Source organism: Marmota marmota, unplaced genomic scaffold (genome assembly GCF_001458135.2).
Source record: "Marmota marmota marmota unplaced genomic scaffold, marMar, whole genome shotgun sequence".
Classification (NCBI taxonomy): Eukaryota; Metazoa; Chordata; class Mammalia; order Rodentia; family Sciuridae; genus Marmota; species Marmota marmota.
This window is the reverse complement of record NW_026006144.1, coordinates 58,350-118,826: the sequence shown is the minus strand read 5'-3', so window position 1 is coordinate 118,826 and position 60,477 is coordinate 58,350. Positions and strand designations below refer to the sequence as shown.

The 60,477-nt window shown below is 35.1% G+C and overlaps 1 pseudogene; it reads right to left on the bottom strand.

Moving 5' to 3' along the window:
• Positions 1-12,670: 12,670 nt before the first annotated feature.
• Positions 12,671-42,727, bottom strand: LOC107161112 (annotated as a pseudogene).
• Positions 42,728-60,477: the final 17,750 nt, after the last annotated feature.

Below are 60,477 nucleotides of genomic sequence, written 5' to 3'. Positions count from 1 at the left end.
ACTATACAAAGTCTAATCTGGGACAGAAAAGATCCATTCTTTATAGGACATATCAGGGCACATACAGGATTGCCTGGAGCCCTTAGTTTGGGCAATGATTTAGCAGATAAAACTATACATGACATACATATTTTCTCTACACTAGAAGAAGCTACAAATTTTCATAAAATGTTCCATGTCAATGCTAATACTTTACAAAAACATTTTAAAATAATGAAGGAACAAGCTAGACAAATAATAAAATAATGTCAAAATTGTGTGACTTTTTTACCACAAGTTAATCTTGGAGTCAATCCTAGAGGACTGATACCTAACCATATTTGGCAGATAGACGTCACACTCTTGCAGAGACGAGAGAGACTAGGCATCATGACATGTGTTCAGCCCTTGGTTTGGTCTGTGCTGTAGGTCCTAGAACTTCTTGATTCTGTGAGCCAGTGTACTCCCTTTTGTAACTTAATTTATTGTGAGATAAAATTTTTGTCATTTTCAATGCTCCTGACAAACATCATTTTACATACTTATTCATTTCATAATAAATCTGGAGTTACAAGGTATTAGGTACTGGAGAAAGGCATTCTTTTAACTAATAGCCTATATCTCACATTCCGTATTTATTCTCTGAAGTCATAAATGACACAGGACCTGGCTGCATCATGAGTCAGGATGACAATCAGCACAAAGTTCTTGTCCTAAGAGATCTGCTACTAAACAGAGTCCATGGTGAATTGGAGCAAAGAAAACAGGATTATGAACTGGCAACTTGCAAAAGTATTTTTAAATCAAAATCAATTTGGGGCCCAATAGGTTAAAGTTAAAGAGGTTTCTTTACAGTGCAAATTCTCAAAATCAGATATTTATTAGTCATAAGAACATCTCTTAGAGGCTACTAAGTTTAACAGTATTTCCCAACAGCATAAACATGGATTCTTATGAAGAATGTGTCTGAGAACATACTTGAAGAAACATCAGGCTCTATGTATTTCTAAAAACAGCATGTTTTGTCTGGTCCTGAGCATTTTGCCTGGTCTCTCTCTTCTCCTTTGTATCTGACCATTTTATCTCTGGTAAGGATCTTCATAATTCTCTTGTTTGCTTACAATTCTAGTTCCTTATTTCAGTTACTGGCTGACTATCCACCATTATCTCAAACTCAGTGTATTCAAAATGCCTGAGCCCTGTCTCCTCTCCAGCTTTCCTGATTCCTTCAATATTCTGCCATTTGCCAAACACTCAAACTAGAAACATCCAAGCATCTGCCTCCATGGCCCACACTCAGCCAGTCTCTATCAGCTCACACCCAGTAATTATCTTGGACTCACAGTTGCCTCACATCACTGGGGGGTCTTTTCCCCACTATCCACCTCTCTTAAGTCAAACTTTTCCTATGCAATGAACTTCAGCAACTCCCAGTCTTAGGGAATGTGAAGATCTTACTGGAGCCTTCACATAGTCTACTTTCTCCTCTGCCTCTAGTTCCTTATTGAGCCACTGCCCAAAGAGACCTTTGCTTTGCTCAGATTCTCTTACAATAGGCTGAAGGATGCACTGAGGACAGACCAGTGTTGCCTAGAGGCAAGTTTTTTTTTCTAGGTACTGAGGGGTGCTTAATCACTAAGCCACAATCCCAGCCCTTTTTTTATATTTTATTTAGACACAGGGTCTCACTGAGTTGCTAAGTGCCTTGCTAAGTTGCTGAGGCTGGCTTTGACCTCGCAGTCTTCCTGCCTCACCCTCCTGAGCCATTAGGATTACAGGTAGGTGCCACCACACCTGGCTCCTTCACTTTTAGAAATGCCCTGTGTCAGCAATTCTGTGCTGAAACTAACCAACACTCTGTTTTCTCCAGTTTGCTAGCCCACAGGTTTCTATGCTTAGACCCAGAACTCACCCCTACCTCTGCTTTAGAATGAGCTCAGGTACTTCTTTGGGATGGTTTGTGTTGAGCCTGGATTTGCCCTTGGGGCTTTGTGCTTAGCTGGATTTACTCACTGTGGCAATTGCTCCCAGGTCATCACTGTATTTGTGGTGACCCAAGCTGTGGCATAAATCTTCCTTTTTATTAGGGAAACACATCGTGCTCATCCTTTTAGGTATGTTTACAGTCAAGTTTTTTGGAATGCAATGCTGGAATGCCTTTCCCTCATCTTTTTACTATCTAAGTACATCAATTTAAAAAGCACAGCCTAAGCTTCAACTCCTTTGCTTATAAAATTTATCAGCACAGACACCTCTCCTGTGAAACACTATAGCACAAGGGCCCAAATTCCCTCATTTAACATTGAACTACACATTGTTTGGCACTTGCTGCTAGTTCACAATTTTCAGTTTTGTCTCCCCAATTATATAGTCTAATCTCCCCAAGAATAAAAACCATGATGGATATTCTGGTATTTCCCTGTAGGGCCTACCTTGGCAGTTCCACTGTAAGTGCTGCACCAGAACAAGCTGGCTAATGATTTTCAAAGGACTCAAATATCTATTGTTTGTCCAGAACCTCTTGAATTCAATAGATGACAACTTCCAATGACACAGCTTGGATCACCACCATCTCCGTAGGAAATTGTGGTTCATTAACCTTACTGGAGCCAGGCCTAAACACTGTTGCTATATAGTTATAAATAAACTAGAAATACTGAGGTAGAGGGAACCAGCAGAATTTAAAAGAACTGAGATTCTAGATAGGGCAGAGGGGTGGGAGGGAAAGGCTGGGGGCAGGAGGTTAGCAAGGATGGTGGAATGTGATAGATATCATCATCCAAAGTACATGTATGAAGGCATGAATTGGTGTCAACATACTTTATATACAACCAGAGATATGAAAAATTGTGCTGTATACATGTAATAAGAATTATAATGCATTCCAGTGTCATTTTTTTAAATCAATAAAAAAGAACTGAGATTCTAAAGATAAAGCCATAGATTAAAAATATGACATGACAGGAAAACTTATCCACCAAAAAAAAGTATTTGTGATGACAAACAAATGGAAATATTGTTGTTCTTTATTTTTTAATTTTTTTGTGGTGGACTAAATCCAGGGCCTTGTGTTTGCTAGGCAAGTGCTCTCCTCCTGAGAAACATTCCTAGCCCATGTGAGCATATTGGATGTGCAAGCATTAATTATGGCTTGGGATTTCTGGAAGGCTATACCCTAGTAGAGAATCTCCTTTGAGATTGTAGTTAAAAGTTTATTCATATTCAGAGTATGACTAATAATTCACTTTTTTAATGTCACAGTTACTTCCTGGGTACACAAACATGGCTGAAATAAAATTAAAATGAAACCACGGAAACAAAGCAATTTGAGAAAGAAAAAACAACTCTAAGTGAATGAGATGCCAGCTTCCTCTGGAACAGAACAGCCAGTCTAGTTTCCTGGCTTTGTGCCCCAGCCAGGCTTCCATTGTTCCCAGGAGCTCCAGGGCTTCACCTTTCCATTTTAAATGTATTGAATCTTTCTCTCTAAGAGCCAATGTTTTTTGCTGCTCTTAGATAGGGCTTCACCTTTCCATTTTAAATGTATTGCATCTTTCTCTATAAGATAAGAGCAGAGGGCATGGGTGGCTCTGATATTGGGCTATAGGCTGTAGAAGAAATATGTGTGCTCTGCTTTGCCTGGAATGAGAGCAATAATTATATTGGGGAAGATCATATTCATACCTCCATCTTCCCACCAGAAAATTGTGCAGAGGTTCAAATAAACCAGTTCTAGAAAATCATTTTAACGCCTGTCAGGCCTTGTTTCTTGTTATCATGTGAATGTCTGTTCCCTCTAAAACTCCTATTGAAATTTAATTGCCACTGTAACTATATTAAAAATTCAGATATTTGAGAGATGATTTGGTCATCAGGATTCTGCCCTCATGCATGGGGCTAGTATTACTATAGAAGAGTAAATTTAGTTATCTTTGTCTCTTTGTCATTCAATCTTAGGTGATCTAAGGATGTAATAATGGCACTACCTGGGAATCAGAATGGCTAAACCCTCTGGAGTCTTGATATTGGACTTCCCAGACTCCAGATCAGTGAGGAAATAAGTTTTTGTTCTTGACAAATTATCCAGTCCATGGTATTCTGTTAAAGGAGCACAAATGGACAAAGATATGTCTCTTTAATCACTTGTATGAAACTTTAATTAAAATTTTTAATTTTGCATATGTGTGAACAAACTTCAGTATCATTTTTAAATTCATATTTCTTAAACTGAGGGTAGAGATCAGTGGGCAGGAGCAAGATTTGAAACAATGTTACTTATCACAACATTGATATCAACAGGGCACAGAAAGATGAGTTCTTTTCCTACCTCTCTGGGCAGAAACATATAAGAAGGTGAGTACAGTTAAGAAAGATACCCTTAAATACAGACCACCAGGGCTTGGAATGTGGCTCAGTGATAGAGCACTTACCCAGTATGTGCAATTCCCCTAGGTTTGATCCCTGGCACAACATACATGTGTGACACAGCAGACAACTTTTCTACAAAGATTCTTACTTAAAAACAAAAAAACAAAATAAAGTTATTTAACTTCTGTGATTCAACTCCATCCTTGAGGAGAAGCTACATTCCTGTGGGATCCATCCTTCAATGAGCAACCTTGTGAACCATCATCTGTTACTAGCCCCTAAAGGCACCTGTAAAGCTCTGCTTACTATGACTTCTGCTATTTACTCCCATATCTTAGAATAATATTTTATTTATTATTACTATTATTATTTTTGTTATTATTTTATAGTACTGGGGATTGAACCTAGGGGTATTCTAACAGTAAACTATATTCTCATCCCTTTTAATTATCTTATTTTTAGACAGGGTTGTCTTGGGTGATCCTGAACTTCAACCTTTCTGCCTTGTCCTCCTGAAGGGTCAGGTATGCACCACCACATCTGGTTTATGTTATCTTTACTTTTCAGACATAATCTATTGACTTCCTACTGTGAAAGTTAAGGATTATTTTACCTTTTTCACCTCAAATACATATCATTTTCCTCCTCTTATCTTCCTAATAGAGTGCTATCATAAACAATGAATATTAATTATTTAATTTGTTACTACATAAGTATGATAGTATGCTTCAGTGTGTAAAGAAATGTGTAATTATATACTACTATATATATTTCCATTAAAATAATATACATTACTATGTAATTAATATACTATTTTTATATACTACTATTACATACTTTACTATTTCATCTTCCCCAGTATTCAATGTACTATTTAAGGACTCTTCATTAATTCATAACTCTATTTTATGTATCTACCTCTAATTGTTCCACAATTCTTCACCAAACCTGTGAGCTCTTCTCATGTCACCAGTCTATCACATTACTAGTTCCTTTCTATTGTTAAAAAAGACATCCAACTGGGCACCATGTAGTCCCAGGGACTTGGGAGGCTGAGGGAGAGGATGGCAAGTTTGAGGCCAGCCTCAGAAACCCAGTAAGGCCCTAAGCAACTTAGGAAGACTCTATCTCCAAATGAATGGAATGAATGAATCAGTGAATAGGCTGGCTGGAGATGTAACTCATTGATATAAACTCTAGGTTGGAAATGATTTTCCCTTTGCCTTCTAATGCTGCCAAGAAAGCCAGCGCCATAAGGATTTCTTTCTTTCTTTCTTTCTTTCTTTCTTTCTTTCTTAAATATATTTTTAGATGTAGATGGACACAATATATTTATCCTTATGTGGTGCTGAGATTCGAACCCAGTGCCTCACATATGCAAGGCAAGTGGTCTATCACTGAGCTACAACCCCAATACTCCCATATTACTCCCATTAGGATTTGAGAGATGATAGTATAGAATTTTCTACCACATTTTATATGCCCTGTTTTCCACTGCCTCCAATGTTGAAGATTTCATCATTGTTTCATTATCTATGAGGCTCTAAAATTTCAGGTGGATATGCTTTCCCATTTGTTACACTAATACCTGTTGTTCCATGAAATTTTCTTAAATTACTTTTTGTGTGCTTTTCTGCCCTCTTATTCTCTTCCTAGAATTCATATTAGATAAAATTCCCTATCTTCTTTTTTTCTCTTTTAACTTCCTTTGTGTTTGAGAAGTGTTATCTAATATCCAATACCTTATATTGATTTTTCTTAAACTTCTATCACTTTTTAATTTTCTAGAGATTTCCTTGTTCTTTGAAGATTTCCTACATTAAAATATTATCCATTTTCAGTTTTTGATTGTAATATATTTTCTTACATCTCTGAAAATATCAATTGTCCTTTTGTGAATTGTTTTTCTACTATCTGTACCACTCCTACAAAGTTCTTTTTTTCTGTTTGTTTGATTCTATACATTGTGTAAGAAGTTATTCATTAATATTTAAAAATTACTTCTTAAAAAAGTGTCTTTTTGGCATGAGGGTAGGGCTGGTGAACAGCCAAGTCTTTGTAAAATTTTAACAAAAGAACTCGATGGTCATCGTTATCCAAAGTACACGTATGAAGATGCGAATTGGTGTTAACATACTGTACATACAACCAGAAAATAAAATAAGAAGATAATTTATTTAAGTCAAAACAGAAAAAAGGAAATTTAAAAAATGGTTACTTTCTGCTCCATCTTTCTAAAGATTTTGCCCTGTATCTGGAACTAGACAGATGACTTAATCTCTAAGAATGTATTTACATCATATTTAAACTATGTTTTTCAAGAGAATTAATGGGAACTTTACCTAGAATGTCCAGCAACCTGTATGTATTGCCATTTAATGAATGCATTTCTCTCCCTAATTATTTATTTTGCTGTATGCTCTCTGTGGACACAGATAGAAAGATAAATGAAAATTATTCCCTAACAGTGATAAAAGGTAATTAAAGGATTGCTTAATTTTCTACTGCCTTCAGGAAAAATCTCATGACCTTGATAATATGATACAAGATTAATCTCTTGCCTTTTCTCCAGCTTTCCTATACAGCCTTCCTAGTGTATCTAACCACACTGAGCTCCTTTCTATGATCCCCAAACTCTCTGTCGTAATTTCAATTCCATTGCAATACATTTAACTTTTCTTCTCTCTTAAAAAATATATATTCTTGTCTTGGGCACATCACTGTTCAAAAAGAATTATGCTAATTTCCTGTCAAGAATTGTATATGTGTATACACACACACACACACACACACACACACACACACACAGATGGCAGCTTCCTTGGATCCAAGTAAGGAAAAGGGTAGAATTCAACTTTATCTCTTTCTTGTATGGTCTCACTCCTGCCCTATCCTAAGTTGTAGGAGTGTCCATTATAGCTCTTGCCTTTTGTATGGTAGGGGAGGGCCTGCTGTCAAGAAGCACAAGGTAGAGGAGAAAGTCAAGATGCCTAGGCAGCCTCTATACAGAATTTTGACTAATTTTCCAAATTCTTCTGCTACCCACACATCAATTTCCAGGGCTACCCAATGCCTTCAAGCCATAAAGCTAAGGAAGGCAAAAAACTAAACAAGAAAATGAAGAAACACAGCACCAAATTTGACTTGCTCTTTAATGTTCTCAGGACTTAGTCTCAATGATGTATATTTTGCTGTGTGTTTTTCAGTATTCTTCTAATTTGTCTTTAGAATAGGCTTAAACACTATAATCTTTTGCTGACAATTTTGTCCTATCATTGATTTCCTGCTTTCCTTCAAGTTGACAAGTTTAGGCAAAGGCCATTTTTTCAATTCCTTTTGGGGGCTTGACAAAACTTTCTCCAAACAGGGTTATAAACAAAGCTTTCATTTTAACACTAGGATACATGATGAATTGTGTAACTCATTGGGTCATGATTTAATGTTGGGTATTTAGGTAACACTGTTTCATTTTAGTTTGCTTTGTTTCCATATAAGCATTAAAGTATTCTGTAGCCCAATATCACCTAAATCCTGTTTCTAATTTTTATTGTTTACTGAGTACTCACTCTGTGCCAGGCATTTATCATATTTATTCTTATATAATCTTTATATTATGATTAGAAAATGAGGTTTTGAAAGAATAATTCATCTGTCAAAGATCCCATACAATGTTCAAAAGAGATTTGAAACCTGGTATGTCCACTCCGAATTTCATGCTCTTAAACAATATGCTATACTGCTTATGAATAGAAATAATAATTATGTTTGTAAACAATGATAAGAAAGTGTATTTCTACAGTAATTGTGATGTGTTGACTCTACATATAAATGCCCCAAATAAGTTCGGCATTGTAAGAATTATAGAGCCATTAAATATGAACCTATTCATGGGATTTGACACCTCAATTTATAGTAGGTATATTCCTGAGTTAATTTACTTTCCTTATATAAGGAAAATTGCCTTAATAAATTTTTCTAAGATTGCCTTTTTATTTATTTATTATATTGCTCAAATATATGTGCTGAGGGTATGGTAACATTCAGAATAATGATCTTAAATCTAGTCATGAGAGAAGAGAGCTAAAATATTCCTGCTGATGATTTGAAAAGAAATTTCTCCAGGTTAGGACTTTCCTAGAGACTGAAAGAAAGTTGATATTTCTATTTTTAACCTTAGTTTAAAAGTCAATAAATCCCACAATTTTCTTCATTTATAGGGATGTCAGTCTACTTGTATTGCCCAAAAGGTTAATGAAAATACAGTTTCCGTAAAACCATAAACTTGCTGATTTGCTTGTCTCAAGGAGGTGGTTACTGATTTAATTTAAGTTGTCTTTGACAATTTCAGATAATCTTGTTATCAATGGAAGCATTACTTCTGGAAGAATGCAGTATCAAGTGGCAGGTTTTATTTTTTCTGAAATACAATGGATATAAGAAAGGAGCCCCCTACACATGAACCCAGGGGCATCATCTCACTTGAAAACAGACTTCTCTCCAATTCTTTGCTGAAACCAAGCTCCCAGTTCAAGAAGGGCCCTGCACACCTGCAACTGGTAAAACTCTAGGTAACTACATTTCCCAGAGATAGCATGACATCATTTAGTCTGTGTTCTCAGTACTCCCTTCCCTTTTCTTTCTTTCACCTCTCTCTTCCTATTCACATTCCATTGCCTTGCTTCTCAAAATCCTCATTCTTAGGTCACTGTCATTATTCTCCTCAGGCAGTTGGTTGATAAAGACTTAGTTAAGCCAGTGGCATGCTGAAGCCAAACTGTATCAGCTTATGAGAGATAACTGCTCAATATTCAGGAATTTTACAAGCAAACTTTCAACTTTTGGTAGCTAGTAATCAGCCTTGGAAGAAATGCTTATACCCAGGAAATTGGCATTGTTTACACTCCCTACTGGCCTGTGAGGAGCTGGTTTATCTGCACACCACTGGGTATTACACTGCCCAGAGGAACTTTCAGTCTTATTGGGTACTCTTGAAAACCTTAAAGATTCAAAATGAACTTTCATCTCTGAAATTTCTCTAACAAGAAACATTTTCTAACAGGGGTAAGTGATAAAAATAATAGAGTCATTGCCAAGGGTTACCACATAGGCAAACCCCTATAATCATCTTGGACAAAGTTGGCTCTACAGATATATATCAGTAGGAAATATGGCAGGAAAAGGTCAGAAAGGCAATGTCTTTCTGGGTTAAGAAAGATTCCCAAAGATACATGTACATGTAACCATTACATAAAACAATTCTGTAACACTGACCTGATAAGACAGATTGCTTCCAAGTTACTGACCAAAACAAAGAATGAAGCATGCTTTCAAAGAGAGTAACATGCTTCTTACACCACCACAAAGGATGTGGAGGTAATTCAGTATGGAAGCACTGAAAAATTAAATTTACTAAACACCAATTAAATAATCTAATGATTTCTAAAACTGAAAATAGGTCTTAATATTTTACTGAAATCTTCCAAAGTCAAAACTTTTTACCTTCTTGGTTCCACAATAATAGTCATCAAAAGCCTTTGAAAGTATATGATTTGATTTCTAAGGAAAAATGTGATGTAGCTTTATTAGCATTCTTGAGAGGAACATAAATGTAACAAATTAAAAGTATGCTTTATAGGGAACACCATGAAATATAGCAAGAAAAAGTTTGGTTTATAATTAGCCCATGTTTCTGAAAATATAGGGTCTAATTTTAATAATAATGGATTTTAAATAATGGGTGCTAGGAACTACAGTTGTAGCAACACTTTTATTTTTATGGTTGTTTACTATTGGAAAAACACATGTTCCTGTCAAAGCACATCAAACTCATGAGCACATTTTATATGCAGAGCTCAATAAATATCCTCTTGCAAGCTGTAGTTGTTTGATCCAATCCATTAATCTGTGTCTTTTAACTGGGGAGTTGAAACCAGATCATTCAGGGTTATTCAGGGTTATTATAGATATGTGTTTGTAGTTTTATGATATTTTGGTTTGTTTACTACATTTAATTCTGTCTTTTCATTTACTTGGTTGCTCTTCTCATGGTCATCATCTATTTAGGAGTTTTGGGAGTTATTTTTGGGTACATCTTTGTGAAGTTTATCCTTGAGTATTCTTTGTAGTGCTTCTTTGGTGATCATAAGTTCTTTTAGTTTATCCCTGTTATATAAAGCTTTTTCTTTCTGCATCAACTTTGAAAGAGCTTTGCTGGATTTCGAAATCTTGACTGACAAAATTTTTCTTTAAAAGCTTTCTTTGAATATCTCATTCTGGGTCTTGCTCTTCTTTAGGATCTGAGTTCGGAAGCCAGAAGTGAACCTTAGTGGCTTGCTCCTAAATGAGACCTGATGGTTTTCTCTTGGAGTTTTTAGTGCTCTTTCTTTCATTTCTATGTTAGGTATCTTGATTATCATGTGTAAAGAAAGAAAAAGTTGAAAGTGAGAGAAAATTTAATAAAAAATAAAGAAAAGCTTATATATATTTATAGTTACCATGTATTTTTTCTTCCCTTTTTGATTTTTGTAAATTAATAAAAAAGACAAATCAAAAGTTTCCAACCCATGCTAGGTGAAATCGGAGAAGAGAAAAAAAACAGACCATAGAGCAAATACCTTTCTGACACCTGCAGCTTCCAAAACCACTAAGAACCCTTTCATTGAAATTAATTGTATGAAAATTTATATTAAATTATGTAATGAATATTAAATAATCTGATTTATATTAAATTTTAAATTAAATTAATTTCTTTATATATTATTAAAATAATTTAAATAATATTTACTAACTTTTAAATATAAATTATATTTAATATAAATTAATTTCATTAAATTAAAAAAGTACTAATTAAATTTTAAGTGCTACATCAAGAAACATTTAAATTAAATGTAATAAAACAAACAAAAGTAATTAATAAAATAAATTTAAATTAAATGTAATAAAAACTAACTTATATTTTTTATAATTTATATTTAAAAATTTATTTCATATTAAATTTTATTAAATTAATTTTAATAAGAATGTTCTTAATGGTTCTAGAAACCACAGGTCTCAGAGAAGCAATTGACACATAATCTGCTTTCTCTCCTCTCCGACTATGCCCAACTCAAGCTGGAAACTCTTGATTCATCTTTTATCTTAATTTACAAAAATAAAAAAGATTAATTTTAAATACTCATTTTGTTAACCCAGAGAGTGTTTAGATAAACAGTCCAGATTTTAATGATACATTCTTACAAATTAACTTTTCATTGTAGAAAATATTTTCCTTATGAACATAAAATTTAACACCTAGAAAATTGAATTTAACCTGAAGTGACTTTTTATACAATTGAAAATATTTAAATGGATAGATTCATAGTATTTTGATTAAAATAATCTTATAGTTGATCCACTAAATTTCATGTTTGGGCCCTCCAACTGTTATTTTCTTTTAGTAGTTGTACAATGTTTTCTTTGATAAAGAATTCACAACTTCTTGCTACATCATATTTTGTTTTCATATACTCTAACTTCGGAGATATTTCTTTATCATATGGGTTGGATTTTTCTTCTTTTCTGTCTGTTATTTAAATGTATCATTTTTATTTTAATACAATTAAATTTAACAAGTAATATTATAAAAAGGAGGTTTAGCTGTATAGTTCACTGATATTGCTCTGATTCACAATCAAAGTATTTAAGAATTGATTACTGCATATGGTTAACTCATAACATCAGAACAAATTTAATAAACCAAAAGTGCTACAGCAAACAAAGAAACAAATAACAATGTTAAGTGCTACATCAAAAAAATAAAAACAAAAACAAAACCTGGTAACTATATATCAGGTTATTTTCTTTATCTTTTTTCTACAAATATATGACATTTTTTTCCAAAAGGAAAAAGTTCCTTGTGTTTATGGATTCTTTAAAGTGCTAAATCATCTCTGGCTTGAGAATCAGTATGGCCTTAAAAGGTCCTTTAGTACAAATCTGGGGCTGTTGTCAAGGGGTATTGGCAATAATGTACATGTCAAATGAACATGCCCAAGTCCACCAGGTCCAACCAAGTCCTTCTGGGTTAATAAGAGTCATGGCTTCCAAATGGGGAGCCAAGAATGGTTCTTCTATCAGCTCTGGATTCTGATGCATCTTTAAAACTTCCTGGTAGTTTTACACCTTGCTTTCTCCTTCCTGGTTAATCTAAAAGTTTCATGGTATGATCAGAAAGTTTGGGTGGTAGAATAGCTGGATGAGATTCTGTTTCCAGAAATTGAACAAAAAGTCCTGAAAAAGAACTATTAACCCAGTTTGCTCAGCTGGTCTCAAAGGTATCTTGGGGTCACTTTTGGATCTTCCCATTCAAAATGCTAATCCTTGTTCTCTTTTCCATAATGAAGGTCTGGAGTTGCTGCTGTAGGTCAAGGACATCCTAGGTGTATGGAACTAGAGACATTCTAGCATGAAGAGCTTGTCTCTCCATGTCTTTATGCTGGATAATTTAAGTGAGTTTCTCAACCTCATCTTTAGACAGCTGATCAACCAGTTTGGTTAAAGATATATTCTTTGAATTCTGAAGTTTAATCTCAAGTACTCGTTCTTTGATTCTTTTCACAAATTTTTCCATTTTGGCTTTACGTATGGCATGGTTTTCACTCCCATTTTCTATATTAAGGCTTTTCACTTTTGTAGCTTGAAAACTATCAGCATTCTCTGTTTGAATATCCTGTCTCTCTTCATGCCCCTGGGCTTTTATTTGCTCAATGTTTTTCTGCAAATTCTTAATTTCCTCAACTTTTTCTAAAAACAGTTGTGTTGTGCACCCTTCATCTGCTCATACTGGTATTTAAATTTATCCATTTCCTCCTTCTGCTCCTGTAGAGACTGAAGTAGTTGCATTTGACTCTGGTTTTGATATTCAATGACCTTTTGATGATGTGTAACTTCCTCTTCCAGATGATTCTTGATATTCAGTTGAGATACCTCAGATTCTAGTTCTGTGATACTATTGAGGGTTTTAGGCTCAGCCACAGTTACAACCCGATTCTGCTGTCCCCTAAGTCTTTCCAATTCTTCTTGCAGATGAGTCTTTTCTTCTTTCATGGAGCTGAGACTTCTGTCTTTTGGCTCTATGGTCTGCCTTAAAGTTTCATTTTGTTTTAAGATCTGAGAACATTTATCTAAATCCTTTTGCAGTGCTGAACTCTCTTGTTTGAGTTGGTCAATAAAAACTTCTTTCTCATTTATAAGTTGCATCAATTGCTTCTGTTCTTCTAAAGGAGATGCCAACATTTCCTTAGTTTCTTTTTGATCAGTAGCCATTTCTTCAGTATTATTTTTGAGTCCTGCTATTTCAAAGTCTTTCTCTTCACTGAATTGCACTACATGCTTCTGTTCCAGCTGTAAGGCAGAGGTATTCCAATTATATATATTTGAGAGTTCCTGAATAGTCTGCCTGTAATTGTTTGCTTCTTCCAACAGTCTCTTCTTGGCCTGACACAGTTCTACTTGTATCTGTTATTTCTCTCTTTTGAGCATCTCCATAATAGTGTCTTTTTCTAGAGAAATTTAGTTGTTACCAGCAATAGATTCTTCCAACTGATACCTTACATCTTCGCATGCTAAAATCAACTTGTCATTTTCCATTTTGAAATCAAAAGCAACTTTCTTCAAATTTTCATTGAGCTGTTCTACTTCTGCAACAATTTGCTTCAAGTTAGTAATTTTGACTTCCTTGTCTTTAGCAAGCTATCCTTAAAATTACTGTTAAAGTCTTCATTAACAGCATGCTTAACTCGTTTTGAACTCTACATAGTTCCTCCTCCTTTTGGCTAATGTGTTCCTTAAGTTCCAGGTTTTCCTATTGGATGTCTAAACTACTTTTTTGTGACTGACTTAGCTGACCTACTAAATCTTCGACTTTAATTTCAAGCTTCTGCTTGGTTAAATGCAAATCATGGAGGCTCAGCGCACTCTCAGTTAACTTTTCTTTCTGTACATGCAACTTTTTAGTTATGTCCATATTATCCTCCTCAAGTTTATGAACTCTCTCTTTTTTATCATCCAGATCTTGTTTCAACTTCTTGATTAGACCATCTCCTTTATTTTGATGTTTTGATAGCTCATCTATTATCAAATTTACGTGCTTTGTAGCTTCACAGTGCTCATTGTACAGTTCTTCTAACTGAGCTAACAGCATTTTCTTTTTGTTAATACTCTCATTCAGTTCTTGCTCCTTAGCCTCCAAGTTCAGTGTTAAGTCATATATTTGTACATTCAAATTCATGTCTATTGAAGCCACACTTTTAATGACTTCATATTCCCAGCTCAGTTTGCAAAGTGATATCTGAAGTTCTTCCTTTTCTTGACTCAATAATGACTTCTCTTTTTCTAAAACTTGGACATGCATTTGAAGTTTCAGATTGTCTTCAGAAGACTGGTATCCTGTCTTAAACTACTCAGTCTCAGTCTTTCATTTTCAGCATCAGACAGGGCTTGCTGTAGTCTGAACACTTCTCCCACTGATGAACTCTGTGGAGGAATTGTTCCCTTTTCTGCCACAGGATCACTCTGCTCCATCACAGAAGGCTGTAATTTGCTATATTCCTGTTTCAAGTTTTCACACTCTTCAATTATTTGTCACTTTTCTACACTGAGCTGCTCTTTTTCTCTCTTCAGGACATCTCTGTCATGTTCTGTAGAAGATAATTTTTTTCTTTATATCTTTTATTGTATCCTCAAGTTCTTTGATTCTTCTTATGGACTTTAGTTTTTCAGTTTGTAGAACCTGAATAGTGTTTTGCATCTCCCAGACTTGAGACTCATCAGTTACTGTAACTCCTGAATCACCTTGGTGTAACAGCTTTTCAAGTTCTGCAATCTGTCCTTCATAGTCATTTGACTCCTGGTGATGCTGGTGATTTAACTCTGCCAGTTTTTGTTGATGTGCATTCTGCAAAATGGACATTTCATGTTGGTGATGATCCATGTTCTGACTTCAGTTTTGTTCCAGTACCTTAATAGTATGGTGTAGTTTGCAGATTTCACTTTGATATGAATCATGTGTTCCTTGTGCCTGCCGTTAAGCCTCCAATGGCCAACTTCACATTCAAGTCTTCAAACTTCATTTGACAATCTGTTCATTTCCTGTTGTGATGAAATTATGTCACTAACATCCTTGGCATTGTCACGGAAAGGTGAAAAATATTGGCTGACTCTATAACCGAATGAACAAGGTGCACTGGTTGCTGGTACACCACCTGCTCCTGAAGGTACTGATTGAGTAGCTGACTGCAGGTCAACAACTGCTCCTGTAGTGCCATATGGATTGCTTGAAGATGGCTGATTTCTACCTGTTTCTGTTGCAGTTGATTTTGGTATCTTGTAGATTGAAGGTTTATTTGAAGCTGTGATGCTTCATCCCTTTTTCCAGATCAGTACAATACTTTTTAAGTCTTGTATTCTTGGATCTGAACCTTGATTCCATGGCTTCAATTTTCTTTCTCCAACAATGAAGTGAACCTTCTTCCACAGCTTTGGATACCTCCACAGGCATATCTATGGTGCAGTTGAAGACTTGGCCAGTGGGGGAAGCCAAGCTGCCTACCACCTGACCCAAGGACTGGCCCAAGCCAAAGCCTAGGCTTCTAAACTATGAAGACATTGCTAAAGCTTCAGAGAGCCCTCAGCTCCACTCCAAAAACCACTCTATGGCCATCCACCTTCCAGCTGAATGTCCTGGAGTGTTGATGGGGTCAATTATGATAAAAGCATTCAGAATTCCAGGCAGAGCAGGCTTCCTGCCACCCTTGGTGCTCTGCCTTAAACATAGAGTCCTGGCCTGGGCTTTGACCAGGAACTTGCCACTAGGGGCTCAGTCACCCCTGTGGGCCTCTGATCCCTCCCTGAACTTTCAGCCTTCTGGTTGAGTGATTTCTCCCTCAGAATTAGTGAGTCCCCCAGCACATGATCCCGCAATTTCCATGCTGGCCACCAGAACACATCCATCTGAGAGCCTTTACCCTGTCTTGGAGGCCTGAAGTTGAAGTTCTGTCCTCAAGGACTCAAGTTCTGTTTTCTATGCAATCAAATCTGTTGGTGATGGTTTCCAGTGGAATTTTTTTAAAATATGACACCGGAATGCATTACAATTCTTATTACACATATAGAGCAGAATTTTCTATATCTCTGGTTTTATACAAAGTTTTTGCACACCAATTCATGTCTTCATACATGTACTTTGTATAATAATCATCATCACATTCCACCATCATTTCTAACCCCATGCCCCCTCCCCTCCCCTCCCACCCCTCTGGCCAATCTAGAGTTCCTCTATTCCTCCCATGCTCCCTCTCCCTATCCCACTGTGAATCAGCCTCCTTATATCAAAGGAAACATTTTCCATTTGTTTTGGGGGGATTGGCTAACTTCACTAAGCATTATCTTCTCTAACTGCATCCTATTACCTGAAAATGCCATGATTTTATTCTCCTATATTGCTGAGTAATATTCCATTGTGTATATATACCACTTTTTTTATCCATTCATCTATTGAAGGTCATCTAGATTGGTTCCACAGTTGAGATATTGTGAAGTGTGATTTGTGTCTTTCATTTCCATGAGTTCTGAGGGGTTTCTTTTCAATATTTCTATTTCTTTATTGAAGCGGTCTTTTATCTCCAATATTAGCTTTCTTCATTCATTTCTTAGATCTTCTTTTAGTTTAACATTTTAATAATCATTTTTTATAATCTTTGTCTGAAATTTCATCTACTTCCATATCTGTGGGATCCTTTGTTGGCAGATTCTGAATTTGGGAGATTTCTTGGCCTATTTCCTCATGTTTTCAGAGGTCTTGGTTGGACTTGTGCATCAGTTGAGATGGATTCTCCTTCCTGTTTTAAGTCCTCTTGAGAATAGTTATCTTTTTTTTTTGCTTTATGAGATATCTATCTCAGAGTGCAACCTGTGGTGCCCATCTGATTGTTCCTCTTTGGAACCTGTTTGTTTTTTGATTTGGGGGTCTTGTTTCCCCAATTCTCTGCCCTTGAAGTAACATGAAGGCTCAGGTGGGGCTAGATTATCATGTGTGGAGTGAGATTTGCTGTTACTTACTTGGCTGAGTTGTGAGTATTGTTCCACAGCAAGATCTCGACTCTGTGAACTTGAAATATCCCAATCACCTTCCAGCCCCTCTTACAGGAAGTAGGAGCCAGGAATAGCACTACTGTTAGCAACAAATGTACAGTGTCTCATGTCCACTTTAACATCTATATCAATAATTGCCACCTATAGAGGAATGTTGAGGTGAGCATCAGTACCATCAATACCAAAAATAAAAAATCATGAACTCAATCAAGAATAAAAAGCAGATGTCTGGGGCTGGGGATGTGGCTCAAGTGGTAGCGCGCTCGTCTGGCATGCGTGCGGCCCGGGTTCGATCCTCAGCACCACATACCAACAAAGATGTTGTGTCTGCCGATAACTAAAAAAATAAATAAATATTTAAAAAAAAAAAAGCAGATGTCTACTATGTCATGTATTCTATCAATAATCACAACAACATGAATGGGGTAAGAATTCCATTAGCTAACTAATTCTATTAGACAGTGGAATTAAATTTTCTTAAGTAAAGAGAAAATAGGGTAGGAAGGCAAGAAAAGTTTGAAATATGTTAAGTAAACAAAAGAGAGTCAGGAGATAGGTAGCTGATGTGAACTATAAAGACGGAATTACAAAAAAATTAACTAAAAGTAATTAAAAGACAAAAGAGGATAGGGAACATGAAAATTTGGTATTGGGGTGGGCACAAACTAAAGAAGTGGGATTATGGACAAAAACCAATATACAAACAAACAAGCAAATGTAAGATCAAAATAGTTCAAGCCTATATATATAATTATATCCCACTTAATCAAAACAAGGCTAAATCATAAACAGATGCAAAAGAAAGAAATTAAATGAAAGTAAAATTACATATATATGTATTTTTTTCTAACCTATCCACACAGTGAGAATACACACACACACACACACACACACACACACACCTCATAACTTGCAAAATGAAAAGAAATTAAAAATAAATAAAATACAATAATTAGCCAACCACAGGAATATGGTTTATTTGTCCCATAGCTAATAAGGAAAATGTGTATAATATGTTATAAACTATGTAATTGCTGATACACACATCATAATTTAGGCAAATAAGTTCAAGAACTCCAAACTCTCTGAAAGTTCATGCATTCTTTGAATCTGAATTTAAAAATATAGCACTCTTTAATAGGGTAGGCACTAGAGTGACACAAATAAAATATGAAAGTCAAGTATAAATACATATGGAAAAATAACTTATAAAAATACATATAACCAATAGTATGAACTCACTGAATGTGTTAAGAGAAAAAATAGATTATGAAACATCATGAATAATATATCTAATTATGTTTTTGACAAAGTAGCTATGGGTGAGTTTCAAGGAGCTAGAAATATTTAGCCATGTCTAAATCAAGCACTGTTTTCTCTGGGCTAATTATTCCCAGTTCTTCTCTCATAACTTATATGGCTTAAGTTCAAGCACTTTCACCATCCTACTCACATCTCTTTGGATATATTCTGCCTTAACATAATACTATAGAAGATGAATACTGAAAAATGATAGTTGAAGAATAGCCTGATTGGCTGCTTATAGAAGAGGCCCATTCTATTTTGTATTGGGGAGGCCATTTTGTAATAATGCAGCCTAAATGGAGAAGTACTTTGTATTATAGTCATATTGTATTGCTCACTCATATTAAACTCATTCTCCTAATCTGACAGATTACATTGGCATACACAGGTTACACTCCAGCACATGCTGGAACATGGAACTCTTACTGTCATTTCATAACTTATTCCTTACTTGCTTAACCTGGACCTTATGAATATGACATTTGAGAATAAAATTTGGTTTAGTATAGTGAATATTTTAAGTTGAAACCAAATATGTTCTACATGGGAAAATAAATTTTGAGAATATTCTCATTATCATACATGTTCTTTCTATAGCATCTTCAAAAACAGAGAGTATATCCTTCAAAAAGATGAATTATACTCAAGAGGCTGAGTCAGTAGGAGTTCATGTTCCAGAAAAAAGTAAAAAGGAAAATGGAGATGGGAATGTAACTTACTTGTAGAGCATTCTTGGATTCAATCATTAGTACCACAAACCACCACCAGCACAACAACAAAAAACAACAACAACAAAAAAGTGTAATTCTAAGAGTTTGTATTTATTGAGACTTTACAGTGAGCCACAGTAACACTGTGAAATAGATCACAAATGTATTTTAGAGATTATTTTAGATTACTTAGATTAATAAATAATTTAGATTATTTTAGGAATGGATTATTTGCTGTGGTTCTTACATAGAGAATTTTTTAAATTTATTTTTTATTTTTTATTTGTTCTAAGTAGTTATACATGACAGTAGAATGCATTTTGAACATCACACATAAGTATAACTTCTCATTCTTCTGGTTGTACATTATGTAGAATTATACCAGTCATTTAATCATATATGCACATATGGTAATAATGTCTGGTTCATTCTACTGTCTTTCCTATCTCACCTCACTCCCCTCTGTCTACTCCAAAGTTCCTCTATGCTTCCCTACCCTACTCCCTTACTGTAGGTTAGCATCCACATATCAGAAAATATTCAGCTTTTGGTTCCTTGGAATTGGCTTATTTCACTTACTATAATATTGTCCAGCTCCATCTATTTACTAGCAAATGCCATAATTCCATTCTTGTTGAAGGCTAAATAATATTCCATTGTGTATATATACCACATTTTCTTTATGCATTCATCTACTGAAGGACATGTATGTTGTTTCCACAATTCAGCTATTGTGGATTGTGCTGCTATAAGCATTGATGTGGCTGTGTCCCTATACAATGTTGTACAATCCCTGTACAATACAGTCCTTTGGGTATAGACTGCAGAGTGGGATAGGTTTGTCAAATGGTAGTTCCATGCCCAGCTTGCCAAGGAATCTCAATATTGTTTTCCAAATTGGCTGCACCCATTAGCAGTTCCACCAGCAATGTATGAGTGTGAATTTTTTCCCACATCCTCACCAACACTTATTGTTGTTTGTATTAATAGCTGCCATTCTGACTGGAGTGAGATGAAATCTTAGAGACTTGTGCTATGTAGCAGGCAATCTTAAGAGATGGGTCCTGAGACATTTGCAAATTCCCCAAACCAGAAAGACCATTACAGCATGGAATTTGTCTCACAAAGTGCAGTCAAGTATTACTAAACCTTTGAGATTTTTCTAAGGGGCAATCATTCCTTTATCATTCAGATTGTGTTATGAGGCCCAGGAACATTGGAAGCACCTGGGAGTGTACCAAAACTATAGCATCAAAAACCTGTTGCATCATAATGTGCACTGTGAACATGGTCCCCAACAGATGATTCATTAAATTTCCAGAGTTCTTATCTATACTTACTTCGCTTCCTATTCCTATATCTTAACATATCAGCTTGGAATCTAGCTACAGCCTACTCCTAGTTATGCCCCTTAACTTGAAGCTGTGTAAACAGTCACAAATTTTCAAATGGAAATTTCATCAAGCAATGTCAAGAGTGACCACTATTCTTTTCTTTTTCCACATTCTCTGTTTCTGCCTGATATTTACTGTCCTGGGAAAGTAGGAACATTAGAGATGGCATAAAATTATATACATACATGGCTGGCTACATTGGTTTATATTTACTTTTGGTAAATACAACATAGGTCTACATTTAGGTGTATTTCAATTTTTAATGTCTTTCTAACATTGAGGAAGACAGAATGACTTCTTCACTTTTGAGACAAATTTTGGTCCTGGAAACTCACACATTATTTCCACATTTCAATTTCAAATACCTTGTCCTTTCTCTTTCAATTATTATGGTGTGATTTTCCTTCCATCGAATGTATATGCCTGCTTCTCTTTCTTTTGTTCACTCCCTGGATTCTATTCCTTTCTTATTCTTCATTCCATCTCCTCCTTGCCTCTTGTTTATTTTCTGGCTTTCTTCTCATCTAAACATATCTTGATATGGAACTATAGTTTAGTTCCCCTAGAAACACACCAAGTTAAGCTGTTACTAAAACTTGATTAGATACACCACTATTACCAGTGCACTCTTTTTTATTAATGCATTTTAGCAGTTACTTTTCTTCAACTATTATAATACACTTGTGCTCATATTTTTAACAATCATACTCTCCAGTGAATTTTTTTTTTACACTCTAGGGTTTTTACCATTGGCTTCTCTGTGCTTTGCTCTTTGATATTCATGTCCACATCCATAACCATCACACTTCTAGGGAAGATTCTCAGAAACACTCTGGAAAAAATAATATGAGTTGCATAAAGATTTTCTACTGTGTAATCCAAGAAGAAACCCCACTTTCCAGTTTTGAAATCCATGCCAGTTAAAATTTGAAAAGTAAAAATTTGAAAACTGACTTATTCAAAATATAGCCTCACATATGCTGTCCAGTGTATTCCAGATTCATATATTCATATGGCTACCAACTCTGAACAGAAAAGTATGCTATGTAATGTACCTAATGCTACTTAGCATCCCCTTCAAAATAAGAGGAAATATTTTAAAAACTTCTTTAAATGTTTATGAATACACTTGTTATAATGTAGCATTAAATATTTAAAACCTTTTAACAGAAGACTACATTTAAAATTAATACTTGGCATGATGAAGGAATTTGCATTATGTCATACTGATTAGAAATCCATTAAAATACAAAACTCAAAAATCATAGCTGCAGAACAAGAAGTGGAGGTACAGGATAATGTCATAGAAAACTTATTCAGTTAATTAATGCAGAATATTACCCAGATCTTTAAAAAGATGTGGCCATCAAGTGCAGGAGCCATTTAGAACCCCAAATACATACAAATACAAAATGGAACTCTCCACCTCACATTACCTAAAAATTCTGAAAGTAGAAAACAACGAAAAAACATTGAAAGCTCAAAATGAGAAGAGTCAGGTCACTTTAAAAGCCCAAACTATCAGAAAAGCAGCAGATTTCTCTGTGGAATCTCTAAAGGCCTGAAGAAGGTGCAGCAATACATTGAAAGTCTTCAAAAACAAATCCTTCCAACCCTGAATGATTAAATCTAGAAGTTTTATCCTTCAGACTCAAAGCAGAAATAAAAACCTTTTCCACAAAGCATAAAGTAAAGGAATTCATAAGCACTAAACAAGCATTAGAGAAGATACTTAAAGGTATTATTCACACAAAAGAGGAAGCAAGACAAACACAATTGTGACAACATAGGAAAGAATAAAATCTCAGTAGAAGAGGAGAGGAAAATATGAGAATTAGTAAGGGTTAAAAAATGTTAATTCAGTTAAACATCAAAAGAATATGATAAATTAGAAAGAATATATTATTCAAGAACTCCTGAAGATGATGGGCACAGTGATGCACACCTGTCATCCCAGCTATTACATGAGATAGTACTTTAAGGCCAGCCTCAACAATGTAGCAAGACACCATCAAGTTAGTGAGACTCTGTCTCATAAACTGAAATAAATAAAAAAAAGACTAGGGATGTAGCCCACTGTTAAAATACTACTGGGTTTCATGCCCTACACCAAAACAAACAAACAAACAAATGAATAAATAAAATCAGAAGAGAAATGAAAGATTGACAGGGATTAGCACATACCTTTCAACAATCACCCTAGATGTAAATATTCCTAATTTTCTAATTAGGAGACACAGACAACTGATTGGATCAAAAGACCTATAAATTTGCATCTTGCAAAAACTCACCTGACATAGATATACACACACAGAAACTGAATGAAGGAAGATGATATTACAAACATACTAAATATGAAAACAAAAATGAGTAGTTATATGCATCTCCAAATAAATAGAATTCAAATCAGACAAAAGAGACAAAGAAGGTTACTATATATTGATAAAAGTAGCAATTCATGAAGAAAATATTTAAAAAGTTAATAATAGGCACCAGACTTTGGAACATCCAGTTTCATAAAACAAACACCACAGGAGATAAAGGGAGAAACAGACCCCAATAAAGTAAATACAGGTAACTTCAAATCCAACAGATGAATCATTAACACAAAACAAAACAGTAACTAGCAACAGAGTTAAATTACACTATAGATCAAATGGACTTAACAGATGGCTATATAGAATACACCATGTGTTTTAGTCTCCTTTTCCACTGCTGTGAGTAAAAGTTTTAGAAGGGGAAAAATTTATTTGGGGGCCTTATAGTTTTGGACATCCCAGTCCATAAATAGCCAGCTCCATCCTTGGCCAAGGTGAGGCCGAATATTGTCATGAAAGAACACAGCAGTGGGAAGCAGCTCAAGACATCACTCCAGGAAGCAGAGAGAGGGCTCCACTCATGAAGAACAAAATATATATACACTAAGGTATACTGCAAGAGACCAGCTTCCCCCATCAAACCCTACCAGCCTACAGTCACCACTCAATGAATCCCTATCAGGGCACTAATTTACTGATTGGTTAAGGCTCTCATAACCCAATCATTTCACCTCTAAACCTCTTGCATTGTCTCACACATGATGTTCTGGGGGATCCCTCACATCTGAATTATAATACCATGCACAAACTAGAGTATACACACTCTTTTTATCAGATTATAGAACTTTTTCTAAGATATAGTATAAAAAGTTAAATTATCCTGATCTAAAAGCAAATCTTTTAGAAATTTTATCAAATCATTTCTTGCATCAGGTTAGACCATAATAGAATAAAACTGAAAACCATAAGAAAAAAAAATAGACTGAAATACATGAAATTGAATGATATACTTTTAAACAAAGAGAAAGTCTTTGAACAAATTAGAAACAAAATACAAGATTCCAATAATTAAATTAAAACTGAAATAAAATATCCTGAATCATTTAGGATACAATGAAAACACTACTAAGAAGGGAGATTATGGATATGAGTGCCTTAATTTAAAAAATTAGAGATTTTTAATTCTGTGATCCTCACAGCTCAAGAGGCTGAGGCAGGAGAATGGAGAGTTCCAATGAAGCCTCAGCAACTTAGTGAAGCACTAAGCAATTCAACAAGACCCTGTCTCTAAATAAAATTCAAAAATGGCTGGGGATGTGGCTCAGTGGTTAAGTGCCCCTGGGTTCAATTCCTGATGCCAAACAAAAATAAATAAATAATATAAATAAATAAATAGTCTAATGGCACATTTCAAGATCTTAGAAAAGCAAGAAGAAATCACCCCCTAAATTAGTAAACGTAAGGAAACAGTAAAGATTGGAATGAACTAAATGAAATAAACTAAAAAACAATGCAAAGGATCAGTGAGAAAAGGTGTTGGCCATTGGAAAAGACTGAAAAATCATCATTCAAATTTACAAAAAGAAAGAGAATACTTAAATTTATGAAACTATATCCAAATAAAGCATGCATCAACAGATACCACTGAAATGCAGTTGATCATTAGGCATTATTTTGAAATATTGCATTTCAATAAGTTGGAAAACATAAAAGAAATGAACAAATTTTTAGATACGTGACCCACCAAAATAGAATCAAGAGGCTTTACTAACCCCCCCACTACCAAAATCAATATTAAGCAGTTTGAGAAATGTTAAACCTTCCACACACAGACACACACACGTATTAGATAGATTGACTGACGGATTTTTAAAGATATTTAAATTAGAACTAACATTATTGCTTTTCAAAATATTGTATATAATAAAAATGGAAGGAACATTTTCAAACTCATTCAATAAAGTCAGTATTACCTCGTCACAAAAACCTGATAAGAACACACACACACACACACACACACACACACACATCAAAACAATACACTAGGCTAATATTCTCAGTGAACATACATGTAAAATCTATAATAAAATAGTTACAAATTGATAATAAAATAGTTACAAATTGGATCCAAGAACACATTGTAAAGATCAGACACCAAAATCAATTTAGTTTCATCCCAGGAATACAAGGATGGTTCAACATAAGGAGATCTAAATGTAATAAAACACATAATCAAATCATACATTTAAAAAATCACAGCTGCATCTCAATAGGTGCAAAAGTGCTTTTGATATAATTTAACATTTGTTCATGGTAAGAGCATCAAGCTAATTAGGTGTAGACGGATCTTATCTCAACAAAATAAGGACAATCTGTATCAAAGCCCTAGTGATCATTATAGAGTACAGGGGAAATTTGAACAAATTTCCTTCAAAATCAGGAAAAGAAATAGGATAGCCACAATCTCTATCCAATATTGTACTTTAAATTTTAGGTAGAGCAATCAGGAAAGAGAAACAAATATATGGGATACAAATAGGAAAGGAAAAAGTTAAATTATCCTTTTTCAGAGTATACAATTTTATACTTAGAAGACCCTACAGACTTCACCAAATGACTATTAGAACAAATTCAGCAAAGCAACAGGAAACAAAAATCAACTTAGTAAAATCAGTAGTTTTTTTCAACACACTAATAACAAATTTGCTGAAAATGAATTTAAGAACATAATTTCATTTATAGCAGCCTTAAAGCAAGTAAAATGCCAAGGAACAGATATAACCAGGTAGGTCAAAGAACTCTGCAATGAAATCTATAAAATAGTAAAAAAAAAAAAGAAAGAAAGAAAAGAAAAAGAAAAAGAAATTAAAGCAGACACTGAGAGATGGAAGGGCCTCCCTTGTTCATGGACTGGTAGAATTGATATTCTTAAAATGGCCATATTACTGAAAGTAATCTGCAGATTCAACACAAAATACAATTCACCACAGAATTAAAAAAAAATTCTAAGTTCATATGGAAGTAAATGATTCTCCAGGTCAAAATAATCCTGAGTAAGTGCTGGAGGCATTATAATATCCAAATTCAAAACTTTATACAGCCATAGTAACAACAACAACAACCGAAAAAAAAAAGGTGCTAGCATGTAGACCAATGGATTAACATAGTAAACCCAAAATAAAAACATGCACCTACAGATATCTGATTCTCAAACAAAGAACCAAAAATACTTGTTGCTGAAAAAAGAGAATCTTCAGTGAATGCTTCTGGTAAAACTGAATATCTAAATTTTAAAAATTGAAATGATTACTATCTATGCCTCTGTACGGAAATCATCTCAAAGTAGATAAAAGGTTTTAATATAGGATCTGTAACTGTGAAGGTACGAAAATAATACCCAGCAAAATATGCAAGATACAGACAAAGTTAACAATTTCCTAAGTAGACCCCAATAGTTCAATAATCAGAAGAAAGATGAAAAATTAAAAAGCTTCTACACAGCAACAGAAAATATCTACAGAATTAGATAAAATCTTTGCTAGATATTCATCTGATGGAAGATAAATATGCAGCATATGTGAAGAAGTCAAGACAGTTAACATCAAGAGACAACGATTTCAATCAGTAGATGGGCACAAGATCTAAATAGAAATTTCCCAATAGAAGTAGAAATGGCCAATAAATATATTTTAAAGTACCTTTAGCCATCAGGGAAATGCAAATTTCACTGAGATTCCACCTAACTCCAGTCAGAATATGTATTATTGGAAGAAAATATCAAAGCCTAGTGAGGATGTGGAGAATGATAAAACGTTGTACACTCTTTGTGGTGATGGAAATAGCACAGCCACTATGGAAATAATATGGTAGTCTCTCAACAAACTACAAATAGAGCTACAAAATGATACAGTCATGTTATTGCAGGGTACATACGTGAAGGATATGCTGTCAACTTATAAAGCTATGACTCCATTTCAGTCTTTATTGTGGCACTATTTACAACAACCAAGGTATACAATTAGCATAGGTATCCATCAATAGATTCATGGAAAAATAAACTATGATATTTTATCATTCAGTCAGAAACAAGAACGAAACCAAGATTTATGTAGAGTTGCTTTGTCTATTCTGGGACTCCTATTTTGCCAAAATGAATTTAAATTTTTTTCCTATTTCTAGTTCTACATAGAATATCATTTGTTGAATTCATTTATCAGGTCTATAAGTCATTTTTTGCTAGCTCTAAGAAAATTTGGGGTCTTCCACATAAAAGATTATATCACCAAGCAAACAGAGGTCATTTGACTTCCTGTTTTCACATTTACATAACTTTAATTTCATTTTCTTGCCCATTTGCTCTGGATAGACTTTTAAGAACTGTGTTGAATAAAAGTGGTGAAAACATATATCTTTGTCCTGTTCCTGATTTTAGAGGAAATTATTTCAGTTTTGCTGCATTTGGTATGATGTTGGCTTTGGGTCCCCCAAATAAAACCTTTATAATGTTGAGGTAAGTGTCTTCTATCCCTAGTTTCCCTAGCATTATCAATGTGAATGGGTGTTGGGTTTTATCACCGACCTTTTTTGCATCAATTGATATGATACTATAATTCTTGCCTTTATTCCTTTTGTGGTGAATTCATTAATTAATTTCCCTATGTTGAACCAACCTTGCATCCCTTGGATGAAAACCACTTGATCATGGAGTATTATCATCTTGATGTGTTTTTGAATATGGTTGTCTAAAATTGTTTAAGGATTTTTGCATTTAAGTTCATGAGGTATATTGGTGTGAGTGTTTACCTGGGATAGAGTTTCTTCACATTGCAGAATCCTTCTGTTTCAACCTCCCTGGTAGCTGGAATTCAGGCACATGTCACTGAATGCATAAGCTTGTAATTCAGGAAGAGAAAAGTAAAATAATCATAATTCAAAGGCAATACAGTTCAGAACACTAACATAGTGACAATTAGCTTGTACTAAGAACCTATTCTCTCTCTAAAACAAAGAGATCTTTGTTCTTAAACAAGTTGTTTCTTTTAGGCTGAAGTCTCTCTAAAATATAAGGATTGTGTTGCTTTAGTTATCCAGGTCATTATGAATATTTAATGAGGTAATACAAAACCATGCTAAGAGAAATAACAAAGCAATGGGATAACTTGTTCTTTACTACTGAAGTATATTGGACTCCCTTGCAAAATGCAAGTTGTATATTTTCACAGGTTTCAACTTTCAGTGTTTTAATTACCAGAAAATGTTCTTGAGACTCATCTTTGTTTATCAGTTGTGCTCTTGTTTGTACTTTACATTTAGGGTCAAATCAGCTGCTTATTAATTTATAACTTAACTCTTTTAGAAATGTGTTCTCTTCTGATATTAGAGAGTGTAATCAGTAAATTCCAAAACTTGGCATGAACTGCTGATACCCCTTCTCTAACATATCAAATGGAATGAACAGACCTTGTTAGAATGCTGGTTAATCTTCATGTTACTCTCCAAATGGTTTAGAAGACAAAACTCTCTTTCTACATGGATACCAATGAGTCATGATAGTGTTTAGCTTGCTTGAATCTAAAGAATCTGCATTAGATTCATAACATTCTGCTACTGGATTCCTTGTGAGGCAGAATTTGAAAATATCATTAAAACTGGAGGCAAGATGCAAGTAGCTTTAGGAAGTTTTCTTCACTATAGAATTTTGGAGGAGTACTGGAAGAGAAAATCATTAGTGTGAGTTCAAGAATGAATGAGGGGCCTGGGACATGGTTCAGGAGAAGAGTCATCCCTGGGGATGACCTAAGCATGACTCTCCCCTCCATAAAAAATGAAAACAGGAAAATTAATTTGAGTCCAAAAATATCCTCCTTTCAAGGACATCATATCTAAGTGACATAATGGAAGAGGATCCAATTCTCTTTTCCTTTTACTCTATTTTCAATCCTTACATAATGATCATAAAATCTGTTTGTCATATTTGAAGATTTTTTAAAAATGCATTATATGTGACACCAAAAACTAAAGTATTAAATAATCATTTCATAAAATATTAATTTAAACCAAAAGGTTCTTTAAATAACTCTTTCTGATTTATTATATGATCACTGAAAAATGTCTTTGTCTAATATAAGATAATTGTTAATTTGGAGAAGTACTGGAAGAGAAAATCATTAGTTTGAGTTCAAGAATGTGGGTTATTCTCTGTGTCCTCTATCCTATACCATTGGTCTACCAGTTTGTTTTTGTGCCAATACTATGCTTTTTTTGTTATTATTGCTCTGTAATAGTTTAAGCTCTGGTATAGTGACAATGTGTTCCCACCTTCCTTAATAATACTCCTTTGGTGCAAGAATTAAAATCAAGAATCCATAAATGAAATGGACTCAAACTAAAAAGTTTCTTCTCAGCAAAAGAAACAATCTGTGAAGTGAACAGAGAGCCTACAACGTGGGTGCAAATCTTTAACTCTCACACATCAGAGAGAGCAATAATCTCTAGGGTATATAAAGAACTCAAAAAGCTAAGCACCAAAAAAATTAAAAAAATTAAAAACAAAATAACCCAATCAAATAAATGGGCCAAGGACCTGAATAGACACTTATCAGAAGGTGACATACAATCATTCAACAAATATATGAAAAATTGTTCATCATCTCTAGAAATTAGAGAAATGCAAATCAAAACTAAGATTTCATCTCATTCCCATCTGAATGAGAGCTATTATGAAGAAAAACAACAATAAGTGTTGGTGAGGATGTTGGAAAAAATGTACACTCATACACTGCTTGTGTGACTGAAAATTGGTGCAAACAATATGATAATCATTATGGAGATTTCTGGTAAAATTGGGAATGGAACCACCATTTGACCCAACTATCCCTCTCTCCTTGGTCTATACCCAAAATACTTAAAAACAGCATATTACAGGGACACAGCCACATCAATGTTTAAAGCAGCATAATTCACAATAGCTAAACTGTGGAACCAACCCACATTCCATTAAAAAAATGAATGGATAAAAAATGTGGCATATATACACAGTGGAATATTGCTCAGCAATAAAAGAGAATAAAATCATGGCATTTGCAGGTAAATGAATGGAGTTAGAGAAAATAATGCTAAGTGAATTAGCCAATCCCAGAAAACCAAGTGCCAAATGAATATTTTCCCCTGATAGTAGGGTATGAAAGAAGAGCGTAGGAGGATTAGATGAACTCTAGATAGGACAGAGGGGTGGGAAGAGAAGGGAGGGGGCATGGGGTTAGAAATGATGGTGGAATGTGATAGACATTATTATCCAAAGTACATGTTTAAAGACATGAATTGGTGTGAATATACTTTGTATACAATCAGAGATACGAAAACTTGCGCTGTATATGTGTAATAAGAATTGTAATGCATTCCATTGTCATATATGAATAAAAAAATTAATTAAAAACTGATTGTAAGAAAACATATGAAACCCTTTTTATATATGAAACCCAGTTTTTAATATTTAAATACTACATTTTTTTCTTAGAAAAAATGATCACAGAAAGTATATTAGTTTTAAGGACAGCATTTGATAAATAGCAGTCCTGTAATTCTAGAACATTTTAGACTTTTCACACATACAAAGTAATTAGTCATATTGAAATGTTGAATGTAATAACTACCAAATGGGGGTAAACTCAGAAACATTTATAAACAAATATTGTGAATTGCATAGGAAATTCCTCAATAAAATGGCATAATACACAGTAAAATATATTGTCTATGAAAAGGGGAAATGAAATGCCTGAAGGGTACCACAGAAGATGAATTGTATCAGGGGCACCTTGGGTTTAAAACAAGGATCCATGAATTGGTCCCCAGAGCAAAAATCCAGCTAATAGCCTGTATTTGTCAATAGTGTGTCTATTTTTATTTTGCAGTGCTGGGATTGTACTAGGGGCTTCATTAGTGCTAAGTGAGCACTCTGCCACTGAGCACTCTACCACTCTCCTCTGGTTTAATTAGAGAATCAAAGTCAACATAAGCCAGGCATGGAAACCAAGTAACAAGTACACTTCATAAATGTGTGCCTGAGGCCCCCAGCTTTGCTCACTCTTGGCTGGAGGCTAACTCTAGATCTTAGAGAATGCCTGCCCTTCCTAGAGGCTGTTCACCCAAGTCTGGGCCTGTGGACTTCCTCCACATCAAGCCAGGAGGGTCTGTCAGTGCAGCTGAAATCTACAGAATTGGAAGAACTCAGCATCATATGCATGACATTCCTGCCTAATAGCATATCCTGCACCCAGTCATGAAGTAACATCATCTGATCCCAAACTGAAGACAAAGCTACAAAACTGACATATACCATTCAACAACTTAAATGTCAGCAACAACTTAAAAGCACAGCAAGACTCAGGAACTGTCCCCGACTAGAGGAGACTAAAGAAACAAGAACACTGGACACAATGAATTATGGATCAAAAACAGCCCCAAGCTAGGTTTTATTTTGGTTATAAAGGGCATTGTTGAAATAATTAGCAAATAATGAATAAGTTTTGTAGATTACATATTAATATTTAACAAAATTTGATATTTTTAATTATGGTCATTACACTATAGTTACATAAGATAATTTTGTGTTTAGGAAATACAAGTATTTTGTCATAAAGAGGTATCCTATCTCCAACTCACAAATGGTTGAGAGAAAATTATCTTTGTTGTATACTTATTCTTATATTTATCTAGAAAGACAGGAGGACAAGGGATAAAGCAAAGATAGTAAATGTTAACACTTCGGGAATGTTTTCTAGGAATTCTTTGTACTAATGTTAAAACATCTAAGAAGTCTAGAATCATCAAAATAGAACACTTGTAAGGGAAAAAATAAATTTTTAAAACTGTATCAATAATTAACATTATACTCAATAAAATAAGCCATAGATACTATTATTTGAATAAAGGGAAAGTTGGATGAGGCATAGGGATATATGTAACAGTCTCAAATTATCTTTATATAAAATGCTAAGTAACTACAAAGAGTAAAGGCAACATTACAGAACAGAAATCCCAAAGGCACCACCTTTAGTGATCAATGCTAACATCATCAGTAATGGGATTTAAAGAGAAAGTCACAGAAGCATTTCTGCAATACTCTTGGCAAATAACATGTAATCTGGTTCCAGTCATAAAAAACCATAACAGCACATCTGAGGAACATTATATGAGCATTCTTCCTTTTCAGATTCATGATCATGTAGGTCTAGGAAGAGACTGAGGAAAGTTTGACCCTGAAGGAGTCAATAAAATGCAATCATTGGGTGCATTTTATGAATTTGAATGGGATACTGTTGTTACAAAACACATTATTAGGAAAGTAGCAAAACTGGAAAGAATCTGAGGATGGTTGAATATATTATAATAGAATGTATTAGCATTAACATATCAGCAACAAAGGTCATATTGTAGTTTTGTAGCATGTTCTGAATTGTAGGAAATACTAAAGTAATCATGAATGGTGGTGTATGTCAGCAATTTACTTCCAAATGGCTCAGAGGGGAAATGTTTCTTATACTAGAAGCTGAAAATTTTCTTTAATATTAAGACTATTAACCAAACATCAAAATCATACAAATGAACAAAGAGAAAAGGTTAAAAGCCTTAAGAAATTTTGGTTTCTCACCAGGAAAGGGATATAACTTAATGCATAAACCATTAAAAGTATGTCAGTTTGCAGAGAATATAATAATTGTAATACTTTAAAGCACTGGTAGTGACTACAGCACTGGTCCACCAAAATACCATCTAAATCTCTAGGTCCATATATGGTGATACAAATAATCCATCATTAATGTTACATTTAGATTCACAGAGGTAATATTGGTCACTCAATTGTTTAGGTGTCTTTTAAATATCTGCATTTAGACAGCTTGAGGACATTAACATCTGAAATACTGGTTCACACTTGTACTTCCAATTTAGTGATACATGCAAAGAAAGTTTTAAATATTGTATGAATTCCCTCACATATCTATGTGACAAATATATTTTTTCCTTCAATAAAGTTTCCACATCATACTTTTACTGGGAAACAATTAAAATGTCAATGATCTCATAGATATAATGCTATCATTAATAGCAAATATTTTCCCCTTAAAACTTCTGTGTATTCCTGTGATGCTTCCAAAAGTAGATCTTTTCTTGGCTTATTAGTAGATCTTAAGGCAGAAGTTCTAGTGGGTCAAGACACAAATTCTGTAGCAAGTGGAAAGAAAAATAATTATATTGTTTATCTCAAATACTTCATAGTTAACTAAGCAAGAATCAGTAAACAAAATGTTAATAATTTATCCGTGTTAATAAGAGTGAAAATCATGTGTGCATGACTACAAGGTAACTCTGAAATATAATTTGACTAGAGTTGCACACTGAATTATCAATGTGACTGAGGATCAGAACTTCATGTTTTCCACCCTGCATTCAGGAATTTAACAGCCTTATGTTAAAGCATTTGGCAAGCTCTGAGTGAGAAGATGAAGAGGATGAAAGCCACCCCTCACCAATCAGATCCCCTAAGTTGAAAAACACAACTCCTTACAGAGTGGTGGGTGCTATGAGAAGTATAAAACAAGGGAACAGAAGAGACTTCTGTCCTCATTTTAGGTCAGTGGCATAGTTTACTGGCTTGAGGTGATATCTGAAGGATAAAAAGGAAGTATGAGACAGAGAGAGAAGAGGTGCCCGCAAAGAGTGAGAGGTGAGGAATACAAGTATCACAGCATGACTTGAAGCTAGAGAAGAGGGGCAGAGTAGGGTGTGTGCAAGAGATTAGCTGAATGACCTGATGAGAATTCAATTGATTTGGAAATCTGAATTCCTTGCTAGGAAAGCTGGAACTTTTGTTGACAGCAAAACCAATGACAAAGTCAATGTCAGGACATTTGAAATGCTTGACCAAGTGTTCCTAGATGAGTCTGGGCTTTTGGCCCTAGACCAGATAGAAGTGGGTGATGTCTTTGTTTTCATAGTGGTGGCAGAATTGAAAAAAAAAGTCAATCCAGAAAATGGTATGTATAGACAGTCTGAGCATTTGCAGGCCATGAAGGTGAGTAAATGGTGAATGAGTGTATTCTTCATTGGGATAATTTTTTTCAAATTTTTCATTGATGTTTGTTTGCAAGAAAAACAATTTTATTCATGGAGAAATCTAATCACCAATTCAAGGAAAGCCATGCCATCTGCTATGTGTTGTTTGTTTTCAGAAATCAAATAATGAATCCAAATTCAACCATAGTTTGGCAATATACCTGCTTTAGCTTTTCTTGATAAAGCCTCTGGCCAACTTCTAATTCATCTGAAATAAGGCAATTATTATTTACATTATTTAGTTTAATCAGAGATTATCATGAAAATGATACATTACTTAGAAAATGTAGCTTTTTCAATACAACTTTAAGGAACTAGAACTAATGGGAAAATGGCTTAAAATAATGGCACAACAAAATAAAAGTCCTACTTATTTTAAGTTTAGATAGAGAATATGTATGCACGATGCTGTTAAACTTCCCAATCCACACTGGCCTGTTAAATATAAGTCATTTCAGATGGTGCTCCTTTAGCTAACTAATGGGCAACAACTCCTATTTTTAGATGACAATAGAGTGTGATTCTTAGTAAAATGCTGCCCTTTAGAAACTTCTTATCAAATTTTTCACTTTAATGTCATTTTCCTTAAAATAAGAACTTAATAAGAACCTGCCACAAAACAAAAATTATAAAGGAGTACGGATGTTGCTCAGAGGTAGAGCATCCTTGAGTTTCATCACTTTAACCACACACACACACACACACACACACACACACACCTACACAGTATACATATTACTTAGAGCCAGTTTAAACTTATATGTTTCTTTGATTTGTGACTCTTCTGATTTGTAAACAATATGTAGCTGTTTAACTGTAACTGATTTCTTCTCTGGATTTGAGACCAAAGTTTTTGAAACATTTTACTAATTATACTTACGTGTTTACAAACGTGGAAAAGCTTCAAAGTGTGCCCTATCTAGGCTGTTCTTCATAAAAATCCTATTCTCTTACTGATTCCTCAAACAAGGTCAAAAAGAGAATACTGAACATACTAAGTACTTTGAGGTGATAAAAATACTGTGATGTCCAAAGCCTTTATACAGTTTAAATGTGAAGGCAAATTTCTTGGACTGACAGAGTTCCCAGGCTTGTCTTCTATTTTTCAGAATTAAATGACTTGAATACTATCTTTGGGTGCATTATAATCACAGATACTAGTGGAATGTATAATGACATAGTCAAATATGCAGATAAAATAATTTGATCAACCTTCTTCCTCAGTATCTTTCTTTTCCCTCTCCTCCCTTCCCCATTGAAGGCTTTCTGCAGGGATGACAGAGACCTGACTTTGCATCTTGATAGAACAGTGCTTTTTGTACTCCTGTTAAAGTTTGCATGCTTTGGCAAACTAATGCTCTGCAAGGATATCTAGGAAGTACTAAAGTAACTTTCAAGTATTCTTCAGCCTATTTATAAGCACTAAAAAATAAACACATCTTTCACCCAGAAAAATTAATGAAAAATGTTCCCTGCCCTCCCCCAAATTTTCCTTTGTATTGTGTCTCCATTTTAAAATTAATCCATTAATGTCTTATTAAATGATACATTGCCTGATATTTTCTGGTATGAATAACAGAACATCTTGTACTCAGATCATCTTTAACCATTTACAGAAATATTTCTTTCTTTTTTTTTTTTGGTGTGTAGTGTTCCAATTTCATGGATGACAGACTCTTCAATCCTAAGTCTTTCATTTTTTTTCAGAAAAATATGAATGTAAGCTAACGAATTGATGGAAAAGCTATCATCTAGCTAGGAACTTAGTTATTTAATTTGTTCCCCTTTTCAGCACCTTTTACTACATGGATTTTTATAAATCTTATATTTGCTCTTCTCTTGATTTCACTAGAATGCAAAGGCAAAAGAAAACATCAGATTGAGGCCTGATTTAACATAGACCTGCACTATTTTTCTGTGAATTAAGAAGATCATGAAAACTCCATCAAAGCTCTAAACCAAAGTTTATTTGTTTCAAATATTTAATTCAATCAAAAAATTTACTTTAAGTTAAAGGACAGTTAAAACTATCATTTCAGTTGAATAAAGTTAACAAGGGTCTTTTAAAAATAAGACCTTCAAATACTTTATAAAAATTAAAAAATCTGTTTGTAATTCTCTATAGTTATAGATTATCATGACTTTTACTTAACATTCAGAAGTCAACTAAACAATTCATTATTTCAACAAAGTCAAAACAAGGCAAATCAGAAATCTGAAACCCAAAAGATAAACAAAGCATAACTTACCTCAGCCAGATAGTCCTCAATGCTTTGACATGAAGGTTGTGGGTTGGAAGTAGCACCTGCTATGTTTTCTCCCTGGTTAAAACTTCTGTTGTGTACCCAGTTGTCCCTTTTAAGTCTGACACAAGGACACCCTGAGACTGGCCTCTCACAGTGAGAGCAGGGTAAACAACCTCTCTGTGTTTTCACTGGGAATCTGCTACTAACCTCCTGAAGGCTCTTACTGATTCTGTGAGGATTTCAAAAGGCAAATTCTTGGTATTTCATTTGTTTTCCTCCAAAACCACTTGCATTAAAAAAAATGCCATCGGAATAAATAGAATTTCTCAGTGAAAAGAATCTTAACATTGAAAATCCATCAAAATAGAGTAGAGCATTCAATTACAGGTTTTAAAGAGTTCTGAAGATGCTCTCCTTAAGGGTTTTTTGAGGACACCATTAGAAATCCTGGTATTTAAACTGTAACCAGGTGAGATGATGGATACCTTAGTTTATTTGACTACAAAGACATTTCACTATGCTAAAGTATAATAAAGCATCATGTACTCCTTAAACATATACAACTAGAAAATAAGAGTGAAGCTAAGCTAGAAATACTTGTATTATTAAACCAACTGAAGAATTTAAAAACCATGCCTTAAAGACATTTTCAAGCATTTGCTCTCACCATCTACACATTCTAACCATCACCTGGAGGAATCAAGCATTGGGCACTGAGAAATAATTCAGAGCAACAATCATTGGGACAGAATAAGACAGCTGAGTTGGTGATTAAGAATTCAAGACAATCAGCTCATAGTTTTGTTACCAAGGTATCAGAGGTGGGACCTGCCAATTCTGATTTTAATGGCCCCTAACATTGACCATGGAATTCTTTTTAACTATACTGCAAAGTATACTTTCTTTGAACCCTGTGATATTCTTTCCCTACATCAAAAGTAGACCTTATGTAGAAGAAACAAGGCAAAGTTTAGTTTGTCTTTGGGCACCATCTGGGGGTATCATCAAATGTCACAATCAAAAATGGTTAATTTATGAGGTATCAGAAAGTGCTAAGAGGGTAGTAATAGCAATACAGTACCCTTAGGTTTTAAGTTGAAAACTTTCAACCAATAATTAAATTTTTTACTATTCTATTCACAGAAAGCCTGTAAGTAACTTGGTCACAATATAACTGTCTGAATTATAAAGCTTCAAAAGTACTGAGGTGAAAGTCTAGAAAGGAGAGAAAGCCATACAGATAAAAAAAAAAAAAAGCATGAGGGATATAAACTTTCTGGACCTATATTTCAAAAATAAGTTCATTTACTAAAATTACTTCTGAAAATTGTATTGTCTGATTAGGTTTTGCATCCTACTAATCTCATATATCTTTCTCACTAAAAGTTTTGCAATGGAGACAAATTAAGGAGATTAAGCTATTTTCTGTTGGTGTACATTTGGGCATCCTTCTGGATTTTGTATCCTTCTATATGAGGTTTATTATATTCTTACCTTTGTACTTCATCAGAAATTTCATTTGTAGTTTCAGACACTTGAGATTCTACTTTGCCAATTCTGAATTGCATCAATTTCATTGATGAAATCTCATTATTTTCATTCAACTCTAAAGTATTTGAAGCTCTATCAAATGTCTAAAGAAAATTGAAAGAACATATTTTTAAAAAAATATTTTTATAGTAGATGAACATAATATCTTTATTTTAATTTTATGTGGTGCTGTGGATTGAACCCAGTGCCTCACATGTGCTAGCAAAGTACTCTACCAAATGAGATATATCCCCAGCCCAAAATGACATATTTTTAAAATAATCATTAGCCAAATAATCATTTGTTTATTTTGTTCTTTAGTTTAGAATCAATAACTCAGAGAGAAATTTTAAACATATGTATAAAAGATGCTGGATTTTATCATCAAAATCAATTGCTCTTTTTTTTTTATTCTTTGGGGCTGGAACCCAGGGCCTTACAAAGGCTACACAAAATATCTTCCAATGACTAGGACCTCAGCCATGAATCATTCTCATTTAGTATCAGTCATGTGAAAAGGCAAATATTGTAAAATCATTTCATAATTGAAAAAAATAATTTAACAATTCAAGAGTATGGTATACTTTGACTTCACATTTTTTGGTTCCTACTAATTATCTTATTAATACAACTATCCTTAAATATTGAATGGTTCTCTGATAAAGTCATTTTTCTGAAAGATGAAGTCAGTTTTTACAATGATGGAAAATGAAACTGCCATCTTACTCTGAAAAAACTACAAAAGAAATTTTCTCAAGAAATGTAGAGGACCCATATAAAATGCAAAATAAATAAATAAATAAATAAATAAATAAATAAAATTTTCAGTGAAATGAATTAAAGCTCATTACAGATAAATAAAATAACCTCTGAAAATAAAGATGCTAGTTTTTGGTTTTCCTCTAATATCTCTCTTGTTCTTTGTCCAGTCTCACATATATGAGACTCTCCTTGACCATTTGTAATTTTATTGTCTTGCACATATATTTTAAGGTTTGCTACATCTTCTTCCAACTTCTTTTGATAGCTCTGTAGTTTTTCACATGTATTTTGTAGACTTTTCAAAGCAAGTTCAAATTGTCCATCCAACTGTAAATATTTTGAAGATGTAGCTTCTAGATTTGTATTGAGATTATTGGCCTGCATGAATAAAACAACAGTGTTTCAAAATAAAAGAAGCATACTGAGAATATTTTAACACAAATTTGTCCAACAAATCCCAGTAAGTTTGCCTTTTCAAAGATCTACTGGGACAACCCATGTAACTTCTTCACTCTCTGCTTTGGATAGAGGTACCAGATATGATGGAAACATTTATATGCTCTTATAATCTGTTTAAGTAAAAAAAAAAACATAAACAAAAAACTGACTTATCCCATTATTTTAGAGTTAACCTGAAATTTTAGGAAAGCATAATAGCCTTTCTGTGCAAATTATCTAGAAATCTATTTAACAATTACACACAGATTCTGTATCTCATCACAGAAATGAAGGTATGAAATGACTCAATTCCCTGGAACATTCCATGAAATGGTATCCTTTGATCTGCCTTGCTACACCATGACAATGGAGGTAGCACTAAAAAAAATCCTAGTTAAAATCTCTCAACACATATGAGGATTGATGTATAATTCTCAGCATTCCTGAGGGTAGTTAAGTAGGTTTAAAAAAAAAAAAAACACTGATTGAACCCAGGAGTGCTTAACCACTAAGCTACATCTCCGCTTCTTTTTGAGACAGGGACTTGCTAATTTGCTTAGGGCCTTACTAAGTTGCTGAGATTGGCTTTAAACTTGTGATCTTCCTGCCTTAGTCTTCCAAGTCACTGGATTTCAACTGAGAAAACATGCATGATATTATAAAAATGTAAAATTGAAATTCAGAATTTATAAACAAATGCACATTAAAGATATTTAAAGTGTAATAAAATTAATTATAATAAAAATCCAAAGAACTCTGTCCAATGATGTTTTTATCATAAAACATTTAACATTATTGAAGCAGGTGCAGATCAACGGTTGACAAATACAATTTAATACATACTTCACATGTGATTTGATCTAGTTTCTTCTTCAAACCCTGTGCCTCATCTTCTACTTCAAGGTGATTACTGAGTGAGCATTCTAATGAATCCTCTGACATAGGTTGCTCTGTCAGGTTATCAGCCAGTTCTTGTGGAAGTTGTCTCACAAGTACCTGAGGAGATATGTCTGTTAAAGACTTTGTAAATAACTTCACTTTTTGTTAATAATATTTAAAACTGAAAGGGACTCTGAGAAATATTATCATTAATTCATCTTCTTTTCCTCGTGTGTATACAATTTTGCTTATTTCTGAATTCCAGCAGGGACACTGAAGGTGCTTTCTTCCTGCCTAGCTACTGTCATATCCCTTAGACAATAGATTCAGCCCTGTATCCACTTCACACTTGATGAAATGCTTTACAACCTACTGAATTCTCAAACAGAAATGGCTATGCAGGTCTGACTAGGAATTGTAAATACTATACAGAAAATCATTCTTTTTAAACAAAGGCTCAACTTAAAAACTGATCTCTAAACATATTCAATCATCTGCACAGATCCAATGGATTCCTGCCTTCTAAAAAAGTAAGGCCCCATGCAACCTGACCTTCACCTCCCTCCTTCTCTTCAATTCCTTCAACTCTCTCCCCTCCTCACCCCATTCTCAGTGTTCAAAAATCTACTTGTTTAAATGGGAATTTAAACTACATTATTGAAAATGGGAAATCAGTGCCAAATTAATGATTCAGGGAGCTGCAATTATCTTTGTACTAGAATAGTTCCTATCTGTTACATAATAGCAATTGAACCTTGAAATGAAAAATATTAGCAAGTTATCTGTGAAGATAGGCAATAGATTCCAGAGACAGCACATAAATTAAATCAACAAGGGATTTGCTGCAATGCATTGCCTTTGTCCCAAATTATGTTAATGACAGTAGATCCTTTTATAGTGTTAGAAGGAGATGAGGATAAACAAATTGAGCTGTTATTTTCAGAATTAAGTCAAACTTATGAGAATAAAATCAAATTACCAATTAAAAATGTATGAAATGCTAGTGAAGGAAGTCTATTAAAAACTATATCATTTACATTTCACTTCAGCTTGGAAATTGGAATGGTTTGTCAAAGTAACCCACTGAATTTAAACTAGATATGAGCATTTCAATTTATCTGTTTCATCATTGTCTTAAAAAGTATAGTAACATGAAGACTTTCAAATTAGTACTGAGGGCTGGAGAGTAGGCCTGGTGTTGAACATGGGCATAGCTTGCACAAGACCATGGATTCCATCCCCAACAGCAAAAACAGATATTGTTTCAGCAATATTAATTCTGTATTATTAATATCAGCATATCTCTACTAAAAATCTATGCCTTATCCTCTTGAAACTTAATTCCTATGTAAAGAAACAATGCCTAGTAAACACACAATGTCTTTACTCAAAATAAAGCATCTACAGTTCCAAGGCTTTAAATGTTTCCCCCTTTTTAAATGTTAAAATCAGTTTCCTGTATGACTAATCTTTTTGTTTTTAATTGGCTCACAATTTTACATATTCATCAGATAGGGTGTGTTACTTCAAAACATATATACAATGTGTAAACATCATTAGCAGACTTATTACTTCAAACATGAATCATTTCATTGTATTGGAAATCAGGTTTCCCATCATCAAATTTCACTGAATTCTCCTTCAAACACAATCCATATATCTTGCTTGATACTTACTTTTTTCTCAGATTTCTTTTTATATTGACTTAAACTTTCTTTTAAGTGACAATTTCCATTCATTAACTCCATATTTCTGTTTTGTAACTTGTGACTGGAGTTCTCATCCTCATCCTGAATTATTTTTTTGGTATTACATTGCTCTTGGGTGTAAATGGGCAAGACTTCTTTATCATCAACTTTGTTGTGAAAGTCATGGAACTGCTGTCCTAGCAATGTAATTTCACTTTCCACTTGAGATAATCTCTTATCTATAGGTAGCTCTTTGTAGTTTTGACTCTGTTCATTTTGATACATGTGCTTCATTTCATTCATTTGGCACTGGGTTTGTTTTAGGTCTCTTTGTACCGGATTCAATATCACAGTCACTTTTCTAAGATCACACCCTATATGAATACAGAGCCCTTTCTCTTGGTCTCGAAATTTTATTCCAGGCTTGGCAAACTTTGAGGACTGAATCAGCCTCGTAACATTCCGATTTGATATTTTGAAATTCCCCTTGTCCTTTAAATCATGACACTCATCTCTTGCTCTCTGGGAAAGAAGTTCTTGTTCTCTTTTTGATGTCTGACTTTTACCACAAGGGTGTGGAGCAACAGCCTGACTGGCAGGGTATGATTTGGCTTCTGTTTCCTGTCTTTTGGTGTTTTGTTCTTTATTTTCCAGCTTAACATTTAGCTTTATAATCTCAGTTTTCAGAGAATTAATCTGTTCATTATATTGCAATGTTGTTTTCTCAATCAATCTGATCCTCCTTTGAAGATCATCAAACTTATCTCTTGAAGTGTCCATGACATCAAGATATTTCCTTTTATCTTCCTCATTCTGACATTTCATTTGGTTCATTTGAAGACTCAGCACATCAAATTTATCCTTCAACATGTGGCATTCATGCAAGAGCACTTTCTCTATTTCATTCCTGGTAGAAACCTAAGGAAAATCAAGGAGACTTTTAGCTAGCACTCAATTCAATAACATGTCGCAATTACCTCTGAAACTAAAGTTTAAACATGTGTATTTATTCAATGGAAGGTTGCAATACATGGATATCCAATGGAGAAAAGTTAGATATAAATTTCAGAGCTTAGGGAAGCAAAACTTTCCAAGATTTCACAAGTTGTATTGAAGAAAATCAATCTATGAGCAAAAAAATGATGATTATAAAGAATTTTAAAACTGAAAAAGCCTTTTTCTAAATTACAACAGGTTGAAGACATAAGGTAAGTGATTAGGAACTTTGATCATGTTAAAACATAAAGTTTGAGGGCTGGGGTTGTGGATAAGTGGTAGAACTCATGCATTGCATGTGTGAGGCACTGGGCTCAATCCCAGGCACCACACATTAATAAGTGGATAAAATAAAGATATATCAACAACTAAAGAATGCAAAATAAATACATTTGCCCTCTGATACTGATAACTCATGTATACAGCCAGCCAATCCATAATAAGTGTCTTAGCATTACACACATTTGGACAGATGAAATTTCCCTAAGTTCCCTAATCCTGAAAATGTTCTACATGTATTCTATTTTTTCAAAATTTTGCAATCATTTATAAGAATTGTAGTTATTGATAAATGATAACTCCAGGCACTGTACTTAATTAAGCATTTTACATATACCAATGAAACATGGAATGATATAAATATAAGCAAGCTGCTTCAAGTGCTCTTCCATCAAACTAGTTATTTCTCTGCTGTAAAAATAAAAACACAAAAGAAGGCTTGTGTTTCATAATACTATTTGTAAATAAGATCCTACTTATTGTGCTCTTCTCAGAAAATCCTGAAATTATTTGCTGCTCAGTAAGATTTGTTTCTTTGTTTGTAAAGTCTGAAATGTGAGTAAATGTGAAATAAGGGAAATAAACTGACTTCATTTATCACAAATGACATCCTTACCATAAAGTATTATAGTATATCATTGTCTCCAGATGTTTTTTGAACTAAAATAGGAGATATGTTGGAGAAAACTGTTTCTCTTCTCCTACATGAGGATATGCTATCTTAACTAGGGTCCCTGCTGGCTATGCTTAGCCTGCTTACCAAATGGTGGGAATAATAAGCAAACCTCCATATTAATATACCAAGAGAGTGAAATCACTGCCCCAAACTAGAATAGTTACATTAGTAACAAGGGTTTTGAGATTATGGGAAAGTCATCAATTCCTATGGAAATTATTAAAAGCCTTTTCTCTGGATGTGGCCAATGTGAAAGTCACTACTGGACTGCTGCTGACAAATGGAGTTGAATTAAGAACATTAATTAGGCCAATAGGACCAAAATGCCACCCTCAACCTCAAAATAGGTACATTAAGGATATACATATAGTGTTTTAAAATTCTCTATGCTTTTCCACAATGGATCTAGTGACTGTTCCATATATGATCACATATGCACGCAACACATTTGCACAAAGAGACAAGCATCTGAAAACATCAGAAAATAATTCAAGAAACATTTCTTTTTTTTCCTTTTTCTCTTTCTTTCTTTCTTTCTTTCTTTCTTTCTTTCTTCCTTTTGCCATGTTTCTCTCCCTTTTTTTTTTCAAAGATGATTTGACAGAATTTTATCTTGTAAGTTCTGGCATTATATTCTTAAGAATATATTGCCTCTGTGTGTCCTTAGGTTCTGCTAAAACCTAAAGATTCATTTCAGTAAGGTATTGGTCTCATATTAGCAGTGTGGAGAAAGTCAAAACTAAAAGTTGGTTCTTTGAAAAAATAAACAAAATCGACAGACCCTTAGTGATGCTAGTGAAGAGAAGAAGAGAGAGAACTCAAATTACTAGCATACGGGATGAAAAAGGCAATATCACAAAAGACACTTCAGAAATACAGAAGATAATCAAAAACTATTTTGAATCCTTATACTCCAATAAATTAGAAGATAGTGAAGGCATAGATAAATTTCTTAAGTCATATGATCTGCCCAGATTGAGTCAGGAGGATATAGACAACCTAAACAGACCAATATCAATTGAGGAAATAGAAGAAACCATCAAAAGACTACCAACTAAGAAAAGCCCAGGACCGGATGGGTATACAGCAGAATTTTACAAAACCTTTAAAGAAGAACTAATACCAATACTTTTCAAGCTACTTCAGGAAATAGAAAAGGAGGGAGAACTTCCAAATTCATTCTATGAGGCCAACATCACCCTGATACCTAAACCAGACAAAGACACTTCAAAGAAAGAAAACTACAGACCAATATCTCTAATGAACCTAGATGCAAAAATCCTCAATAAAATTCTGGCGAATCGGATACAAAAACATATCAAAAAAATTGTGCACCATGATCAAGTAGGATTCATCCCTGGGATGCAAGGCTGGTTCAATATACGGAAATCAATAAATGTTATTCACCACATCAATAGACTTAAAAATAAGAACCATATGATCATCTCGATAGATGCGGAAAAAGCATTCGACAAAGTACAGCATCCCTTTATGTTCAAAACTCTAGAAAAACTAGGGATAACAGGAACATACCTCAATATTGTAAAAGCAATCTATGCTAAGCCTCAGGCTAGCATCATTCTGAATGGAGAAAAACTGAAGGCATTCCCTCTAAAATCTGGAACAAGACAGGGATGCCCTCTCTCTCCACTTCTGTTCAACATAGTTCTCGAAACACTGGCCAGAGCAATTAGACAGACGAAAGAAATTAAAGGCATCAAAATAGGAAAAGAAGAACTTAAATTATCACTATTTGCAGATGATATGATTCTATACCTAGCAGACCCAAAAGGCTCTACAAAGAAACTATTAGAGCTAATAAATGAATTCAGCAAAGTGGCAGGATATAAAATCAACACGCATAAATCAAAGGCATTCCTGTATATCAGCGACAAATCCTCTGAAATGGAAATGAGGACAACCACTCCATTCACAATATCTTCAAAAAAAATAAAATACTTGGGAATCAACCTAACAAAAGAGGTGAAAGACTTATACAATGAAAACTACAGAACCCTAAAGAGAGAAATAGAAGAAGATCTTAGAAGATGGAAAAATATACCCTGTTCATGGATAGGCAGAACTAACATCATCAAAATGGCGATATTACCAAAAGTTCTCTATAGGTTTAATGCAATGCCAATCAAAATCCCAACGGCATTTCTTGTAGAAATAGAGAAAGCAATCATGAAATTCATATGGAAAAATAAAAGACCCAGAATAGCAAAAACAATGCTAAGCAGGAAGTGTGAATCAGGCGGTATAGCGATACCAGACTTCAAACTATACTACAGAGCAATAGTAACAAAAACAGCATGGTACTGGTACCAAAACAGGCGGGTGGACCAATGGTACAGAATAGAGGACACAGAAACCAATCCACAAAACTACAACTATCTTATATTTGATAAAGGGGCTAAAAGCATGCAATGGAGGAAGGATAGCATCTTCAACAAATGGTGCTGGGAAAACTGGAAATCCATATGCAACAAAATGAAACTGAATCCCTTTCTCTCGCCATGCACAAAAGTGAATTCAAAATGGATCAAGGAGCTTGATATCAAATCAGAGACACGCCGTCTGATAGAAGAAAAAGTTGGCTACGATCTACATACTGTGGGGTCGGGCTCCAAATTCCTCAATAGGACACCCATAGCACAAAAGTTAATAACTAGAATCAACAAATGGGACTTACTCAAACTAAAAAGTTTTTTCTCAGCAAAAGAAACAATAAGAGAGGTAAATAGGGAGCCTACACCCTGGGAACAAATCTTTACTCCTCACACTTCAGATAGAGCCCTAATATCCAGAGTATACAAAGAACTCAAAAAATTAGACAATAAGAGAACAAACAACCCAATCAACAAATGGGCCAAGGACCTGAACAGACACTTCTCAGAGGAGGACATACAGTCAATCAACAAGTACATGAAAAAATGCTCACCATCTCTAGCTGTCAGAGAAATGCAAATCAAAACCACCCTAAGATACCATCTCACTCCAGTAAGATTGGCAGCCATTAGGAAGTCAAACAACAACAAGTGCTGGCGAGGATGTGGGGAAAAGGGTACACTTGTACATTGCTGGTGGGACTGCAGATTGGTGCAGCCAATTTGGAAAGCAGTATGGAGATTTCTTGGAAAGCTGGGAATGGAGCCACCATTTGACCCAGCTATTCCCCTTCTTGGTCTATTCCCTAAAGACCTAAAAAGAGCATGCTACAGGGACACTGCTACATCGATGTTCATAGCAGCACAGTTCACAATAGCAAGACTGTGGAACCAACCTAGATGCCCTTCAATAGACGAATGGATAAAAAAAATGTGGCATTTATACACAATGGAGTATTACTCTGCATTAAAAAATGACAAAATCATAGAATTTACAGGGAAATGGATGGCATTAGAGCAGATTATGCTAAGTGAAGCTAGCCAATCCCTAAAAAACAAATGCCAAATGTCTTCTTTGATATAAGGAGAGTAACTAAGAACAGAGTAGGGACGAAGAGCAGGAGAAGAAGATTAACATTTAACAGGGATGAGAGGTGGGAGGGAAAGGGAGAGAGAAGGGAAATTGCATGGTAATAGAAGGAGACCCTCAGGGTTATACAGTGGAGGAGGTAGAGAGAGAGGAGGGGAGGGGAGGGGAGAGGTGGGGAGGGGGGAGGGTGGAGGATGGGAAAGGCAGCGGAGCACAACAGACACTAGGATGGCAATTTGTAAATCAATGGATGTGTAACTGATGTGATTCTGCAATCTGTGTATGGGGTGAAGGTGGGAGTTCATAACCCACTTGAATCAAAGTGTCGAATATGATATGTCAAGAAATTTGTAATGTTTTGAACAACCCACAATAAAAAATATAAAAAAAAACATAAAATAGAATTATAAAAAAAACAATTTTTAAAAAACTCAGTTAACTTGTCCCATGATATTTTCAAAGCTCTTTATCCTGTATCTGAACATAAATATCCCTAAATTAACATTTATGCTACTGATTGAACTCAACTCACCTTTTATTCCTCCATTCAGAAAACATGCTGAGCATCTATAAGATGCCAAGATAAGCAATGAATAAATTTAGCCATAAATGTTTTGATTCCAATAGAGAGTCACACACTGTGTAACAACAGACTACATATTTCAACAGTGGCCCCAGAAGTTTGTGAAAGATATAGACATTTTGTATAATAATATGCCTACAATGATTGCATAATGAATGCCAAGAACACATTTCTCACATCATTTCCCCATCATTATGTGAAACATGGCCATATATCTTATCTTAAAGGGATATTAAAATTAAAGTAAGAAATTCAAAGCTATACATACTGAAGACTAATTTACCTGATTTGAGTTACTTCTTGCAGTCTTTAATTTTGTTTTTAATGTCCCAGAAAACAATTGAAGTTCTTTGTTCAATTCAATTTCTTTATTTTGTTTCTCATCTTTTTCTCTTAACTGGTTATTCATTTTTTCCAAAAGCTGATCAAAATCTCCGAACTTCTTCTCTTTTTCTTTGAAGTCATGCCTGCAGTTCAATATGGTTATCTTAAAATTAATTTTTCTGTCAGTTGGAAATGGCTGTTACTAGAAACTCCAGTAGATACTATGGAAGGGTACTTTTTGAAATGGATCCATAAATTGAGTGTTTGAAATGATTTGGGGTGGGGAATCTGGGATGTAGATCAATGGCAGATTTTTTGCCTTCTGGGAGCCCTGTGTTCCATCCCCAACAGTGCCAAAACTAAAAACAAAAATCATTTTTGCACTGCTATAATTCTTCCTTAGTTTTTTAACTAAGTTCTAAAGGCTAATTGTTTATAAACAAGTTTATGAATTCATTAGTACTTAACTTTCATATTCATGAATAAAACAGCAACCACTGCAATGGATTGCCATTGTAACATACCACCTTTAGAAGTTGTTCACATAGCATATGTCTGCACATTAGCATAACCCAAGACCAGGCTAAGGGGTTCAGTTCTCATTGTTCCATCTTTTAATGTTTCTTTTAGGTAACACTTTCAATTTAGCTGGTTTACCGTTATGTATTTTATAAACAACTCACAATTCCCTTTGGAACAAGGCACAACCTAATATTGAGTCCAATGATAAAAAATATATGTCCTTTCAACATAGAAATTTGAACAAATTTTATTACAAATGAGGGAGAAATTTAAAACAAATAATTATTATTTTTCATTTCACATTTTGTTTAATGGATGTTAGGATTCCAACCATAGCCCAGGGTGTAATTCAGCAGAAGCATACTTACTTAGTTGCACCAACCCTTGGGTTTGATCCCAAGCACAAAAAAAAAAGAGAAAAAAAACTGCATAAATATTTAAAAATACATTTTGAGGTGCACAAAATTGCTTTTGCTTAAGGTGAAACCCCCAAAACAAAGGACAAATGTTTTCTCTGATAAGTGGATGTTATTCCACAATGGGGGATGGGTGCATGGGGAAGAATGAAGAAACTTTAGATTGTGTAGAGGGGAGTGAGAAGAGGGGAAGGTTTGTGGGGATGGGAATAATGGTGGAATCAGATGGACATTCTTAATCCTTATACATGTATGATAGCATTACTGGTATGACTCTACACACTGATAAGCCATACAAAGAACTTGTGCTCCACTTGTGTACAATGTGTCAAAATGCATTCTATTATCATGCCATTTCATTGAACAAATATCTTTTCATGAAGTTACTGTTCTTTAACCAAAAAATTCTCTATTTAAAAATTTATTCTAACTAAACAGAAATATACATTAATTTCCATGAAATTAGGTCATTTGCAGGAAATGGATGGAAACTGAGACAATTTTTTAAGCAAAATAAGCCAAATTTGTAAGGTTAAGCTTCATATGTTTTCTAATATGTAGAAACTAGAAAGGCAAAGGAAAAGAAAGGTGTGGGGTGGTCTCAGGGAGATCAAAGGAGCTCATTGGAGTAGAGGGAGAAGGGGAGGAAAAGGAAAAATGTAGGTAATAATACAAACCCAAAATTATATTCTTACATAATGTGTGCACATGAATGTGTAACAAAAACCCCACCATTTAAACAAGTGTAATGCATCAATAAAAATATGGAAATAATTTTTATAAATGAAGTTCAGTGAAACAAGATTGTAATATACAAAATAATAAAAATATGAATGAAAAAACAATCCCAAATTCTGCTTCTTAAGTCAATAGTGAGATCCCTCTGATAGTGAAATTTCTATATAGCCATTGAAATTATGATTGAAAATAACATGAATTTGATTATTAGAAGTAATCATAGCTAGCAATATGTCACCTTTTTGTAATGATTCCACATTCTACAAGTATAAGTAGTTTTCTCCCTTGAAAAATGCCAGCAGGTAAGTCAGCAATTACAAAAATTCCCTTTATACTTTAGTGTGAAGAAAAAGAGTTCAAACTTTCTTTCAATCAAGGGTATCATACCTCAAGTGGCAGAGTTCTTGTTTCCATTTTATTTCTCTCTGCTCTAACACATTTTCCATTTTTGATAACTCCTCTTTCACTCCACAAAGTTTATTTTCCAGTTTTGCCACTTCTTGTTTATGTAATAAACAATGTGAACAGTGACTATTTTCAAGTTCTATTATTCTTTGACATGAATCAACTGCATTTTGAATTTTTGGTAGGCTATGAGAATCTGCATCATGAAGAAAACAAGATCATGGAAAAACAAAATAAAATATTTGAGTATTTTCATCTGAGAAGGATTCTACATCTCCCCATGTATTCCCTCATACACTGAACAAATGTGTAAAGAGTACCTTGGACATGAAAGCCATTATCCTAGATTCTACAGATAAACCAGATGAGAAACCTACTCTCCTTTAGCAAATTTGCAAGGTTAAGCTTCATAAGTTTTCTCATATGTGGAAACTAGAAAGGCAAAGGAAAAGAAAGTCTAGTGGAGAAGACTTACAGGGGAGAATTCAGCCTGGACAGATGATCTAACAAAGCATAAAAACAAGATTATCAAGGGTCAAGCTGTTTATATGTAACCTAACTGAATTCCAAAATACAATAAAAAGCAGAAGAGGCTTGAAAGATATTTTTCAAAACAAATTGCACTTTTAGGAGGCAAACTGAAAGTAACCAAAGAGCATGGTAACCTGTGCATAACACAGGTTTAAACTTTGTGGGTTTTCACATAGAAGAGCCATCAACTACTGGAGGCCAATACAAAAAAAAATATAGCAAAAAAAAAAAAGGCAGAAACTAGCAAACGTCTATCCATAACTCTGGATGTAAATGTTCTCAACTCCCCAGTTAAAAGACAATTATCTGTAGAATGGATTTGAAAACAAGATCCAACTAGGTGTTGTTTGCAAAAAACGCATCTCATATGCATAACCACTGCATTAGTCAGTTTTTTCACTGTTCCGACTAAATGACCAACCAGCATAACTGTAGAGAAGGAAGGGATTATTTGAGGGCTTACAGTTTCAGAAATCTTTGAGGAAAGTGTTTTTGTGTTTGGTGGGCAGTGTCCTGAGCCTTGGATTGATTTACAAAGCTCCTCGATGAATCACAAGAGCTGGCATCCAGGTTCAGTGGTAGAGCAACTGCTTCACATGTCAAAGTCCTGGGCTCAATTCCCTCCCTTCAAAATGATTTTCAATGCAGGAAATAGGAACATGGTCAAACGCATCACTGTCATGAAGGAAGAACTTCAGATGGGCAGCCTTAGAGACCATGTGAGAAAAGTATTGCCTATGTCCTAAAAATACAATACTTTTTCTATCAGAAAGAGGGAAAAGGAGACATATACTTACATAATGCATTAAATTAGTGCAGAATGAAGCCTACGAAAGGAGGAGGTCACTGACTGAGTAAATCGGAGCATAAAGCCCAACACTGGTGTGAGCCATCAAATAATACACTGGGTGTCATGGTAGAACACAATCTGAGTTTTGTAGATGGCATCCTCATATGCTTCACAGGCTCACCACCTATTCCAGCATTCAAGCTCCAATGTGGACTTCAGTGTGTCAGGAGCCCGGCACTACTGCCTAGCTGTCCACGGAACATTTGGGAACTTTGGGAAAACTTAGAAATTCCTCATACCTGTTTACACATCCCTAAACATGCAAGGATTCCAATGGCAGTTCTTGGGTTTTTACACCCATCTGAGATCATGNTTTTTTTTTCTCTAACTGTTCCCTTCCTAACCTGCTCCTTGTCTCCATTTGCTTATCACTTTTGGAATTGGAAATCTTTTGGTGGTGTTTCTTGGATCTTCTCGATTCCGGGTCCTGTCTTCTGCACAAACTGGTTTTGTGACTTCTTCCTTTCCTCTTCTTGCCCTTTTATATGTCTCTCTTGCCTGAATGCTCAGGCAGCTGTGTTTCAGGAATGAGTCAGTTCTCTACTGGGGAGTAGACACCAAGGACAAGGCCTAGTGAAATCCATGACCCTTGATTAGAGTCTGGTAGTATCAACCTCAAATTCTGAGCCACAGGAAGTGACCACCCTTAAGCATGAATCCATTCAGTGGCCATTGCTGTTACATTTGTTCAAAATCATAACCAGAGGTTAATAAGTCTCACATTGGATCATCAGTCATTGATTAGTTAAGGAGGTTATCCAAACAGAAGCAGAGAACACCCAGCAAATTTTTGCCTCAGACCCCAGCAGAAAGCAGTTCAGGAAGGTACCATGAATTCTGAAATGGTTTGTACTCTCAAAACCATTTCAAGATCCTTTAGACTTAAGCATTCAGTGATGGTCTAGGCATGATGAGAAGATTCTGAGTGGTAATTTTATGGGGCCTACTCTCCATTATTAAAGCAAGGGAAGTGTTGGGAAGTCAGGAACTGAAACGTCCAGGTTTACCTACCTTTGGCTTCTGCTTCTTAGAACCATCATGGGGGGTGCCGCCTTCCTCTGCTGTCCCATCGAACTGTGGTTCTGTTGGAAAATATGCAGATTTACAGAAACTAATTAGAACATCTTGAAAAGTGATCCTGTGTCCTAATGGAAATACACAGGTCTAACAGAGTAATTCACTTCTATTTTTCCCAAACATGCATTTACGTGCACCTACACTTCTAGCTGCACGTTGATTTTCATATTTACATGGCTACTGTGTGTGAGTGAGTGATCCTGGAATGGAACCCATGGACTTAGGCATGCAAACATGCTGGAATGGAACCCATGGACTTAGGCATGCTTGGCAAACATGCTGCCACGTACTGTCCTCCATAGGGTTTCTATGCTATCGCCACACATCATCTCTCTCAAATGCCCAGAATGGCTTGAGACCTGCCATTCTTCTGCCTCAGCCCCCTGTACAGCAGGGAGTAGACATGTGCTTCACTGCACCCAGCTCTGGTTCACACGCTTGAAAATACTGAGTGGAATACCAAACTTTGGAAACCTCTTGGGGACCTACCACATGCCACCAGGTTCAATGCACACAAGGGCTCAAAGACTCACTACTCAAGATCAATGGACATTCTTCACAAACACAACTGAAAAGCCCCTTAGAATGATGATTCACAAGGTACACCCCACTCTACTTCAGAATAGTAACTTTCAAACCACTCCACTTCAGGTCTTGTGACTTCCAAAATGCCTGATAGGATTCCTTTCACCATGATCCATCTGAAAGGTTCCAGTCTTCTACTCTGACAAATTCCTTTTCTTCTTTTCAGACTAGTCTCCTATGTGAAGACTTCCATAATTATGGACTAGCTGCTGATGTAGACTGGTCTTACCCGAGGGGTGCTGGCCAGATTCATTGCCCAGTGATGAAATCCTCAATGGCTTGGAGTGACGAGGTATTTCTATGTGAGTGTGTGTTATCTATGCATTGGCATTTACCTATGTAGATTGTTCTTTTTAGGCATGAAAGGGACTGGAGTGCAAACACCGAGTGCATTTTCTTCTAAATCGGATCCCAGGCTAGTGATGGGGCCTGATCCAATCCAACAGGCCCCATTTCAAAACATCAGACTTCAAAGGTTCCCTACCTTAGGTGGTTGGTGAGAGACACAAAAGAAGTGAGGGCGCGTGGAAGCAGGGGGTGATAAAAACAAATCTTCTGCACATTCAGAAGAGGGAAATGAAGAAAAAGCAAGGGGACAGGATTAGGAAAACCATTGAAATGAATCTGACATGAATTTTTCTATGCACACAGACTGGTACCTCTATCCTTGCTTCTTGGGTCGCACTTTAGTAATTTTTCCACTGGATATTTAAATCACATATTGTCAATGATTCCTTTAAGACTTTCTCCTGGTGACTTCTGGATTGCAGGGAACAACATCATCTGTCACATCCTCAGCCAACATTATCAGTCACCATTGTCAAGTCGGGATTGACAATTACGTGACTTGATTGTTGTCAGAGCGCATGGTATGTGCTAGCATGGATAAAAAACTTCAGATGGGGTGGCTTTTCTGGATGTAGGGCCAGAGCTGGGTCTCTGTGAGTGAGGTGTGCAGCCAATGGTCGGAAATGGTGATAGCAGGAAAGGGAGTTGCAAGAGAGAAAGACAGTAATTCAATGGCAACTCCATGGCTTCAAACCAATACAGGGAGTGACGAGGAGTCATGACAAGTGACTGATAGGACAGGGCATTGGGATACATACTCTGAGATAGGCCCAATTGACCCTCTGAAAGGTTTCTAGTTAACTTGACAACACTTGGACAGCCACGTGGTACACCTCGGATCACACTCATATATATGTGCACTGGAGCTTGAACAGGACACATTTCCCGGGCACATTGAATGTGAGAGGCCTATGCAAAATTGGCGGTGAGTGATTGGAAGGCAACAGCACAATATAAAATCGATTCACACCTGGACTCGTGCAGACACCTAGAGGACACCAAGTCCTCAGTGCAGGTGAACAATCAACTTTTTAAATGAATTCAACTACAAATCAGTGTCCCTGGAACATGACATTATTTCACAAGGGAACAAGAGGTATCTAAACAGATGGGAAATGCACTACCTGAGTGGTTTCAGGGTTTTGTGGTCACCATGTGGTTTCTGGGCTTCACAGCTGCCTATGTTGAGGAAAGTGTTTTTGTGTTTGGTGGGCAGTGTCCTGAGCCTTGGATTGATTTACAAAGCTCCTCGATGAATCACAAGAGCTGGCATCCAGGTTCAGTGGTAGAGCAACTGCTTCACATGTCAAAGTCCTGGGCTCAATTCCCTCCCTTCAAAATGATTTTCAATGCAGGAAATAGGAACATGGTCAAACGCATCACTGTCATGAAGGAAGAACTTCAGATGGGCAGCCTTAGAGACCATGTGAGAAAAGTATTGCCTATGTCCTAAAAATACAATACTTTTTCTATCAGAAAGAGGGAAAAGGAGACATATACTTACATAATGCATTAAATTAGTGCAGAATGAAGCCTACGAAAGGAGGAGGTCACTGACTGAGTAAATCGGAGCATAAAGCCCAACACTGGTGTGAGCCATCAAATAATACACTGGGTGTCATGGTAGAACACAATCTGAGTTTTGTAGATGGCATCCTCATATGCTTCACAGGCTCACCACCTATTCCAGCATTCAAGCTCCAATGTGGACTTCAGTGTGTCAGGAGCCCGGCACTACTGCCTAGCTGTCCACGGAACATTTGGGAACTTTGGGAAAACTTAGAAATTCCTCATACCTGTTTACACATCCCTAAACATGCAAGGATTCCAATGGCAGTTCTTGGGTTTTTACACCCATCTGAGATCATGGTTCCCAATTGGGGATGCAAAAGGATTATGAAGGGGAGCCTTTCAGTGGGATTCATATAGGGCCACCATATCAAGGGTTTCCATACAAGGCTATTCAAAGTCCTCCTATGGCAAAATGTACCTGATGTGACAGTCCTGACTTCCTTCTTCCAGACACCTTCTCACTTTGGCTATAGTTGCAGGAGAATGTCTCAATCCAGTGGGAGGCTGGATGGGTTTGGGAAAATGACAGTAAATAAGTGCTGTGTAGGTACCGCAATGTGTAGGTAATTGAAGTGTAAAGTGCAATTACCTTCAAGGAAGGAGATGTCTGAGATACTGAAAAGGAAAAGAGAAAGAGAGTCAGTTAACCCTGCATGTGACAAAACCCACCGTACCTGTACCTTCCTATGGTATTCAGAAGGAGCTGGACACTCATGCTTAGCTTTGGGAATGATTGCTTTAGCGTTTGGCTTTGTTTTGGGCTTTGGGCTTATTTCCTCACTTTTGCTTCTCCAAACCACAAGGCTGAATTGTACCCCAATAAACAAGGGCATTAATGTAGGTTGAAGGAAAACAAGCCGTGAAGTCTCCAACCATGAGATTGTTTGTGATAGCCATAAATCAAAGAGGAAAGAGAATCCATGCCAATGTAAACATGCCCCGTGAAGGGAGGATGTGATGGCAGATATCTTCCTTGTGACATATCAAAATTGTTTAGTTCACTGCACTACCAATAGGTGTTCTTTTTCTCCCGTTGTGCTAGAAGTGAGTGAGTACCAATTGTGTAGAGTCCAGTGAAAGGGGTCGTTCATTATTGTGGTCAAAGAACTTTCCCTCAGCAGATTGGCTGAGATACACAATTTCAGAAGAAGGGCTCCTTAAAAGCATTCTTGATTTCCCTTACCCATGGGGGACACCAGTGTGCCTTCGTTTCTCGCATCCTCTGTCTTTGCCCACGTGAGCTTGCTTGAGGCAATCATAGGAGAAGATAGAGGCCCCAGTTCTGAGAAACAATGGAATGTAAGATTAAAGTCTCAAGTTGTGGTAATATGAAGGGAAAGTGTAAACTCTGTTGTTGCAGAATGATTTCATACTGATACATTTGTGTACCTAAAACTCGTGGGATTTCTCATGAAAAATATCTATTTTTATACCCAAGTAGAAGCTATGCATAGACTTCTGTTTCCATTGGGTCTGCTTTAGTTAATCTGGGTCATGTTTCAAGGATTTCCATGAAATTACTCTCCCACAAACTGAGGTCTTAAGGAGTGTGGTGTCTTTCAGGACTAGAGCTGAATTAGTCCACAACACAATAATTTCAGGAAACTCTCATGCACCTCTTTCATCACTGGATAGATCTCCCAAAGAAAAGCTGTCAAAGAAACTATAGAGCTCAATAATACTATTAATAACTTAGACTTAACTAACATGTATAAAATATTCCATGTTTCATTGAGAGAATATGTTTCTTTTCAGCAGCACATGGATCCTTCTCTAAAATAGACCATATAATATTTCACAAAGCACTCTTCAGCAAATATGAAAAACTAGAGATTCTACCCTGCATTTTTATATCAGGTCATAATGAATTGAAATTAAAAATTAATGATAAAATAAGACATAAAATTAACTTCAACACCTGGAGACTATATATGAATGTTTAGTGGGTTACAGAAAACATCTAGGAGGAAATTAAAATATTTTTTAGGTGTGAATGAGTACACACAACATATTGAATTATTTTGGACACTATGAAAGCAGTTCTAAGAGGAAAGTTCATATCATGAAGTTCATTCCTTAAACGAAGGAAGAGTCAACAAGTAAATGACTTAATACTACATCTCAAAGTCCTAGGAAAAGAAGCACACATCAATACCAAAAGCATCAGAGGACAGGAAATAATTAAAATCAGAGCTGATATCAATGAAAAGGAAACAAACAATTTAAAAAATTGGCAGAACCAAAACTTTGTTCTTTGAAAAAATAAATAAAATTGATGGATCCTTATTCATGCTAACAAAGAGAACGAGATGGAAAACTGAAATCACTAATATGTATGATACCAAAGTAAATATCACAACAGAAACTACACAAATACAGAAGATAATTAGAAATTATTTTGAAAACCTGTACGCCAAGAAAATAGAAAATATGGAAGGCATTGGCAAATTTCTAGTGTCATATAATTTGCCCAAATTGAATCAGGATGTTATTCACATTTTAAACAGATCAATTTCAAGTGATAAAATAGCAGATGCCATCAAAATTCTACCAGAAAATAAAAGCCCAGGACAGGAAAGGTACACAGCCAACTTCTTCAAGACCTTTGAAGAAGAAAAAATACCAAGGCTCTCCAATTTACTTCAGGAAATAGAAAAAGAGGGAGCACTTCCAAACTCATTCTATGAGGCCAATATAACTCTGATTCCAAAAACATGAAAGACACATTAAAAAAAGAAAGAAATAAAAATAAAACTTCAGACCAATATCTCTAATGTACATAAATGAAAAAATTCTCAATAAAATTCTGGTAAATTGAATACAAAAACATATCAAAAAGGTTGTGCACCATGATCAAGTGGATTTCATCCCTGGGATGCAAGGTTGATTCAACATATGGCAATCAATAAATGTAATTCATCACATCAATAGACTTAAAGATAAGAATCATATGATCATCTCTGTAGATGCAGAAAAAGCATTTGACAAAATAAATACAGCACCCCTTTATGTTCAAAACACTAGAAAAACTAAGGATAACAGGAACTTATCTCAACATCATAAAGGATATCTGTGCTAAGCCCTAGGCCAACATCATTCTAAATAGAGAAAAATTGAAAGCATTCTCTCTAGAAATTAAAACGAGACAGGGATGCTCTCTTTGACCACTTCTATTTAACATAGTTCTTCAAACACTGGCTAGAACAATCAGACAGATTAAAGGAATACACACAGGAAAAAAGAACTCAAATTGACACTACTTGCTGATGATATAATTCTATACCTAGAAGAACCAAAAAGCTCCACCAGAAAACTTCTAGAACTAGTAAATGAATTCAGCAAAATAACAGGATGTAAAATCAACACCCATAAATCAAAGGCATTTCTGTATGTCAGTGACAAATCCTCTGAAAGGGAAATGAAGAAAACTACCCCATTTACAATAGTCTCAAAAAAATGAAATAAAATATTTGGGAATCAACTTAATGAAAGAGGTGAAAGATCTATATATTCTATATAATGAAAATTACAGAACCATAATGAAAGAAGTGAAAGAACACCTTAGAAGATGGAAAGATCTATCTTGCTCTTGGATAGGCAGAATTCATATTTTGACCATACAAACAAAAGCACTATATGGACTTAATATAATTCCTATTAAAATCTCATTGACATTCCTCATAGAAATATAAAAAGCAGTCATGAAATTCATCTGGAAAAATAAGAGACCCAGAATAGCTATAGAAATCCTTAGCAAAATAGTTAAATAGGTGGCATCACTATACCAGACCTTAAACTATAGTACAGAGTAATAGTAAAAAAACAGCATGGTAGTGGCACCAAAGCAGACTCATAGGCCAATGGTACAGAATAGAGGACACAGAGACTAACCCACAAAATTACATTATCTTATATTAGAGAAAGGTGCCAATAACATGTATTGGAGAAAAGATAGCCTCTTCAACAAATGGTGGTGGGAAAACTGGAAATCCATATGCAACAAAATGAAATTAAATCCCTATCTCTCACCATGCACAAAACTCAACTCAAAATGGATCAAGGACCTAGGAATACAACCAGTGACCCTGCATCTGATAGAAGAAAAAGCAGGCCCTAATCTCCATCATGTGGGATTAGTTCCCAACTTCCTTAATAAGACTTTTTTGGTACAAGAATTAAAATCAAGAATCAATAAATGGGATGGACTCAAACTCAAAAGTTTATTCTCAGCAAAAGAAACAATCTGTGAGGTGAATACAGAACTTAGGAGCAATCTTTACCCCTCACACATCAGATAGAGCAGTAATCACTAGGGTATATAAAGAACTCAAAATATAAGCACCAAAAAACCTCCAAATAACCCAATCAATAAATGGACCAGGACATGAAGAGACACTTCTTTAAGACGATGTACAATCAATCAACAAATACATGGAAAAAAATCAAAACCAATCTAAGATTTCATCTAACTCCAGTCAGAATGGTAGCTATTATGAAAACAAACAACAGTAAGTGTTGGCAAGGATGTGGGAGGAAAAGTACACTCATACACTATTGGTGGGACTGCAAATTGGTGCAGCCATTATGGAAAGCAGAATAGAGATTTCTTGGAAAATTGGGAATGAAAGCACCATTTCACTCAGCTGTCCCTCTCCTAGGTCTATACCCAAAGTATCTAAAAATAGCATACTACAGGGACACAGCCACATCAACATTCATAGCAGCACAATTCACAATAGCTAAATTGTGGAACCAACCTAGGTGTCCTTCAATAGATGAATGGATAGAAAAAATGTGGCATATATACACAATGGAATATTACTCAGCATGAAAAGAGAATAAAACCATGGCATTTTTAGGTAAATGGATGGAATTAGAGAAGATAATGTTAAGTGAATTTAGCCAATCCCAAAAAACCAAATGCCAAATGTTGTGTTTGATATAAGTAGGCTGACTCATAGTGGGATAGGCAGCAGGAGCATGGGAGAAATAGATGAACTCTAGATTGATTAGGGGGGTGGGAGGGGATAGGAGGGGGCATGGGTTTATTAATCATGGTGGAATGTGAATATCATTATTATACAAAGTATAGGTATGAAGACACGAATTGGTGTGAATACAACCAGAGACATGAAATATTGTACTCCATAGGTGTAATAAGAATTGTAATGAAATCCACTGACATATATATATATATATATATATATATATATATATATATATATATATATATATATA